The sequence below is a fragment of the Haliotis rubra genome, unplaced genomic scaffold, assembly GCF_003918875.1.
Source record: "Haliotis rubra isolate DU_JTF1 unplaced genomic scaffold, ASM391887v1 Scf187, whole genome shotgun sequence".
In the NCBI taxonomy this organism is placed as follows: Eukaryota; Metazoa; Mollusca; class Gastropoda; order Lepetellida; family Haliotidae; genus Haliotis; species Haliotis rubra.
In genome coordinates this window covers 266,146-321,072 of record NW_025765858.1, presented here as the reverse complement: position 1 = coordinate 321,072, position 54,927 = coordinate 266,146, and the positions used below count along the sequence as shown (strand labels likewise).

The following is a 54,927-nucleotide window of genomic DNA, read 5'->3' as shown; positions in this document are numbered from 1 at the left end:
TCTATAATTTGAAATTGTATCCATTTAAAACTAGATAAATAATGTTATAGTAACCCTTCTTTAGGCAAACAACCACTTTAATCTAACCTTATCCACTTGATACCTGAGTAACCATAAACATGTTTTTTATGGCACCAATCAACCATTTTGCAAATCATGGAACGAGTCATTGACAAGTACACAACACCTGTCAGTAACAGGTGTGGGATCTACAAGATGCAATGACACACTGAAACTTGGGATCCATGCTTACAATAAGCTGAGATATTTAAACCAAATTAGACCTCACATCAAAGTTTTCTGTTGAATCAATGGTCTGATCCTTAGCAAAGTGTGAATAGTATATATGATATGCAACAAAATACCAACAATACGTATAAAAAAAAACACATTTAATCATTTTTATCATTCACATACATTTGTCAAAGTTCTGAAATCACAGCTCACAGTCACAATATTAATTTTGAAAACGACCAATCAGGAAACGAGCACAATATTCCGTCTTGTGATCGAAGCGACCATCATACCATAGTAACTGGGGTGGTGGTTGACGAGGAGATCCGGTTGCCATGACGACAGGCCCCCTGCAGAGAATACCCCGTGCATCATGACGAGGCCTGTGTATCCACATGAGAGGGCTCTGTCAACAAGCTGCGAGGCAGTGACCAGTAAGGCGTGCTCGTCCAGTGACCCTGCCCACTCGCCTACAGCCTGAAACCACAAAACGAATTGAACATTCTTTTTAACTGGGTGAGGTGAAATTGGGTTTAACGTCGTGCTTGAGAATATTTCGCTCATATGACGACGTGCATGCGTGTGTATGTGTATGTGCGGCTGCCTGTACTAGCCCAGAGTTAAGCTGGTTTTATAGTGCTTTTTAACTGGTTGGTCCAGGGTGAGTGAGTGGGAAAGTTTAGTTTTACGCCACTTATAACAACATTCCAGCAATATCACGGCGGGGGACACCAGAAATGGGCTTCACACATTTCATCCACGTGCGGAATCGAGCCTGGGTCTTCGGCGTGACGAGAGAACGTTTTAACCACTAGGCTACCCCACCGCCCCAGTTGGTTCAGAAGCATGCTCATTATGCATATTTGGTTGAGTTGACGGGTGGGGGTGCGGGTGGGGGTGGGGGTTACACACTTCAATTCCACTCGTTTTCACGAGTGTGTTGTTGGCTATTTAATAAACTGTCAGGACAAAACAGGTGTTGCCCTACTTCCCCCCCACCCTTCTTGATCCGCCTATGCTATTACAAATCAGCAAGGTGAAATTGAGAACGTTTTCAGTTGCCATCGTCATATCAAACCGGTCGGGGTCCAAGCATCAGCGCTGGATAACGTTCAAAGGGAGATAATTGGAAAAGATTACACCTACTTCAGCCGTGGCCTTGCATGAACATTCCTAATTTACTGGATTGTCTGGTCCAGACAAATGTTGTTTACTGCAGACCGCCGCCATATAGCTGAAATGTTGCTGAATGCGGCGTTACAAAACCAACCAACCCGATCCATCCCGCACCACGCTGCCAAGGCTATTAAAGTGATCTGGCTCAAATACTGGACAGTGTACCAAACTCGGTCAAGGACGTACTTTTGTTTGTTGTTTACACCACCGGATAAGTCCGGCTATACGGCCTGTGAATATCTGAGGGGGTAGTCCGCGCAACTGGTCAATGTCATCGACCCTGACCACTGTTCCTGACCATGGAGCCTTACCACCGACCGGTTTGTCCACTTGTACGACCAACACAATCGGCAAGGTATCAATTCTCACACAAAATCCCAACGGGAGCCCACTGATGTATTTCCTACAGGCATCGTCTTAGAAAATCTGAATCTGAATAATGCTACTAGATTTTTCTCTTTCTTTGTTATCTCCTGTTCTCCCTGGGGGTGGGGGTGGGGGGGTAGCCTAATGTCTAAAACGTCCACTCGTCACGCCGAAGACCCGGGTTCTATTGCCCACGTGGGTACAATGTGTCAAGCCCATTTCTGGTGTCCCCCGCCGTGATGTTGCTGGAATATTGCCAAAAGCGGCGTAAAACCATACTCACTCACTAAAGTTTCGTTATCTGTCTGATTTCAGCGACCATGTCCTGAAGTTACAGCCTCGTTTCCATCCAGATTTGTGTATTGGTGGATCACAAAGTAATGAACAGGAGCAGTAGCTTAACGGTTCTACTGGTCCAGTTTTAGGGACGAGACATGGTATTTTGTTCACGATTTTCAAAGCAGGCAGCTGTAATTTGATATCCCGTAGTCCCTCACTCATTCACTCGTGCCCGCCCTGAATTTTCATTCCGACGTAAAAGGAAATGTAAAGAATTTCATATCTCATGTTTTTCCCCTGCCACAGTGAAAAAACTATTGGAAGAACAAATAGTCTTAACAATGCACACTCATAAAAACAGGCCAGCTTGATCTTTCATCATTTTCATTCATCAAAAAGAAATAAATTGAGAAGCAAAACAACTCGATCGACATCGTAAATTAATTTAAAGACTATTACCAAGTGACATAAATTAATATATATTTTATAAATTAAGTTACATAACTGCTGAAAAACGTTATTTTATATCTGTAAATGGTTTTGCCCGTCCCCTATTTTCCTGGGGTAGAAATACAAAACAATAGCGATGGTCTTACCAGATCAAAGGGCTCCGACGTGTTGGAGTAACCGTATGGTCCATCTGCCAGGTGCGTGTGCGCTAGATCAGCGCTGATGATCATCACTACTCGTTCTGATAACCCTTCCAGGTAGGTATAGAGGTCAGATCCTGCTCAGAGCATGGCACAAATATGTACAAAACATCAAACAACAATCGAAACATTTATATTTTCTTTTAAAGAAAACATACACCATGGGCTTCACACGTTGTACCCATATGGAGATTCAAACCGGGCATTCAGCGTGACGAGCGAACGCTGTAACCACTGGGCTTCCCCACACCGTGTCATGTTTTAGGGGATCATGATAACCTGCCGGATTCACCGCCACCTGGACTCTCAAATTTATACTGCAATATTACTTCGGTTTTAATATTTTGTGAGAAGTTGTGAAAAGCCTTCTCCTTGTGAATTTTAGAGTACGTTTAAGTCAAACCTAGTTTAAGGAGTTCGGGGATCATGGCAACCTGTTCGGTGTAGCGGCGACTTGGCTGTGACAGAATGACCACACGGGTTCTGGACAGTCCGGGGCCACCCACGAAGTGCAGGGGGGATCACCTCGCCCCATCTGAAACATATTCGACATAAACAATAATTTCCACCGTGTAAAACCTCTCTGCAAATATACGTAGAGAAATAAATAAAGGAACGCAGGACGTGGGGGCGCGGTGGGCGAGCTGGCTAAGGTGCCAGGCTAGTGATCCAGCGAGGTTGAGGTGTCGGGATCGAGGCCACTTGTGACCGGGTGTAAAAACCTTGGAGTCAACTTTGTGTGGACACTCTTTCAGTTTTGTCACAACCCCTGTGCACTTAAAAGAACCCACGAATCGGTTGGCATATGACCAGATGGTGGCCACATGAATACGTGCAATTACCTAGTTGCGGGTATGTGGTACAGCAACGTGCAGTGAACTTGGACAAAGTACCGTGACTATGTGTCCCAGTCCACCCAGCTGTGAATAGGTAGCTCGTTAGGATGAGAAAGCGACAATAACTCAATGCGCCTAGTGGCTGCAAGAGTTGTATATTCCCCCAGGGAGTTGAAATTGATAATACCATGTGCCGTTAAGACTGACATCCAATGATCGAGGGAATAAATACCAGCGCCTTGAGCAACCACTAGTTGCCTGGATATGTGCGCCATATAAATATCCTATAATAATACAATTCAAGTGTTCCTTTAATGTTTTCTAGTTTTCATCACTAGGTTTGAATATCGATGTGGTGATGAAAACTGGAACATAATAAAGTGACACTTGAATTTTCCTGCGTTCCTTTATTTGTTTTATACGTATATAACTGTAAACTAATAGCATTCACTCACAAATGATTACCTCACTCACTCATCAGTGTGCGGATGTGCATTTATTCTCCTGGTCCTTTCACCATGATTTCTAACAATAAACATCTACTTCAAGTTCAACGCCATCATTAATGGGTCGTTATCTTCGATAGTCATCTATCGATAAGTTCCAGATATGAGGAATCAATCATATACACAGTAAAAGGATATTGCGATATATACCCTATCAGTGACAATATAGACATTGACGCCAGGTTTTTGTTACAAGCCCCTGTGGAAATAATCGGACAGAAGACTCGTCTCGGGTGTTATATGCCAAGCTTCTCATGAAACACATTTCTGTAAATTGCAAAGTTCGCCATGAGCTCATTATTTACTATATTGTCAAAAGATAGTAAATCAAGATACGGTAACAATCGAGACTAACAAAGTACTCTCTAATTCCAAAGGTCAGTCAGTACGTACGCAGTGACATAAGGGAGTGATGGAAGCGCTAATAAAATGCTGACGAAAGATGATGTTGGCATATGCCTCAGTGGCTTCTTTTAATAATATAACATTTTTCTATTTCGTTCTATTTCGTTTAACATCAAATGCAATGATAAAACAGAAAACACACACACAAAAAAAAGAATTTTATAAAATATAAATACATAAAAACGAAACAAAAAGAGATTAATGGAGATGTGTGGAAGGCATTACTGACATGCTTTTTGAGAGAAGCGTTATACAAAAGACAGTCCATAAATACATATAGGGGGTGGTGGGGTTTACGTAGACAATTGCTTAAAAAAATACAGAGAAGTAAAATCGGACTAAAACAACACTCATGTAATGCTGCTTACAAAATCGATCACATGATTGTCTGGTCCAGACTCAATGTTTTTTCAGGGCACCGATATATACCTGGACTAATTTCACCACGGCGTTTAACAACAAACTAATTAAACAGTTTACCTGAGAGGAAAGGGTTCGCTGCTCTGTCCAGGTGGTCCGTAGCCCGATATCCCCGACACATTTCTGTCGTATCCAAACTTCCCGACAAGACGCTGAGACACATTGACGTCCAGCCCCACCGACACATTGTAACAACATGGGGGGCACTGACAGTTGTCGGTATCAGCCCCTCCTTGCGCCTCGGGGTTTAAATAAAATCCAAAATTTCTCAAATCTGAGATCCCGTGAGGCGTACTCAAGAATATGAGATCTGGCGCTATCTCGTCTATCTGCTGGCCGACAGCGACACATGCCTTGTGCAGCTCCCATGCCTCCGCTCTCGAAGTTGTGTTCGTTGTGTTGAAGTGGGTAGGGTCAAGAGCGATTCCTCCATGTGGCATAACATACCCTGCAAGGAGCTTGCATGTTACTTCGAAACCTCCACCCGTGACAGTAACAAGAATCGTCAACAAATTGAGATATTTGCTGTAATGAATTCTCGGTCTCGTGTCCCTCATTGTTGTCTAAGGATAGTTATTTAGAGTTACCTCCCTTCGATCGGTATGTTATAAAGTTGATCGCAGGAACGAATTACAGCATTCGTCACCACTCGTCCCTTTGCTCGGTATTCGGCTTCTCCCGGAATAACGTAACACGAGTGGGTCACCAATGGAATTACAGTTGCATTGTACACGATTAAGCGTTCGTTTCGTTATATTTTCTCATTTAACTGTCAGACTGTGTATATTACATATATTGTGATTTTTTTTTTCTGTTCGCTCTTTTTGCTTAGGCGGATCCTGAGGGTGGTATGACGCGGTCGGGGATCGAACCCGCGACCTTCCGCTCTCCGGGCTGACGCTCTAACCACTACACCACGGAGGTGGTTATAACAAGTTGATAGTTGTGTACTTGATAACTATCAACTTGATATCTTGATACCCTAATTAGACTGGTCTTCACCAACCCATGCTCAGGTGATTTGTCTGGCTGACTTTCTTATGCATCTCATCCCATTTGCATTCGCTGGATGCTCATGAGTTCAATCACTGGATTGACTGGATTATTTACAAACCGAAACTAGCTTGATAGTGTAATACTCTTACATAACGAGATGTTTGGGTCTCGGTAATTCATTTTTGTGGTTGTCAGTTTGACACGAGATTCGACTGTATGTATGAACTCTGTAGTTACACAAGAACTTTGAATGACTTGCAACAGTGATGCCAAACTTGGGTTGTTCATGATCATGAGTGAGTGAGTGAGTTTAGTTTTAGGATGTCAGTTTCACCACGAAGTGTCAGCTTTATGTGTGAGGGTGAGTGAGTGTGTATAGTTCTACAGATGTGTCACACATATTTTTAACTTATAAAGTTATAAACTAATACCTGGGATGCAAGTTATGTAGATGACCTTCAAGGAGGCGTGTATGCTATAACTCCACTTTGAAAAGTATTCCAGCAATATCACGGCAGGGACACCAGTGGGCTTAGCACACTGTAGCCATGTGTGGAATCATACCCGAGGCTTCGGCTACCTTAATGCCCCTCATGGCCACGACAGTACATAAACCAATCACATCCACTCCTGTAGCTAGTTGTCAACACATGCTCTCCATCATCACGTTCACAACCCTTTATCTTGTAGCGTATCAGTCAGACTTTCTATAGGCACTGTATTTCCCTTACCGAGGAGTTGGCCGGGTAGCCTAGTGGGTGAAGCGTTCGTTCTACACGCCGAATGCCCGGGTTCGATTCTCAACAATTTGTGCAGCCCTTTTCAGGTGTTCCTCTCGGTGATACACGTCACCAACTTTGTCCAAATGGAACTAAATGATTATCACCATTTGTTTTCCATACCATACCCTTATCGGGACACCTTCGTCGGAACGAGGCCACTAGAAAACCTCCTTTATCACTAAATACCCAGAGCCTTTAAAATTGAGTAGGTTTTAAAACTAATCTTTTGTGACGTTGCTACTGGACTGAATATCTTTGGCTAGAAATGCCCAAGTGGCGATCCTATGACTTATTACATTCATTCATAATAATAGTTCTTATCACTAAGTATTTCTTTTCAAATGTTGGGTAGCCTAGTTCGTTCGTCATACCGAAGGCCAGGGTTCGATTCCACACATAGGCACAATGTGTGAATCGAACCCGGGGCTTCGGCTACAATGTGAGAAGCATATTTTCTTAGAGGCGACTAACGGGATCGGGTGGTCAGGCTCGCTGACTTGGTTGACACGTGTCATGGTATACCCAATTGCGTAGATCGATGCTCATGCAGTTTTTGATCACTTGATTATTTAAAGACCGCCGCCAAATAGATGGAATATTGCTGAGTGCGGCGTAAAAATACACTCACTCACTCACTCCTGTATAACGTCGGGATTTTCTCCTGGGAATTCCTCAAGCTGACAAAATATAGCTGTACAATGTTGATTTCTTATACAGCAAACCACGGTTATATCGAACTCAATGGGACCACCAGTACTAGTTCAGCATACCCGTAGTTCGTTATATCATTTTGAGTAAAATATATAGCAAGAGCCCCAGACAAAAACACATGAAACAGTTCGTTATACACACCAGTTTGTTATAACCGTATTCGTTACAAAGGTAGTCTAGGGGGCGGTGGGGTGGCTAGAGGTTAAAACGTTCGCTCGTCACGCCGAAGACTCGGGTTCGATTCCCCACATGGGTCCAATGTGTGAAGCCCATTTCTGGTGTCCCCAGCCGTGATTGCTGGAAAATTGTTAAAAGCGTCGTAAAACCAAATACACTCACTCACTACAGACGTAATTCACTGTACCCTGTGCTTAACAAATTCATTCAAGATCAATCAAAGGTTATATTAGAATTGCACCAGGAAGTTAAAAATACAAGGTGCTGGCCTGATCTGTAATCTATAAAGAAATAAACCAGGATGGCCAACTATAACACTGTTGTCTGACCATAAGGAGCGATTCTGGTTTACATAAAGAATTCTCAAAGATAAGATTGCGGAACAGGTGTTATGGACAGAAAAGCGTAGTATGGTTTGCGACATTTAACAGATAAACTGAGTAGAATTACACCTGTTGTTTATCTGAAATATATTCATGATATCTTAAATCCAGTTGTGCAAAAATCTTTATCCAGATACAAAATATCACTTGTGTCTTAATTACTGTTACTTTCCACACATTAACTGCAATTTAGTTGTTTTTAGTACTTCACGGTTGTTCTGTTGTAAGAGTGAGTGAGTTTGGTTTTACGCCGCTTTTAGCAATATTCCAGCAATATCACGGCGGGGGACACCACAAATGGACCTCACATATTGTACCCATGTGGGGAATCGAACCCGTGTCTTCTGTAGTGAGAAGCCATCCCACCAATTTGAAAAGACTTGTTTTTAGTTTCGTGCCAACAAGAACTGTCGCATTATGTATGTTTTTTCTATTTGTCGAACAAATATAAATGTCAGAAATAGATTGGACAAGGGTTGCCACTCTGATAAGTCTGCGTGGAAGTCACAATGACAAATGTGTCGTTTGGGGCAACTATTGCGTGATTTACAACACATTGTCCTGCTCCCCTTTCACGGAAAAAAACTGTGCCTAAACGAGTTAAAGGAAAACTTGTCTTATCTCGATTGAGTGTCCGATTAACATCCGAGCACTACCTGAACCCACGATCTCAATTGGTGGCACCACACCCCTCCCCCAGAAAACTGTTCCGTGAAGGAATTATAACGATTACGGGTTTTCTTCAGTAACCCATGCTTGTCGTAAGAGGCGACTAACGGGATCATGTGGTCAAACTCGCTGACTTGGTTGACACATGTCATCGTATCCCAGTTTCGTAGATCGATGCTCATGCTGTTGATCGTTGCATTGCCTGGTCCAGACTCGATTATTTACAGACCGCCGCTATGTAGCTGGAATGCTGCGTTAAACAAAAACCATTAATGGAATTATGATGATTATCACTATTATTATCTTAAATGTATCTTGCGCATTTGAAAAAAATATGACAACGCATAAGTATAAATATGCGGAGTCCTTCCGCATTGACAATGACGTTGCTCATATATCACTGCGTATATTTACAACACAGTCATTGTAGCGGTCCCTCCTGCAGTAATGGCACCGTATTACACGTACAAAGGCAGCAAGGAGCCGTATTCAAGTCACACGGTGCACACGCGATAAGGAAACTAGAACGGGTTTTCCCTGTCGGGTGACGGCACATACATGCGCAGTAGATCGTCAAGTTGCCCGGATGTAATTCGAGAGGTCTCATAATTTGGAGTTTGCCTGGACTGACAGAAGGTGGGTGTAGCTTGTGTAAAGTGTAGTGTGAGCGAGTACTTCTTTATTATACTGATTTAGTGGATATGTTCCACAACTTTGAATTTTCGTTTGTTTACATAGGTGATTCTGTTACCCTGGTATGTATGTACCTGACGTTGATTTTATCAAACTTGATTAGTTCACAAACCAGAGAGAGAGAGAGAGTGAGAGAGAGAGAGAGAGAGAGAGAGAGAGAGAGAGAGAGAGAGAGAGAGAGAGAGAGAGAGAGAGAGAGAGAGAGAGAGAGAGAGAGAGAGAGAGAGAGAGAGAGAGAGAGACACCGGCGACCTCCTTGTTGCATTGTCATTCATGGGTTCTGTCGTTCCGTCGCATAACAAAATTTAATTGTCATGTGTCACGCAGAAATACGTGTATATCATGTTCGGAAGACGGAAACCCCAAACATTTATGTCATATGTAATCATCAACAGACGTGTCACATGACTAAGGTATATCTGACCAGGGAGAATAGAAGACGCTGTAGATGATCCCTGATCTGACGTCCAAGGGGCGGTGGGGTAGCCCAGAGGTTAAAGCGTCCGCTCGTCACGCCGACGGCCCGTCTTCGTTCCCCAAATGGCTACAATGTGTGAAGCCCATTTCTGTGATATTGCTGGAATATTGCTAAAATCGGCGTAGAACTGTCAGACAGAAATAATAAGCTAACGAACTTCACACATCAGGTTATATTTTTATGTCTTCACACATCGTATTTGTTTATTCCGTATAAAGGCCAGTCTTCTTTTAGTTTACACGAGTATCGGACAATGGTCATTTCAGACGCGTGTACGTTTCGAAATCTTTGGAGTATTCTCATTCTTTTTTAGTTCACTAGGTTCAGAGCACCTATGCCACTTGCTTATCAATAAACAGATAACAATACGTGTCCCATTTTGAGTACATATGCTTATTCACAAAAGATGGTGAGGTGAGGTGAAATTGGATTTAACGTCGTGCTTGAGAATATTTCGCTCATATGACGACGTGCATGCATGTGTATGTGTATGTGCGACTGCTTGTACTAGCCCAGACTGAAGCTGGTTTTATAGTGCTAGCCCACTGAGATACCACGCCGCAGTGAAGCATGAATACCCCACTCAGACACATTATACTGACTCCAAGCCGACCAGTCCTTGTTGTACCCATTAATGCCGAACGCCAGGCAGGGACCAACAAGTACCATATTTTAACGTCTTTTCGTATGACGCGGTCGGGGATAGAACCCGAGGCTTCTGCTCTCCGGGCGGACGCTACCTGACTGGGACCCGATGACATTCATCAAGTAAATCTGCGAGTCTGGCCACCCGATCCTGTTAATCGCCTTTGACAAGCATGGGTTTCTGAAGAACAAATTCCAACCCAGATCTGGAAAACATAGAAGATTGAATCCAAAAACAACACAGAACAAGGCTGTTCAAGTCCACGAGCTTAAGCAATCCAAACTTACCAAATCATTCTTAGCCTGAGCTGGATTGCGTTTTAATTTATTTTCTAATGGATATAGGACACCAACTGGAAATTTCCGAATGTAATAAATACTGTCTATTTATGAAACGTACGGGTGTAAGGTACAAGGGCGTGAAATAACAAGGAAGTGTGTCATAAATGGATCACCTATTTACTTTTCGTGACAAGGCAAAGTGTTGTGTTGACAGTGTGCTTGTGACGCAGTGTGGTGCAATCACAATAGCTTGTTTTCAAAGTGGTTGTGCTTCTCCGTTCCTGTAACACTTCCTCTTATAAGTGCAATGCGGATCCCCAGCGTGGATACTTGTCAACAACGATTGTGGTGGACATGGGGCGCTCGGTATCCTTGGTGGTAAAACGTTCGCTGTTACATCGAATACCAACATGGGTACTATGTGTGATACCCATTTCTAGAGGGTACTATGTGTGATACCCATTTCTAGAGGGTACTATGTGTGATACCCATTTCTAGAGGGTACTATGTGTGATACCCATTTCTAGAGCCCCCTGTTATGATACTGCGGGAATACCACCAAAAGTGGCGTTAAAGCATACTCACTCACTCACTCACTCAAAACATGAAATGGAAGTGCATCTAAAGTTTTGAATAATTAGGCAAGTCCAGACTGCTTCAACTATGAAATTTAAAAAAAATGTTTTTAGCTCCTTTTAAATTTTCAGATATATATTTTCAAATTATACTTTTTTTCTGGGAATACGTGTCAGTCTGATCTCCAACTTGAATCATATATTGGATTCTTTGAATGGGAGACCGTTTATAACACAACTAATATTTGTGTTTAAAGTACTCACGGAAATAGAAATACAATAGTTTTTTTGCGTTAATTTCGTAGTTTTGAACACAACTAAAGTTTGATTGTTAAATATTCTGTGACTATCGTTTTTCCCAACTTTTGTTTTAAACACATTTTGTAAAATCACGCGAAATAGATGAGTTTATAGGAAAGCAAATCGTGTCATTTTTACCCCTTGAAACTTCATCGGTCAAAATGTACGTTTCTGATGCAAGCTATAGCATGCAAATGAGATGTACTCTCCGTGGGTTCGCGTACTTTTTTCAGTAGGGCAATCATGCCTCTACTCTTGATGAAAGGTTACAAGTCTATTTTTACGAGTTGATTAATACCTTTGATTGACAACTGCACAGTCGCTATGGCAACGCAAGTGCAAATGCATCTCCCGTCTAAACAGTGTTGCAGGTAGTTGTCAACACCCATTGTTGATTGTGACCGAAGTTATGATATGTTATGATTTGTTGATAATGTGCACATTTGTGTTATTTTTACCTGTAAAATGGTATTTCGGATGAAAATTAGAGGACCACATTAAAAGGCCAAGTTGGGAAAAACAATGAATTTGTTATTTTAATATTTTGTTAAACTACCTATTCTAGTGATGTGATAAACAAATAACCGCAAAAAACAATTTTATTTCTATATCCCTGAGTTCTTTAGGAAAGCACAGCCCATCAAGTTGTTGACTAACACCAAAACTTTCACTGAGACACAAAGAGATTTTTTTATTACAGGTTATAGCGTTCGCTTGTCACGCCGAAGGCCCGGGTTCGATTCCCCACGTGGGTATGGGAGACCGGGTCAATTGTAACACTTTTTACTTAACTTCTTGTAGTTCGATCCCAGACGACCGCTCACAAAATTAATCGGTACTAACTAGTACATTGGCTTCTTGGCTCTAAACCTCAGTGTCGTTTCAAGTTTACTATCATGTCTTTACAAACTTATTACGTATCAAATGCAATGACTACAAGTGTTACAATTGACCCCTAGCACGGGGCAATTGTAACAGGTGGATGGGGCAATTGTAACAACGAAGGTTCAAATGTAACAATTTGTTTATTTTCGAAATAAGATCAAAATAAAATGTGGAAAGATGTTATCTTGATCAGTTGAGGTGGAAATGGATTAACAATAAACCTTTATCACCATCGATATTTAAAATGTTTTTCGTTTAAAATTCTTGTATTGGTAAGCCCAAACTATAATACAAAGACTAACACCAAAAACCTTCACCCGAGGCTAAAACTATCAACATAAAACTGAAAATGTTCTACTATGATAAACCTAGTAAAGAACTGACATAAAACCTTCACCATAATCTGTTTTATTATCATAACACAAGGGAAAATTGCATGGGGGCAATTGTAACACAGTGTTACAATAGCCCCTAATGGCAGTAGCCATATTTCATGCCACGTCACACGTTAACAACCTTGGGCTTCTCAAATATTTCTACTTCCAAATATGTCGTAATATCTAAATTTTACACTTGAAAAGTCAATTTCATACCAAACACAATTTACTGCATTAAGAACGCTTTAATACGTTTTGTGAAAAATTTACTTACCTGTGTGAAAAACGATTTTTCGTCAACTGTATCTCGCCATAAGCGAGCAGATGAAAAACGCCTGGATGAGTACCGCAGGAAAGTAAAGGGAAATAACTCTTCTCACCTACACTATACTTGAGCGAAAACTTTTAGAGTAATCGCCCTTGTTACAGTTGACCCGTGTTACAATTGACCCCGGTCTCCCCTACTACGAGTGAAGCCCGATTCTGGTGTCCCCCCGCCGTGATATTGCTAAAATACTGCATAAAACCAAACTGACTCACTCACTCACTCCTTACTCGGAATCCCACTTGAGATAATGTGACCAAGGTCAGGTTGAATAGTAGACACTTGCATCAGCGGTTTGTGTTTTCCAGATGTCCTTGGTTGTTCTCTCCCTCCTTGTGGCGCTAAGCAGCTCGGGATACGCAGCTCCAGCTGCCCAGTGCGCATGTGCGTCGGTGGACACCGTGATTGAGCGGACATACGGGTCCAAGGACAACACTTTTGGAACACTGAGGTCACCCAACTGTCTCCCTTATCAAGGAGACCAGGCGGCCATCAATGACGGTCGCATATACGCACATGTACTTTACCAGGGACAGGTAGGCCCAGTCTACGAAATAGTTTCCAAATTTTGCTTGCTATGCCTGAAAGTTACTATCCCACAAAATAATTCATTAGCCCGAAATTTGAATGTAGAAACTAAGCAACAGATTACAAAAATAGATGGGAATAAAGATTACCAGCATGACACGGTTTTCGTCATTAAGCTGCTCATATGATGAACGTTTTAATCTGGCCATAATCTTGCATGATTTAAAAGTGTATCATAACTCAACAGGTGGGAGAGAGTGATGTATTTACAAAATGACCCCATGAAAAGTTACTAGCCAGTCGGGCCAGTGACTGTGAAGATTTGGAGGTTTTTGTAAGTTGATGATATTATTGATGTGTTCGACGGTGAACACAGAAAGCAAGTTATATATTTTCCTACTTGATAATATTTCAATGACGTTGACCTTGACCTTTGTTGCAGGGGGCCTGGTTGCTGACATCTGATATCTACATTAAAAATTGTCAGGGTAAGTGAGTTAGTGAGAGAGTTTTATTGCCGATTTGAACAAAGTTCAAGTTACATCACAGCATTTTAGTTTAATGTAACAATTCCATTAAGGCCCGAAATGACACAGGAGTGGTCTTCTACTCAATAGCACGACAAGGCGCTGAAACTCATATAATCATCATCGCACCATCCGGGATTCGAACCAGAACAGCGCAACTCTGTATTATGGAGGCTTGGTCCCGTGACCCCTTCGTGTTATGCAATCTTATCGCTGGATTGTCTGGTCCAGACTCGATTATTTACTGGCCGCCGCCATATAGGTGGAATATTGCTTAGTCCAGCGTAAAACTAAACTCACTCACCTTTACAAAATAGCAATGGTATTGATGGCGACTTGAAGTCTCCTCAGTATATAGTATACTTAAAACTTCCATTCACAGAATCGTTTGACTGTGTCTGCGCCACGGCTACGGTAGATGTCTTGACTGGATATGGAACCGGAAGTACTACAATGGCGACCTTGACATCTGGTCAGTGTGTGACCTTGCAGGGGAAAACCTACAACTCCACAGGCGGGACGTGGGTACAAGTCAGCGTTAACAACAAGGTCAGCGGCTGCTTACAATATCTCTGTTAGACAAACAATTACGATGCCAAGGTCAAGGTCATCGTCTGAGTGTGTGCGCGTTTGTATGTGCGTGCGTGCGCGCTTGTATGTGTATGTGTAGATTTATACGCTTGTACTCGTCATGGTCACCGTTCTGTGAAAATGACGCCAAATTATTACAGGAAACCTACTCAAACGCGCTTTTGAAATAATATATATTGTTTATGTGTGTCAGTGTAGAAGTTACTCGATGATGAAGCAACACATTGCAAACTCTGTACTAGTCTGTAGCAGTCTGGTACAGTCGTTGGTGGTTTGTGCACTTATTCGTATTACTTTCCTCTGCACAGCGACGCTCATCGTAAACGTATTGTACGGTGTTGACACACAATTTATACATGCTTGTGATCGTATATTTATGGATGGGGTCTCCGATATTTTACGGATTTATGACAACAGATTTCTCTGTAGACGAGGCTGAGTATTTGGGGCTCACTTCACTCTTAAATAGGCAAGCAGCGTAAATTCTTCAACAGCGCCTAAGGCATGCCTTGATGGGAAGGCTTTCAGGTTTCAAAAGAGTCTTCACCTTGTTCTTATACAGAGAAATTGTAGTTGTAGTTGTAGTTGTCTTTTGTTATTTCAGATCGGATGGATCATGAAAGGAAACGTGGTGTTCCATAAAAACTGTGGAGGTGAGTCTTGCATTTCAGGTCGTGAGTAAGTGAGTTTAAAACACCGCCCCTCACGTAAAGGTAGGTGTCTTGTGCAGACAGAGCAAGTGAGTGAGTTGGGTTTTACGCCGCTCTCAGCAATATTCCAGCTATATGGCGGCGGTCGGTAAATAATCGAGTCTGGACCAGACAACCCAGTGATCAATAGCATGAGCATCGATCTGCGCAATTGGGAACCGATGACATGTGTCAACCAAGTCAGCGAGTCTGGCCACTCGATCCCGTTAGTCGCCTCTTACGACAAGCATGGGTTACTGAAGATCAATATTCTAGCCCGGACCTTCACGGATTAAATTAATACTATCATTATTGTCTAAACTATCCTTTACCTCCTGTGACCTATTCAATACCATAATGGTATTCTGCGCTATTTGGAATATGTACATATTTCGTGGGCGGTGGGGTAGCCTAGTGGTTAAAACGTTGGCTCGTAACGCCGCAGACCCGGGTTCGAATCCCCACATGGGTACAATGTGTGAAGCCTATTTCTGGTGTTCCCCGCCGTGATGTTGCTGGAATATTGCTAAAAGCGGGGTAAAACCAAACTCACTCACTCACTTATTTCGGAGCTAATGTGTTTTTCAGGACATGCCAATCCGGGTTCTCCTGCAGTCCAGCTGCCCGGATGTCCTCAAATCATAACACGCGCAGAATGGGGGGCACGTGCACCCAGCACCCCACACGTGAAACTCTCCCATACTCCGTACTACGCCTTCATCCACCACGGGGCGACTGCAGGTTGTCACACACGAGAAGAATGTGTCAGGATGATACAGAGCTATCAGAACTACCACATGGACGGACACGGTAAGGAGCTTCCCCCGAAAACACGAACTGGTTCCCTTGTTTACTCGCGTAGCAGACTTAGCGCTTATAGTTAATAGGGTCTCGCCTCCTACTCCCGGTACTAAGATTGTTCCCGGTACCCAGCTTACCAGAGGCATGTTCAGAACCGCGAGCGCCCACGCTATTGCCTCCTGTGAGCGCTCGCATCGGCACTGAACGGACGCGAGCGCTTGGTTACATTATTTTTTTAAACCGTTCGTGACCAACTCGTGTTATTCCGGGACAAGCAGAATAGCTTCTTGTCTTCTTGTTGGAGGTTACGGAAAGGGGCGAGTGGTGACGAATGACTTTAAACATGGTCGCCATCTTGGTTCGCTTGTATACTGAACCACAAAAGAAACGTCGCTTTTCAAAACCAAATGCAAGATTTTGTTCATACAAAATGGTGTTTTTATTATGATTGTATCGTTTTATTAACATGTTTTTCAATCCAAATTGACAGTTATTACCAACATCAGTGTGTTTTCTGATGAAAAAGCATATCGACCAAACGCACCTAAAATGGCAGACGTGGTAAAAGGTTCCGTATGACATTCGTGAAAATGAAAATGCACGTGCATATCGTGACAACCCTACCAATGAAAGCGAGTCCCAAACTCGCCTGAAATCATTTTTGTTTTGACACAATCGCCATGGCACGACTTACGAGAGATCAGAGGAACCAAGTCTTGGGACGATTGCAAGTTGGCCAGACTGCACGGAGGGTAGCCAATCATTTTAATGTTCATGTTAGGACAATCTACCGACTGCAGGAGTGGTATCAGGTCACTAACAACATCCAAGACCGTCCACGCAGTGGGCGACCTTCAGTAACATCAAAACGTCAAGGCCGACACCATCTGCAGGATCGCTTCCCCAGAGAGACGGAAACAGCACGCCAGACCATTGGGACTCACAACAGACCCATCAGTGCCGATACAGTGCGTCGACGTTTGCGCGGGAGAAACCTCTGCTGTCACAGACCATATCGTAGTCCTGTCCTCACCGCTCATCATCGCCAAAACCGACTGCAATGGGCAACTCAGCATCGAAAGCGTTATCGACAATGGAGAACTGTGCTTTTATCTCATGAAAGCCGATATTGTGTTTCGACAGTCGATGGCAGAGTGAGAGTATGGTGAAGGCGTGGGGAACTGTTTTCCAATGAGTGTATTGTTGAAAGAGACTCGTGGGGTGGTCCAAGCATCATGGTGTGAGGTGCAATCGGTCTGAACCAGATAGTTAGCACCGTGGTGTTCCAGAATCTCGGTCCAGGATGAGGAAATGACGTGACAGCTGCTCGCTATATTGACCAAGTCATAAGACCCCACGTTGTACCACATTTTGGACATTACAGAAATCACATCTTCCAGCAAGACAATGCTCGTGCCCACACTGCCAGAGTAACATTGGACTTCCTAAGACAACATGGCATCCAAACCCTACAATAGCCTGCACTCAGTCTTGATTTGAGTCCAATAGAACACCTTTGGGACGAGATTCAAAGAAGACTGAATGACCTCCACCCAAGGCCGACAACTGCTGCTGGACTCGATCAGGCATTTCACAGAGTATGGACCCAAGTGCCTATGGCCTTCATCAACCGGCTAATTCATTCCATGTACAGACGATGCAACGCTTTCATCGATGCCCATAGAGGCCACACACAATACTAACTTTGGGGTATCTTAATGGTACCATTTTTGGTGATTTTGTTTGTGTGAACTCTAAATGTGATTCCCGAAAATGTGTTAACCATAATTGTCAAGTTTGAACTCAATCCTCCGTTTTGATTGTTAATTAGAGTGAATTAAAGTGTGTGCTTTAAGAAACCGCTATCGGTGCGACATTTCTCTTTGTGGTTCAGTATAATATAACTATAACAGTATTGGACTAGGTCAGTGCATATGGATTGTGCTGTATCTTATGATGAAGATGTAGAACAATAGTCCATAGCTATGGATGATGTTGTATCAAGTAGTGGTGAAGAAATGTAGAACAATAGTAAATATTTATGCATACTGTTCTACGCTGTACTGGTGGGAACGTGTAGAACAATAGTCAACAGATATGGGGGATGTTCTATCCTGTAAGGTGGAAAGATGTAGAACTATAGTCGATAGTTATGGGGGATGTTCTATCCTGTAAGGTGGAAAGATGTAGCACAATAGTCAATAGCTATGAGTGATGTTCTATCACATATACCGAAGTAAAGATGTAGATCACTAGCCAATAGCTATGGGTGATATTCTATCCTTTAAGGTGGAAAAATGTAGCACAATAGTCACTAGCTATAAGTGATGCATCAAGTACTGATGGGATATGTAGAACGATAGTCAATAGCTATAAGTGATGTATGAAGTACTGATGGTAGTAGATACAAGTGATGCATCAAGTACTGATGGGAAGATGTAGAACGATAGTCGATAGCTATAGGTGATGCATCAAGTACTGATGGGAAGATGTAGGAAGATAGTCGATAGCTATAAGTGATGCATCAAGTACTGATGGGAAGATGTAGAACAATAGTCGATAGCTATAAGTGATGCATCAAGTACTGATGGGAAGATGTAGAACAATAGTCGATAGCTATAAGTGATGCATCAAGTACTGATGGGAAGATGTAGAACAATAGTCGATAGCTATACGTGATGCATCAAGTACTGATGGGAAGATGTAGAACAATAGTCAATAGCTATAAGTGATGCATCAAGTACTGATGGGATATGTAGAACGATAGTCAATAGCTATTAGTGATGTATGAATTACTGATGGTCACATGTAGAACAATAGTCAGTAGATATAAGTGATGCATCAAGTACTGATGGGAAGATGTAGAACAATAGTCGATAGCTATACGTGATGCATCAAGTACTGATGGGAAGATGTAGAACTATAGGCAATAGCTATGGGTGATGTTCTATCCTGTAAGGTGGAAAGATGTAGCACAATAGTCAATAGCTATGAGTGATGTTCTATCACATATACCGAAGTAAAGATGTAGATCACTAGCCAATAGCTATGGGTGATATTCTATCCTTTAAGGTGGAAAAATGTAGCACAATAGTCACTAGCTATAAGTGATGCATCAAGTACTGATGGGATATGTAGAACGATAGTCAATAGCTATAAGTGATGTATGAAGTACTGATGGTAGTAGATACAAGTGATGCATCAAGTACTGATGGGAAGATGTAGAACGATAGTCGATAGCTATAGGTGATGCATCAAGTACTGATGGGAAGATGTAGGAAGATAGTCGATAGCTATAAGTGATGCATCAAGTACTGATGGGAAGATGTAGAACAATAGTCGATAGCTATAAGTGATGCATCAAGTACTGATGGGAAGATGTAGAACAATAGTCGATAGCTATAAGTGATGCATCAAGTACTGATGGGAAGATGTAGAACAATAGTCGATAGCTATACGTGATGCATCAAGTACTGATGGGAAGATGTAGAACAATAGTCAATAGCTATAAGTGATGCATCAAGTACTGATGGGATATGTAGAACGATAGTCAATAGCTATTAGTGATGTATGAATTACTGATGGTCACATGTAGAACAATAGTCAGTAGATATAAGTGATGCATCAAGTACTGATGGGAAGATGTAGAACAATAGTCGATAGCTATACGTGATGCATCAAGTACTGATGGGAAGATGTAGAACTATAGGCAATAGCTATGGGTGATGTTCTATCCTGTAAGGTGGAAAGATGTAGAACACTAGCCAATACATGTAGCTATGGGTGATGTTCTATCACATATACATGTGGTAAGCTGTAGAACACTAGCCAATACATGTAGCTATGGGTGATGTTCTATCACATATACAGGTGGAAAGATGTAGAACACTAGCCAATAGCTATAGGTGATGTTCTATCACATATACAGGTGGAAAGATGTAGAACACTAGCCAATAGCTATAGGTGATGTTCTATCACATATACAGGTGGTAAGATGTAGAACACTAGCCAATAGCTATAGGTGATGTTCTATCACATATACAGGTGGAAAGATGTAGAACACTAGCCAATACATGTAGCTATGGGTGATGTTCTATCACATATACAGGTGGAAAGATGTAGAACACTAGCCAATAGCTATAGGTGATGTTCTATCACATATACAGGTGGTAAGATGTAGAACACTAGCCAATAGCTATAGGTGATGTTCTATCATATATACAGGTGGAAAGATGTAGAACACTAGCCAATACATGTAGCTAGAGGTGATGTTGTTTCAACTACTGGCGGAGAGATGTGGCACTCACCTAAAACTACAGTAGTGAACAACATAGTCAGTGTAAATTGGTGGTGCTTTATCATGTAATTGTGGGTAGATTATTGGGTGCCAATTACATACAGGTGATTGTCCCCCGCACACCCGTTATGTGTCTGTAACTACATGACGACACTGAGGGCATTCAGTGCATATCTTCATGACAACTGAACCTACCGAAAAGAATATGCCAGGGGTTATTCCGTTGCAAATTATTTTATGGTGATAGGTGGTCCTGTGCATCGAGCATCATGTATGGCAATAGCGCCATAGAAATGCACTATAATCCTTATTATAAATATAATATCATGCCTATTTTCAATTGTGAAATGTCAGGCAACAAATAGGAAATTTCAAATCTTTGAAGCACCCTCAGAATTTAAAGACACACTGCCGTTTTTGACAACATGAATGTGGGTTGTTGGCTAAGGGTGTGACTTTGGCGTTGCAGAACCGAATACCGATATCTCAGGGTTGAATCCCAGATCAAGCCTATTCATATTCAAGGTTTGTCGACCGCCTCCGTGGTGTAGTGGTTAGAGCGTCCGCCCGGAGTGCGGAAGGTCGCGGGTTCGATCCCCGACCGCGTCATACCAAAATACGTTAAACTTTGGTACTTGTTGGTCCCTGTCTGGTGCTCGGCGTTAATGGGTACAACAAGGACTGGTCGGCTCGGAGTCAGAATGATGTGTCTGAGTGGGGTATTCATGCTTCACTGCGGCATGGTATCTCAGTGGGCTAGCACTATAAAACCAGCTTCAGTCTGGGCTAGTACAAGCAGCCGCACATACACATACCCACGCATGCACGTCGTCATATGAGCGAAATATTCTCAAGCACGACGTTAAACCCAATTTTACCTCACCTCACCTCAAGGCTTGTCAGTGCCAGGCCTATGTTCGTGAGTTTTGCCCAAATGATAAAGGTCTAAGACCTACACCTTTCCGTGTTTCCCCAATACACAAAGGGGCGGTGGGGTAGCTTAGTGGATAAAGCGTTCGCTCGTCACGCCGAAGACCCGGGTTCAATTCCCCACATGGGTACAATAGGTGAAGCCCATTTTTGGTATCCCTCGCCGTGATATTACTGAAATATTGCTAAAATTGGCGTAAAACCACACTCACTTACTCAATCACCCTCACACATAAAGCTGACAATTCGTGGTTAAACTGACACCCTGTCCGTATCTATGTCAACCTCACTCACTCACCTCCAAAACATGGCCGTGTGAGGAGTTTCATATAGTCCCCTTGTTTCACAGGGTTCTGCGTCATCGGGAACTTCATGCAGCGTCTTCCAGACCAGGCGGCACTCGATGTCCTCCAGAAGCTCATACACTGCGGAGACCACAACGGCAAACTGACGTCGACGTATACGATGTTGGGCCACCGCGACGTTGGTGCTAAGTCCGGTGGGACGTCGTGTCCCGGAGACACCTTCTATGCCCTTATACAGAACTGGCCCAACTATAACGCGACTGTCGTCCCAAGCACAAAATAGAAACGGTTTATGATACTACTTATGAAACACTTCTGATTTATATGTACGCATTTCAAAGAATGTCTTGCTTTTTAACGACTTAGTCTTGTTCATCCCGTTCGTTTTGTGCATCACAATTATTTTAAACGATTAAAGACAACGATCTTCTAAAAGTAGCAAGTATGAAGGTTACTTGTTAGGCTCTTTTAATTGGCGAGAAAGAGGGAGAGACACCCTCCGCTCCATGTCTACATATCACATCGACTAATGGTACTTTTATAGCTTGAGCCCCAAAATACGATTTGTTTTACTGGCAAGGCTTATGTGGGTAGTTTTAAAACATTAATATTAATTGTCACATCAATATCCGATTATATCTTGTTGTTTCTTTTTTTTCAATATAATCATAAACAGATTGATCAACAGATATTACTAATATAAATTTAATTGGAACATTTTCATATCCAGTTCTCACCCAAATGAAATTTCAATTTTGGGAACAATTTACCTTTTAAATAGAACGTGAATCAATTCCGGAAAATATGGTTACCATGACAATACAACTAAACGGAATGTAACACAGTTGTCCAATAATGATTGTTGTGATGGTATGAGGCACCACCAGCGACCACATCAGTACTTGGTGTAGCCACTCCTTAATGTTAAGGAAAGCACCGCTTTTGCCATCGTGTATATTCGGAATGTCTGAGTCTTGCCATGTTAAGAAAAGTTATTTTTTATTATTGTCGTCGTTTTCACCAATTAGCTTCACATACTGAAATAATGAAAATTATACCCCAATGTTCTTTGGTGCCTACGCGGCAAGTGAACATTCGACCCATAGCTTTGCAATAATGTGTGAATCATTAAATGTGCTAGGGTGTGATCGCCTGATGGAATAAACCTTTCCCTTGTGTTCAAGTGGTGTTAAGCGGATTGTGTATCAGATCAGTGGCAACATTTAGGCCCTGGTTATTCATGAAAATATGATAGATAAATAATGACCTGGATCCTCGAGGATGATCCTTGATCCAACTTCCTGGAAACCAAGGCAGAAAGTGAGTGTGACCACACAATCCAGTGATCATCATGAGCATCGATCTACACAATTGGGATACGATGACATGGGTCAACCAAGTCGGCGAGCCTGACCACCCGATCCCGTTAGTCGCCTCTTACTACAACCATGGGTTACTGAAATGCAATTCCAAGGCCACACAAGGGACAGCACCGAGTCATGACACCGAGTGTACATCAGTGTACCAACTTAGTATTTATTGATAATGACTTACACAGGGTTGTCAAGGCATACAGCTCTTCACCCAGGACTCGGAGCACCAGCTCTCAGAGGTTGTTGAAAAGTGGGAGGCGCCGAAATATTTGGTAGCTTGGTAGTAGCTGAGTGATATGGCTTTGCAGAAGCTTGTCTGTGCTGCAGTCAGAGTGTTTACGATGAAGCGTTTTTTCATTGATGAGCATACTCTCTTTGCATCATTGAAGAGCATCTTGTCACAGTCCTCCTTAGTTTTGTGGAAAAGGACAGCCTGTGGAATGATGTAGGACATTAGGATCTCATGTACACACCTTGCATGTCTATAATATTTGAATGAAAACATGGATTGGTTTACTGTAGATTTATACATTGACAGTCGTACATGTGTGCGAATGTAAGCATATATGTGTTGGTTGTCGATGGATGGATGGATGGATGGATGGATGGATAGATAGATAATTAAAAGTTAATAGGTGTTCGGGCAGCTAGGCCTATTTACACCTTCATAAGTTTTGCTAAGTTTTTTAACTTTTATAAAGTAGTAAAGCTGCCACACGCTTTAATATAATCAAGAATGCGAGTGATATTCCTTGAGCACAACAGTCCAGTCAATGAGATGTCAATATGGAAAGCTGTCAGAGATTCTACCATCGCCTTAAGTTGATTTACATATTATTGGCAATGCAGTACATAATGAGCCACATCATCTAGCTGATTACGCACTGTGCAATTTGCAGAAATATATTTATTAGTAATATTTACATATGCAACAAGACCACAATGCCCAGGACGAAGCTTGGTGTTATGCGTGCTGGTTGTCGGCGAATGTATGCGAAATACATGTGTTGGTTGCCGGCGAATACATGTTTGTATTTGTTGGTCGCCATGCGATAATAGGTTTATATGTGCGAGTTGTACGGGTAGTAGTATATGTGTCGTGATATGTGTATATCATGATAAGTGTCGATTGTTGTGCGAATGTACGCATACATGAAAGGGTTGGTTGCGCATACGTGTTGACAGTCGTCGGTTGTTTACCTGCTTACGCGTAACCTACCTGTATATAGAAACGTGCCAGGTATATATATATATATGCCTGGTCAGACGTGTATATTGGTTCCAGATGTCGCGCGTGTACAAGACAAATGGCGTCGATTGTAGTGCAAACGCGCGTATACATCTGTTTCCGTGTGAATGATATATATGTATTGGTTACAGAGGTAGATATGACGGTTCAGTTGTCATGCAGAAGGTGTTGTATGAAGGTGTTGTGCAGAGTTAGATATAGATGTGTCAGGTATCGTGGAAGGTGTGAAGGTGTTGTTTGTTGTGCAGAGTTAGATATAAATGTGTCAGGTATCGTGGAAGGTGTGAAGGTGTTGTTTGTTGTGCAGAGTTAGATATAAATATGTCAGGTATCGTGGAAGGTGTGAAGGTGTTGTTTGTTGCAGAGTTAGATATGAAATATGTCAGGTATCGTATAAGTATGTCAGGGTGAAGGAAGGTGTTGTTTGTTGTGCAGAGTTAGATATAAATGTGTCAGGTATCGTGGAAGGTGTGAAGGTGTTGTTTGTTGTGCAGAGCAGAGATAGATATAAATCATGTCAGGTATCGTGGAAGTGAAGGTGTTGTTTGTTGTGCAGAGAGTTAGATATAAATGTGTCAGGGTATGTGCAGGTGTGAAGGTTGTTGTTTATGTGATATAAGTAGATATAAATGTTGTCAGATAGACATAAATGTGTCGTATCGTGTGGGTATGAAGGTGTTGTTTGTTGTGTGAGATAGACTCAAGTTGTCAGGTATTGTGGTGGGTATGAAGGTGTTGTTCTGCAGGGTTAGATATAAATCATGTCAGGTATCGTGAAGGTGTGTGAAGGTGTTGTTTGTTGTGCAGAGTTAGATATAAATGTGTCAGGCATCGTGAAAGGTGAAGGTGTAGAAGGTGTGAAGGTATCGTGAAAGGTGTGAAGGTTTGTTGTGCAGAGTTAGATATAAATGTGTCAGGTATCGTGGAAGGTGTGAAGGTGTTGTTTGTTGTGCAGAGTTAGATATAAATGTGTCAGGTATCGTGGAAGGTATGAAGGTGTTGTTTGTTGTGCAGAGTTAGATATAAATATGTCAGGTATCGTGGAAGGTGTGAAGGTGTTGTTTGTTGTGCAGAGTTAGATATAAATGTGTCAGGTATCGTGGAAGGTGTGAAGGTGTTGTTTGTTGTGCAGAGTTAGATATAAATATATCAGGTATCGTGGAAGGTGTGAAGGTGTTGTTTGTTGTGCAGAGTTAGATATAAATGTGTCAGGTATCGTGGTGGGTATGAAGGTGTTGTTTGTTGTGCAGAGTTAGATATAAATGTGTCAGGTATCGTGGAAGGTGTGAAGGTGTTGTTTGTTGTGCAGAGTTAGATATAAATGTATCAGGTATCGTGGAAGGTGTGAAGGTGTTGTTTGTTGTGCAGATATAGATATAAATGTGTCAGGTATCGTGGAAGGTGTGAAGGTGTTGTTTGTTGTGCAGAGTTAGATATAAATGTGTCAGGTATCGTGGAAGGTGTGAAGGTGTTGTTTGTTGTGCAGAGTTAGATATAAATATATCAGGTATCGTGGAAGGTGTGAAGGTGTTGTTTGTTGTGCAGATATAGATATAAATGTGTCAGGTATCGTGGAAGGTGTGAAGGTGTTGTTTGTTGTGCAGAGTTAGATATAAATACGTCAGGTATCGTGGAAGGTGTTGTTTGTTGTGCAGAGTTAGATATAAATATGTGAGGTATCGTGGAATGTGTGAAGGTTTTGTTTGTTGTGCAGATATAGATATAAATGTGTCATGTATCGTGGAAGGTGTGAAGGTGTTGTTTGTTGTGCAGAGTTAGATATAAATGTGTCAGGTATCGTGGAAGGTGTGAAGGTGTTGTTTGTTGTGCAGAGTTAGATATAAATATGTCAGGTTTCGTGGTGGATATGAAGGTGTTGTTTGTTGTGCAGAGCTAGATATAAATGTCAGGTATCGTGGTGGGTATGAAGGTGTTGTTTGTTGTGCAGAGATAGACATAAATGTCTCAGGTATCGTGGAAGGTGTGAAGGTGTTGTTTGTTGTGCAGAGATAGACATAAAGGGGTCAGGTATCGTGGTGGGTATGAAGGTGTTGTTTGTTGTGCAGACGTAGATATAAATGTGTCACGTATTACGGTGGGTATGAAGGTGTTGTTTGTTGTGCAGAGTTAGGTGTAGGTGTACCCATGTGGGGAATCGAACCCTGTTTTCGGCGTGACGAGCGAACCCTTTAACCACTAGGCTACACCAACGCCCAAGGTATTGGTGAAGTTGTTGGATGTCGTACAGAAGTAGCTATGGGGTCGATACAGAGGTACAGAGGTAGGCATGAAAGTGTCGTTTTTACGTACAGAAATAGATGGAAGGCGTTGGTTGTCTTACAGAGGTAGGTATGAAGATAGCGGCTTGTAGTTAGGTCTTAATGTGTTGGTTTTCGTGTGTGATAGGGGCGGTGGGTTAGCCTAGTGGTTAAAGCGTTCGCTCGTCACGCCGAAGACTCGGGTTCGATTCCGCACATGGATACAATGTGTGAAGCCCATTTCTGGTATCCCCCGCCGTGATATTGCTGGAACAGTGCTAAAAGCGGCGTATATCACACCCATTCACTCACTCACTCACTTCGTGTGTGATAGAGACAGTTTCTGTTTTAGATGTTTGATTGGCATTTTAGAAGAGGCTATTTGATGAAAAATGATAATTTTCTGGGTTTCATCTTCTGTTTCAGGGTTTGTGCTTTAGTTCTACCTGATGACGGGGCCAGAACAAGTCCTTAACGTTGTACCAAACAATAAAAAAGAAGATGAAACCCAGAAATTCTCTATGTTCAGTTTCTGTTTTGCAGTATGACAATGGAACCATACATACAGTAACAGGTGTCCAGTTCTCATTACTTTTAAACCAAACATTCTGATCTTTGGAAGACCTTAGTTTGCAAATATCACAACAACAACCATTGATTTAAAATGGATAAATATCTGACATTAAATTGCGGACTCACACATGAATAACAGACATCATGCTTGTCGCAGCTGGGCGTGAAGCGGCTCTTGAAGAAGTATGGGAGGTCCAACGGAACGCTGCATCCATTTGAATGAGAAGCACAGCTCTGTGACGTCACTTCCGTGAGTACCGCAGCAAATACTGCCACAAGAGGGAGAAGGGCCTTCATCGTACAAGTCTGAAAATTAAAATCACTGACGTTGGTGGAAGTCATTCACTGTAGACGCGCAGAAGTAGAGTCTTGGTTTTCACTAACCTTTCTCTGAGTGCTATCACGTGACATGAATTCATAACACTTGATATCTGGCAGAATTTGTAACTGAAGAGCTTGGAAATTGATTTTCATCATAACCGGTACATTGGCCATATTACAAATATATTGTATTTAATCGACTTTCAATATATAATCTGAAATCATTGTTTTTCCAACTGACAGTAACATGAGTTAATGAGTGAGATTCTCTATTTACGCCACTTTTATCAATATTCCAGCAATATCATTGCGGTGGACAGAATATGAGCTTCACACATTGTACCCATGTGAGGAATCGAGCAAAGGGTCTTAGGCTTGACGAGCGAATGCTTTAACCACTAGGCTACCCCACCACCTCGTGTTCCTCAGTGATGATCAGTTATATAGAATGTGCTTCTGAAGGACTGGACCCCATCGTTCTGTTTCGGCTGCAGTAGTTGTATCACATTAGCCGTCGACACATCATTGCAAACAATCACTGTGTTAACTACTGCAGAGCTGATGATGAAAATATCCCGACATTCACACACATATTGTACATAAATAACACTACATATATGATTCTATATATGCTTACCTGTGATTAAATAAGTGCAGGTGTGAGGCTGGTTTCAGCTAGTTGTCTTATAATGCTTGAGATAAAAGCAGTGGGAAATGCAGCGTGGGCGAACACACCTTAACATTATCGTGTGAAGACATTGTGCACTTGTGCACTATTATGGACTGACGTTCTATTTGTTGTCATTCATCAGCAAATGAAGACAGTGCCTCACGTGACCAAATTCCATGAAGAGCGAAACGCTTCTTGTTCTTGTTCTTCTTCTTCTTCTTCAGAATCTTCTTCTCCTTCTTCTTGTTCTTCTTCTTCTTCTTCAGAATCTCCTTCTTACAATGCGTGAAGCCAATTTCTGGTGTTCCCCCGCCGTGAAATTACTGGAATGTTGCTAAAAGCGGCGTAAACCACACTCACTCACTCAGTCACTCACTCTTCTTTCATGGTAAGAACCGGTATTCTTCATAGACCGTAATTGGCTCTGCGATGAGAGTGCGCTTGCAATAACGCAACTGTCCATCGTATGTTTAGAAACTAGTTTAAATAGTCAGTCAAGAGGCAGTTGGGCTAAAATTATGTACAGGTTTATTAGAGATCATGGCTGGACCAGCTCCTTGCTGGCACTTGTGAGGCCAGACTGGAACTTGATGATGGTCTCTGCTTCTGTCAGCTGTAGTGGTAACTGGTTTCATTATCTGTTTTTGGTAAGAATGAGTTGTGATATACTGTGTGAGTTGATCTTTCTTGGTATAACCTGCTTCTTTTCTCGCAGAAACTTACTGATGAGCGACAAATGCAACCTCAATCCCTGTACTGACAGTTACATGAATCACTAAAGAACATTATTTACAGCAAATTTTATTTACGCGGGGAGTTGCTTTTATTGCGACGTCTTCCGTCCCTAAAACGTCATTCGGGCTACCTTCCAAAATGTACAAATCGAAATTTACAAAATGGCGGTTTCATTCACTTGAAATGGAAGTTACACCCAGTAAAACTAGAACTGGAATTAAATTAATCAGGTTGCTGCTGAAAATGTAGTAATATGAATGTTATGTGAACATCTGGTGCATGTTTGAATCATACGAGGGGTGGATGAGCTGTTGAAGACGGGGTTACCGCTTGAGGCGATGCGATGAGGCCTATAAGTCTCGCGAGGCGCTACTTCCGGTACTAAGCTGGTTCCCGGCTCCCTTTGCGCGCGGCAACTTGCGATATGCGAGACGGGGCCCAGATTTCCGGTGACAACCGTATGTTCAAGAACCAGTCACGGTTCCAGACAGCGCGACCGCCATATATGACTTTACTAGACCGGCCCGGGGCGGTAGCCCAGGGTTTAAAGCTACGCTCGTCACGCCGAAAACCCGGGTTCGATACCATACTCACTGGCTAGACCGAACCAAGTGTACAACCATGCTTGGCTGCCACAGCTGTTGACAGTCGTAATAGTTGGCTAATTTGGGGATGGTTAGATCGGAAATGTGTTATTCCTCAAGGATTATCGGCTCCTTATTACAACCATAAGTCCATTGGAATAGATATGAAACGTTGTTTGTCACCGGAAGTGCCGGAATGTCTCGCGAAATACCGTGACCAACTTATGGGCCCCATTGCATTTCACTATGTCACACATGACAATGTGATGATGTGTGGTTTCTCATTAGTAGTATAACAAACTCTGTAAACATACGCTTCAGTTTGGTAATGATGCATAAACACGTAATCTATGTTACAGCTCCTATGACGATACCGTCCCGATGGGATATTACTTTTAGAAAATGTGGAATTCCCCTAATGTACGAGTCGTATTTCATCACATTCATTGGGAAATGCACGACAACCGTCTGTTGATCAAGGCGAAGTCACCCGTTACTGTCAGGGGACGGTGGGGTAGCCTAATGGTTAAAGGGTTCGCTCGTCACGTTACCCAGAATTTGTCACATATGGTTGACTGACTGACTGACTGAGTTTGGTTTTACGCCGCTTTTAGCAATATTCAAGCAACATCACGTCGGGGGACACCAGAAATGGGCTTCACTCATTGTACCCATGTGGGGATTCGAACCCGGGTCTTCGGTGTGACGAGCCAACGCTTTAACCACTAGACTACCCCACCGCCCCTTGTCACATATGAATGTCTTGAGGGAGACTCGTGCTCCGTTCTTGAAATCACTGCTGGAAGTAGGACATCTGTCGATGTTTGCTTAAAGCTTAAAACTATCATATCTAAGCAAGTAGATAAGACACACATTGGAGAAAGAGGCCTTGATGTGTGTGTGTGTTTGCGTGTGCGCGCGTGCGTGCGTGCGTGCGTGCGTGCGTGCGTGCGTGAAACTTCAAGAAACTGTTGCCTTGACGCGTCTCGATTCATATAGCTATTAACATGGGGAAAATGAAAAGTTCGCGTAATATGCGATTGGAAACTGTAAATATTGCAGACTGAGCTACGGTGTTCTACTGTCTTCAACCTGCAAAGATCACAAATGGTAATATGCATCGGATATAATCTGAGACCAGTCTATCTTATTGTGCTGACCAGACAGCGTTAAGCTAACAGGTGCAAGGTACAATATTTATACATTTATCTGTATTTACGGCTATGTTTATGGTCCACGTTGGGAAAATCATGCGCGTACCAAATCATGCGTCGCAACTGGTGAGCTATTACATTGTTCATCAATACTTCAGTCAAACTAAATAATATATTTCTGTTGAGATAGCGACATTGAAGTTCACAATATCCGTTTAATCAATTTTTGCGATTATATGTGATAGGTAAAATAGGTACAACGTACGGACGACAGCCATTCAAAACTTACCCTGTCGCTGACTAATAAACTCATCGTATATTTGCGAAGGTAATATTTCTACTTTGATCAATCTTTACCACATGCTATTATGCCTTTACTTTAATGTAATGTGTCGTAACTATTTACTACACTCCTTCGCACTATCTTCAAGTTTACGTGGAACATGTTATCCTTGGGGTCTGTTTCTCAGATATTTCCATGTACTGTTGTTCAGAATGACTTACTTCAATTCTGGGGGCGCTTTGGTAGCCTAGTGGTTAAAGTGTTCGCTCATCACGCCAAAGACCCGGGTTCAGTTCCCAACATGGGTACAATGAGTAAAGCTCATTTCTGGTGTCCCCCACTGCGATTTTGCTGGAATATTGCAACAAGCGCGTAAAATTATACTCACTCACACTCACTGCTTCAAATCTGTTTAGGGGCGGTGGGGTAGTCTAGTGGTTAAAGCGTTCGCTCGTCACGCCGAAGACCCGGGTTCGATTCCCCACATGGGTACCATTTGTGAAGCCCATTTCTGGTGTCCCCCGCCTTGATATTGCTGGAATATTGCTAAAAAGTGGCGTAAAACCATACCCACGCACTCACTCAAATCTGTTTAATCTTATTACTCTGTCTATCTTTGAATATTTTATTACTGTGAATACTGTATTTGCGTGAATTTGACGATGCATCAGAGTGTGTCAGACATATATAATTCAGTCATGTCTAAACTGTTTTATAATCCATATGGTGGAACATAAGTCATGTCATATTTTCAGTACGTGCACATGTTCACATATCACCTTGCCTAGCAACCATTGCTTCTGTTTTTTTGTCGTCTGTGACGTCATTAAACAATTGCACGTAACGTCAATGAAGAGGGCCGTCTCACTTGCTTTCCGTGTTTTACTGCACAAATGTACATTAATAAAATTGATAATAAAGAAATTATTACGCTCGCTAGTGTGCCATACGACGAAACTCGTGCAAAATTATGTATGCAAATATAATACGAAATTTTACACTCGTTTCGTATAAGTCGTATGACACACTTACTCGTGTAATAATCTCTATTTCTTACGTGGGAATACGTATCGTAACACACTGTTATATTTGTGTAATTCACCTATATTATTGCCGTTCCTGTTATATATGTACTTTTCTAGACGACCGCCTCCGTGGTGTAGTGGTTAGAGCGTCCGCCCGGAGTGCGGAACGTCGCGGGTTCGATCCCCGACCGCGTCATACCAAAAGACGTTAAAATATGGTACTTGTTGGTCCCTGCCTGGCGCTCAGCATTCATGGGTACAACAAGGACTGGTCGGCTTGGAGTCAGTATAATGTGTCTGAGTGGAGTATGCATGCTTCACTGCGGCATGGTATCTCAGTGGGCTAGCACTATAAAACCAGCTTAAGTCTGGGCTAGTACAAGCAGCCGCACATACACATACACACGCATGCACGTCGTCATATGAGCGAAATATTCTCAAGCACGACGTGAAAACCCAATTCCACCACCACCACTTTTCTAGACGCATGTTGGAAACATGTAACCTGACTGCATTTATTCTATTGTAGGCTAATTATTCATGATGGCTATGTGGTTGACTAGTAAATCCACGTGTATTTCACAGATCCTGTGTAGTTTGTGGGGGTGAGGGTTTGTATTAGCGGTGGTGGTGCACATCGGTACCTATTACAACGTTTAGAGCAGAGAACACCATCTGCAAGCATTGCCGTGTCGTTTCGTTTTATCCAATGTCAACGACTGCTTTTAATTGTTTCGATTCGGCTTCATAGTCAAAGGTCTGAATGGAAATTAAGTGCGATTCCTGATACCTCAGATGTACATTATAACAGCGTAAATTTAAGTCTGGATTTAGGCGTCTTGGACTTGTTGCCATTGATCCCATTCATATTGCCTTATTTGTTTTTGTATATATATTTTCAGTCTGGTCAGTTTGCCAAAGGTGTATAATGTATTCATTGCTTCGTCAAAGACAAAGGTATTTCTTCTCAACAATAAAAAGGTGAATACTTATAACGCGCCTTTTCCAGGCTAGATATCCTGCTCAAAGCGCACAATCTGGTCATTGTTACCCCGGGTAACACAAGCTGTTAGGCGCTGGGAGGTTAATAGTCTCACGGCTTACTTCACCGGGTACCCATTTTCTGCTGGGTGAACAGAGGCAATTTTGAACAAACTCACTTGCCTAAGGTGCATTTAATTTCAACTGATTGTGATCTGAGCGCCATGCACTAGGCGTAATAGCTCAGCTATAAATAAACAGGGTGAAAGAGGATCTCCTTGTCTGCAGCCCTGTTTGTATGACACAGCTTACTGACCCAGTTTTGAATATTTTAATCGAATATTTTGAATTCCAATTGTATATGACATGTGTGGAAATTGTATCGTAATAGACTACGACTAACATAAGCTAACTTTTCGCAATGTTGAAAATTGTGACATGGTAATGTTAAAAGCTAGTTTTGCGTACCGTGTTACCGTTATGACGACATGATGGAATCCATTTAACACCGAAATCGAAACGGATGTTACCAAAGGTCATTCTGAGCATGCCAACGCTCACATTATAGATCGCCTTGTTAAACTACTTTCCCGAGAGACTGTCAGTAGATATCTGTCACAGTACCAAAGTACACTAGAGCTGACACACATACCGAATGAAATCTTTTTTGAAAATGAGAGATTAGAGGTGCCCTTAAGTGAGTGAGGTCACTTTGTTGTGAGAGAATTATATGACTGCAAACATTTCTCCAGCTTCGTATTGTAAATAACAAATCCTTGGTAACGTATGGATCCTATTTTCTTTGTCACAATGTAATATACTGAAGTAGACAGATAAGAAGCTCGGTAGAATGACACGTCAGGAAATCCATGAAGATCCGGGTAAGGATTGGACCTCAGCAACTCATACTTGCCGTGAGAGGCGACTAACGGGATCGGCTGCTCAGGTTCGCTGACTTGGCTGACACACTCATTGTATCCCAAGTGCGTTACTCTTGCTCATTGGAGCGGTGGGGTAGCCTGATGGTTAAAGCGTTCGCTCGTCACGCCGATGACCCGGGTTGGATTCCCCACAATGGGCTTCACATGTACCCATGTCATGGGTACAATGTGTGAAGCCCATTTCTGGTGTCCCCCACCGTGATATTACTGGAATATTGCTAAAAGCGACGTAAAACTAAATTCACTCACTCACTCACAACTCTTGCTCATGATGTCAATCACAGCATAATTTCACCAGACCCGATTATTCATATCGCTGGATAATGGCTCAGTGCGGAATTGAACAAACAAATAAACAAAAAAAACAAACAAACAAAAATACCCAATGACAACACCAAATCATCATAGTATTCGCATTTGAGTACACAACCAGAAGATGTATTGAAAAAAACACATTAACGTTAGGGCATGCAACTCCTAACCCAGGACTGGGAACACCAACTGGCCGAGCTTGCTGAAAAGTGGGAGGAACCAAACTGATGAACAGCCGCGTAGTAGCTCAGTGATATGGCCTTACAGAATTCCTTCTCTGCTGCAGTCAGAGTGCTGAGGATGAAACGTTTCCTCATTGATGAGCACACCCTGTTTGCCTCGTTGTACAGCATCCTGTCACAGTCGTTCTGGGTTCTTCCGTAATGGCCAGCCTGGAGATGGATTACATTCGATTAACTCATATACAACTTGTATGTATTTCAGATTGCGTTCCTACGCGAAGCTCTATGTATCTTGGTCGGTTTACTGCTTAAGAATAATTTTTTTTATTACCCTGAGTGGGAATTTGCTGTTCAGCATGACAGAGCACATACGTGAGTACAGGATAAATAAGATAAATGAAAGAGCGTTTCTTACAGGTAAAAGTACTGTAAATTAATAATTGAACACAGATTACAAATATGCAGGTAAAACTGTTATGATTAATATAACAACAACATAGCAGCTATTTCTATCTGTACATAACAATGCAAAAACACAGACACACACGGCATTATACACACACATATACACATGTACATGTGTGTGTCTGAGTGTGTGTGTCTCTCTCTCTCTCTTTCTCCCTCTCTCTCTGTACGTGTGTGTGTACATGTGTGTGTGTGGTACGTAGATAGACGTGCACATCTCGATTGCAGGAAGACAGGTTTGTTTTTGTTGTGCGGAGACAGGTGTCTGGGTATCGATTATCTAGAAAATGCACGCGTGGACTGCCTTGATAAGTCGGATATGGACATTGTGGGTCTCCGGCTTCCTGCTGTTTTCCAGATGTATTAATGTGTTGGTTAATGTGCGTAATAAGGTGTAGATGTGTTGGTTTAGTTATTAGTGAGGTATTGGTGTCTTGCAAATGGTTGCCGGATTTAATGAGGTATTGTCATCTTGGTTGCGTCGTTAGGTATTTATGTGGTAGTTGCAGTGCGTAGTTATGTTGATTGTCGTCACAAAGAGCCATTTACCCGATATTTTACGAATATCGTTATTAGTGAGGTATTGGTGTCTTGGTTGCCGGAGTTAATGAGGTATTGCCACCTTGGTTGCGTCGTTAGGTATTTATGTGGTAGTTGCAGTGCGTAGTTATGTTGATTTTCGTCACGAAGAGCCAATTACCCGATACTTTACGAATATCGCCACTATGGTCATAAAAATGGATAATAAACCACGTGGTATTAGTACTTACACACGCATAACAAACATCGTGCTTGTCACAGCTGGGCGTGAAGCGGTTCTTGAAGAAATATGGCAAGTTAAATGGAATGCTGCATCCGTTTGAATGAGAAGCACAGCTCTGTGACGTCACTTCCGTGAGTACCGCAGCAAATACTGCCACAAGAGGGAGAAGGGCCTTCATCGTACAAGTCTGAAGATTAAAATTACTGACGTTGGTGAAAATCATTCAAGGTAGTAGCATGGAAGTAGAGTCTTGGGTTTCACTAACCTTTCTTTGAGTGCTGTCCAGTAATATGGGGTCATATCCCATGATGTTTCTAGCACAATCTTTAACTAAAGAGCTCTGAATATGAATTTCAACATGGCCGCCATGTCAGCAATATTGAAAGATAATATTGTCTGATTTTACCTATATTTTACATCAATGTAATATACTTTTAGTGTATATGTAATGATTTAATACCGATAATATATTGCTTTTGATATTTTCAATATGGACCTTGATTTGACCTTTACATTTTTGCAATGTAATTCACTTCTCCCTGATGTTTGAATTCTTTTTGAACCTTGAATCTAGAATCTTAAAAACAGCTACAAATTACATTCAGCTACAAATGCAATCTTAATGTTTTATCAACTCAGTCGCTGTACCAACATTGGATTTTCACGGAGATATAGTTTTTTAACTATTGCTTTGAGGGTGAAATACCTCGATACATACTCAAGATTTTGACGTAACAGTCTCTGTTTACTATATAATTCACAGCGATGTCAGTGTAAACATATCGACGGATGAATATATGCTGTTTTATGCCGCATCCTGCTATGTTCAAACACAGCGGTACCTTAAGTATTATTGTTAACTTTGTTCAGCATTCGAGAAAGGTTTCGGATACTGGAGCCTAGCGTTCCATCGAATCTCCACAGGTACGTGACGATGATAATAATGATAATTAATAATTAGTCAATTTATGTTGCGCTAAATCCACACCGACACTGTGCTCATAACGCAGACAATTATTACCCAGATAACCCAAGCTGCCTGAGAGGCGCTAGAAGGTTATATATAGTCACATGAGTTATCCCACCGGGTACCCATTTTCTGCTGGGTGGACAGAGATAAAGAAATGTCAAGTATACTATCGTGCATAAATAAACAGTAAACACGTACCGTTACCTACCTGTAAATCCAATGAGCGCAGGTGTGACTCTGGCCGCTTCTTTATAACGCTAGAGATAAAGGCAGTGGGAAAAGCAGGGTGGTCAACCACACCTTGACATGGTCACTCAGATACCTGTCACATCACGAAGGCCTCATTTCTGGACACATTGCGATCAGATCGTTTCATATGGATAAGATGGATAAAACATATTTGACCTGACATTTTTGCTGCGTCATGCGGCTTGATGCTCCGAGATAAGTCCAAAAAACCACATGTTTGTCACTGGATGCGACTGAGGGATACTTCCTGGCGTGTGCGCTCACAGGTTTTTTAAGTGTATCACTTATGCTTTGGTTATGATAAATGTCCCAGTTCTGACAATCTACCACCAAAAGCAAGTCTTCGCACATGTTTTACTTGTGACCAGGTAAAGCCATATGTATTAGTTGAGTCGTGATCGAGTTGAAGAGATTGGCTGGTCCAAACATGTCTACCGACGCCATATTGCTGGATTATCGTTGATTACGGCGTTAAACAACAAACATACGAAACGAAAAATGAAACGGTCCTTTATGTGTATACCCACATATGTCTGTAATTCACGATACATTGTCACTAGTTTGAATAAAACACATTACCATATGTAACTTGAAGTTATTGTATTCAAACATATATGTAATACATAAAATGATCCCCAAACTACCTCAAAATTTAGGTAAGAGCTGAACCAATTCACATAAGCCCTATCCTTCAACACTGGAGATGGGTAAAAATTCAAAATTTAATATTAAATCAAATTTCTTCTCAAGGGTCTGCGCAGATCAACGCTCATGTTGTTGATCATTGGATTGTCTGGTCCAGACTCGATTATTTACAGCTGGAATATTGCTGAATACAACGTAAAACTAAACTCACTCACTCACTCACTCACTCACTCATTCACAAGGGTATGGGAGACAGGCGACTGTAACTACGTGTACCCCTACCTGGTAAAATGTAGCAGTAAAATGTACGGTTTCGACGACAGGAGTGAGTGGGTGAGTGAGTGCGTGCGTGCGTGAGTGAGTGAGTGAGTGAGTGAGTGAGTGAGTGAGTGAGTGAGTGAGTGAGTGAGTGAGTGAGTGAGTGAGTGAGTGAGTGAGTGAGTGAGTGAGTGAGTGCATGCGTGAGTGAGTGAGTGAGTGAGTGAGTGCGTGCGTGCGTGCAGGAGTGAGTGAGTGAGTGAGTGAGTGAGTGCGTGCGTGCAGGAGGAAAAAATGTACCCAAAGACCGTTATCACAGGCCACAATCAAGAGATGCCTCCCGACTCTACAACGCTGTTCAGTGGCATCAGATTTATAGGCGAACGACACTGTCACAACCATCCGATGTTCCCTATCCATAATTACGCACAACAGGATGAGATGAGAAGACAACTTCATCGTATTCCCAGTAGGAGGATTCCAGGTTAGAAGCATTCCTGAACAACCTCTAGAGGGCCCCGTTGCTCAAAGTGATCTGAGCGCAACGACAGTCGTGGGATTTACGATTTGATTGAGAGGCATTCTAGAAGTTGGTATAGAGATGACACAACTTTATGGATGATCAACTTGTTTATTTTCACAATAGCGACGTTTCGGTATAGATTCTTATATACACTAAACGCCAAAAGAAACGTTACCCTCCTTCTTTAATGACGGAGGTACCTATCTAAAGCTGGCGTTGTGATGCGTGGACGTCCTTTTCTTGGTCTGTTTCGGTGACCCCAGTCTGTCTGAAGCCCTGAATAAGTCTTATAACTGTGATACGGTGGCATCCGAGGGCGTTGGCAACAGCATTGTTTGTCGACCCCATCTGCACCATCCCAATGGCTCTTCCTCTCTCTTCAGTTGTTAATCGTGGAATATTTCTCGTACTCGTGGATCATATCATGCATTCTAGTCTCTCTTTATACCCTATAGAATCATTCTACATGTGAAATGGATGCAACAGTTGTTTCTTGTTTTAATAGTTGAAGAATGGTGACTTTAAATGGTTTATCTTTGTCTTAAAGCAGAATTTTATTTCAACCTTTCCGCATCTAAATCACTGTTATTGGTTTATTTCGGCATCGACGAAAATAGGACAATTTAACTCTTCTGAAAAAGACGCATTTCACCTAAATATGAATGCATTTGATAATTTGTTTTCGTGACTTGCAAAAAGCTGTGTTGTTAAGCTTTCTTCTAAACTAATACCTTCTAGCACATCTTTGATAGTTTTGAAGTAATTCATAAAAGTTGGAGGGTAACGTTTCTTATGGCGCTATAGTAGTTTTCAAGCGTATTGGGGAATGATGGGGTACGCCAGTTTATATATACAAGATACACTTACTGTTTTTCCATAACTCTACGGCAGTCGTAAGTCTATGTCAAGGTATCGGGGTTACGATGACCTTAGCGCTACGATCGCTGCGTGGACCCGGGCCTGGTTGTACATGGCGACCAAGTGGGAAGAGTTACGATGACCTTAGCGCTACGATCGCTGCGTCGACTAGGACCTTGTTGTACATGGCGACCCAGTGGGGGTAGTTACGATAACCTTAGCGCTACGATCGCTACGTGGACCCGGGCCTGGTTGTACATGGCGACTAAGTGGGAGGAGATACGATGACCTTGGCGCTACGATCGCTGCGTGGACATGGACCTGGTTGTACATGGCTACCCAGTGGGAGGAGATACGATGACCTTAGCGCTACGATCGCTGCGTGGACCCGGGTCTGGTTGAACATGGCGACCCAGTGGGAGGAGATACGATGACCTTAGCACTACGATCGCTGCGTGGACATGGACCTGGTTGTACATGGCGACCGAGTGGGGGGAGTAACGATGACCTTAGCGATACGATCGCTGCGTGGACCCGGGTTTGGTTGAACATGGCGACCCAGTGGGAGGAGTTGCGATGACCTTAGTCGCTACGATTGCTGCGTGGACCCGGGCCTGGTTGTACATGGCGACAAAGTGGGAGGAGATACGATGACCTTAGTGCTACGATCGCTGCGTGGACATGGGCCTGGTTGTACATGGCGACCCAGTGGGAGGATTTACGACGACCTTAGCGCTACGATTGCTGCATGGAACCGGGTCTGGTTGTACATGGCGACCCAGTGGGAGGAGTTACGACGACCTTAGCGCTACGATCGCTGCGTGGACCCGGGTCTGGTTGAACATGGCGACCGAGCTGGGGGAATTACGATGACCTTAGCGCTACGATTGCTGCGTGGACATGGTCCTGGTTGAACCTGTCGACCGAGTGGGGGGAGTTACGATGACCTTAGCGCTACGTTCGCTGCGTGGACATGATCCTGGTTGAACATGGCGACCCAGTCGGAGGAGATACGATGACCTTAGCGCTACGATCGCTGCGTGGACAGGGTTTGCTTGAACATGGCGACCCAGTGGGAGGAGTTACGATGACCTTAGCGCTGCGGTCGCTACGTGGACCCGGGCCTGGTTGTACATGGCGACCAAGTGGGAGGAGATACGATGACCTTAGCGCTACGATCGCTACGTGGACTAGGATCTGTTTGTACATGGCGACCAAGTGGGAGGAGTTACGATGACCTTAGCGCTACGATCGCTGCGTGGACATGGGCCTGGTTGTACATGGCGACCCAGTGGGAGGAGTTACGATGACCTTAGCTCTACGATCGCTGCGTGGACATGGACTTGGTTGTACATGGCGACCAAGTGGGAGGAGATACGATGACCTTAGCGCTACGATCGCTGCGTGGACATGGGTCTGGTTGTACATGGCGACCCAGTGGATCTGTGACCACGCTCGTTGACTTGTTTGATAAGAGTCATCGCCGCACGATGCGTAATGTTGCTCATTGCATCAGTCAGTGGCTTTCAGCAACCCATGCTTGTCGTAAGAGGCCACTAACGGGATTGGGTGGTCAGGCTCGCTGACTTGGTTGACACATGTCATCAGTTCCCAATTGCGCAGACCGATGTTCATGCTGTTGATCAATGGATTGTGTGGTCCATAGCGGGTAGCCTAGTGGTTAAAGCGTTCGCTCGTCACGCGGAAGACAAGGGGTTCGATTCCCCACATGGGTACTATGTGTGAAGCCCATTTCTGGTGCCCCCCGCCGTGATAATTGATATTGCTGGAATGTTGCTAAAAGCGGTGTTAAACTCACTAGGTATAAACCGCTGGTGTACAGTTAGAAATTTGCTTTATACGGCATTAAACAGCTTTCGCTGACTCACAACAGTTTAAAGCATGTCAAGTAGCTGTGTTGTATTACTAAACAGGAAGAACGGACATTAAGGTCGGATGTGTCCCATTGTCATGGCGTTGGAAGTGGTTCTCTGTACTTCCTCTTTCACAGCACTGCTGTCAGTTTAACGCGACGCCGGTAGCTTCCGCCAGTAACGTGATCCACTAACATCAGCTTCCTTGTTTTCGACTTGTCGCATCATGATTCGACCAAATGCCAAGACAGGATAATAAAATATGATATTTTGATTGCATTCTTTTTGTGTGATGGTTTTAAAAATGAAAACAATTGTAATTACAGAGTAACAGCGAATATTTCAGTAATGACTCTGATCCCCCCATGTATATACAACGCAACTTTGGACAACGAATAAAGCTTTCAATCTAGCTTATTTCCCCATGTATATGAGTGTAAAAATATCTTTTATTTATATGTTATTGTCAAAATAGTAGATGTCCTCTTCTGACACAAATGTAGCTCTGTTATCTTCCCAACGCAACCGACAAAGCAAAGCACATATTGTCCGTTCTATAAAATGCGACGAATCCCAACTAATTAAAAACCTGAAAAAGAGGTACATTGATGTGTTTTTGTTGAAAAACCTACAGCAAGTTTATTCCGGATGAAAATATACCCTCAGCGATCGTGAATGGTTGCTTGTATGTCATCGGACTCCGAGGGTATGGGTGGAAGCTCATAGTATCAACCACGGGAATTTCGGGTCTATAGCAGATAGTTTAAGGGGTCGACGTCGCGAGACTGCTTGGTAATGCCGTCTTTGCACAAAATCGCAGGCAAATGTTGATCACCCGCCACCATTCTCGCTGGCGTATTTACAAGTATGGGGGTTACTATCACCACCGCCACCATTCTCGCAGGCGTATTTACAAGTATGGGGGTTACGATCACCTCCGCCACCATTCTCGCAGGCGTATTTATAAGTGTGGGAGCTACGACTACTTCAGCGCCACGTGTCTCGTATGTCAGCTTACGAACCCCCTTACCGCCCAGAAATACACCTGTATAGAGCTGTCACTTAATATTTTGGGGGCTGTTTTAGATTGTTGTTACTCGAATAACGTGCCAATATTTAGTAAACGGTTGTCAATGATTTTTCATGCTGTGTTTACCATTTTGCAGAGTAGGTTTTTATCGGAACAGGTAGGATTGCATACCATGACAATGTCACACAGACACATGATGGCCCTGTCAACATTAAAATGCCTCAGACGCCGTAGGAAAGATATTAATTTCGCTGCTGCCTTTCTTAAAGACAAAATCAGAGTTTTGAGTTAATGCCTGTGCCAAGATACTTGTACTGGTGAAACAGTGTCGATTTTTATGTTATCAATCCGAACTGAAAACAACGATTGTTTCTGTTTCCTGAAATCAATAATCATTACTTCTGTTTTGTTGACAGTTGAGAATAGAAAATTATCTCTACAACTGTCGAGAATTAGTCTCGTTTCTGTATTCAAGTTCCGATTCCTCATTAAAACCTGTTAGATCTACATCAGCGAATGTCATAGTAAGGTAAATACTGTATATATACCGATAGTCATTTGTAAAGGAAATAAACAAGAAGGGAGAAAGTACACAACCCCGCAGAGCACCATTGGCTGTCAGGATAAGAAACGTCAAGCTTTTATAGAGGTAATATGCTAGTGGTTGATTAGACTAACGCTTAGTCCCTGAATATATAATTATAATTTTGAAAGTAAGAAATAAACCCATTTAAATTGAAAAGGAGCCCAAGTGAGTTGGGAGATACAGGCCTGAATTTGGAGAAATCTAAGACTTGCTTCATTTAGGGCTTTAGCATTGCAGGGAGGGCTAGGCATTAGGGATAATAAATAATGTGGTTCAGGGACTGTGAAACAGACTAGTGTTTAATGTGCATTAAGTTGATCAGTCTGGATTTCGCAAGATTTATGTGAACAATATTTTTTGAACTTCTGAAAAAAGTTTATAAAATAGAGTAGTACTCCAAATATAAGTCCATGGGCCAGGTATACGATGTACGTTTATTCCATCAATCTTTATTTCAGTTCTGAGGAGGCCACAGGCCTATAGTACATTTCATATATACACATTTCTTATCGACATGGCTTGATAAATGAAAAAGGCAACATTTTTAATTACACTTTCATTTGAAGAATTCAATAGAGACGAAAATTTATCAATTGATGGATGGACAAAATAGAGTTCTTTAATATCTTTTTTCCGCATAGTATTATACGCTGGGCATAGTAGAAGAAAATGATATTCGTCTTCTATAAGATTATTATTACAATATCTACATATTCTATCCCCTCTTTTGATATTCATAAACCTACCTCTTTCAATTAATAAATCATGAGATGAACAACGGAAACAAGCTAAAGCTATTCTATATTTCTGAACACTGACACATGATAAATAACGTTCAGTATAAAAAATGTGTGTTTATTCATAACCGGTATGTATAATGAGTAGACTAACACAGCCCACACAATGCCCGCATTTTGATGTTGCCTGCGGGGTGATGAGTTGCAAAACAAACATCGTCAAACGTAGTTGTTGTCCGGTAAGTGGGACAAATGTATTCCCGTTACTGGTAATTCTAATTTTCAGTCCGGATCCGGTAGCCGGAGTTCCGGCTAAATGAAACATTTTAAGTGTATATTTCGTTTCACGTAAATATCATGTCACATGCGGGTTTTTTTCTGATATATAGGGGTCCGGATAAACGGGTTTCACTTTATGATCAGTGTCGTGGAGAGTTTAGATGAAGAACAACAAACAGGAAGTAGCCCTCTCTTTTCAAATGACGTAAGGAGTCAGTGATGAACGGTGTAGGAAGAGATCATGTTTTCGTGGGCAGTTGCATGCGTTCCGTGGGGAAGGTTGATCCGAAGGGCTGTTTTTTGGCTGGAGTGGTAGTGTTCCCGCTTGTCAGGATGAGGATGTTTAGGTCTTATAAAGACCCGTAAGCACCATGGTCTCGACATTCTGTGTTCAGTCCACAACGACAGCGACAGTCCACAACGACAGCGACAGCGACAACGCTATCTGCAGGGACGGGACGATTTGTGTTGGTGTGTAGGACATCAAGGTATGTTTATATTTTATTGGGTGAATCCCATTTCTGGTGTCCGCCGCCGTGATATTGCTGGAAGATTGCTAAAAGCGGTGTAAAACCATACTCAGTCTTATTGGGCTATGGCCTAGCCTAGTGGTTAAAGCGTTCACTCTTCACGCCGAAAACCCGGGTTCGATTCCTCACATGGGTACAATGTGTGAAGCCCATTTGTGGTGTCCCCGCCCTGATATTGCTGGAATATTGCTAAAAGCGGCGCAAAACCAAACTCACTCACTCTTAAAACTATCTGACGGCGGTCTGTAAATGATCGGGTCTGGACCAGACAATCCAGTGACTGACATAATGATCATCGATCTACGCAATTGGGTCATGATGACATGCATCTTCTCCACGATGTTTGATATTCTTTGATATGCAATATCCGAACACATGGGACATGGGACATACTTTGATCGTACATGTGGTTTGGAATCCCGAGATGGTTTCAGCTTTAAAATCATTTTTTGTGTACAGGAGTACAGCTAATGGCTAATATTATTGATATCAGCAAACTTGGAAGGATGCAAAGGATTGTTTTCTTGACGATTAAGATCAAATTGTATTTTGCAATTATTTATGAATTATTTTTTTTTCACCTCAGTAGATTTTTAAATTAAAAATGTGCGCAGATTGCATATGTCCAATCCGCATAATACACTAGAAAAACTTGAGATCATATCGGTGAGAATACTCACTCCAACTCACAATGTTTTGGTATTTTTTAGAGAACTGTTACTTACCTGTTTTAGATGTTTCGCGTGCTTGTTTCACTCGTTGTGACAACGCTCGCTCTTGGCACGAAAACTTCTGGCAAAAGGTGCGCATGCGCATCAGTCGACACTGAAATAGAGGTGAAATACGGATCAAAGGAAGACAACTTTGGTTTACTGCAATCGCCGAATTGTCTCCCTTATCATGGCAAGCAGGAAGCCCTCATTGACGGCAGGATTTACGCCAACGTGTCCTACTACGGCGAGGTGAGTAAAATGTAACTACACTAAACCTGGGTGACGATCCACAAAGCATTCGTAACGTCACGACCTATCGTAACCCTATCCCGTGTCATTGGTTTACGAAAGACGTAGTACTATGAACGCTTTCTGGATAGGGTCCCTGGTTTAAACGAATCCGTGTCTTTGATGGTGGTGGTGGAATTGGGTTTAACGTTGTGCTTGAGAATATTTCGCTCATATGACAAAGTGCATGCGTGTGTATGTGTATGTGCGGCTGCTTGTACTAGCCCCGACTGAAGCTGGTTTTATAGTGCTAGCCCATTGAGATACCATGCCGCAGTGAAGCATGAATACCCCACTCAGACACATTATACTGACTCCGAGCCGACCAGTCCTTGTTGTACCCATTAATGCCGAGCGCCAGACAGGGACCAACAAGTACAATATTTTAACTTCTTTTGGTATGACGCGGTCGGGGATCGAACCCGCGACCTTCCGCACTCCGGCCGTGTCTTTGATTCGGAAGGACAAATATAATTCCAGTGCCTGCGAACCTGTGTTTGAATCCTGTGTAACTCTGATTATGCCTCGCTGCTTGCCAGCACCGTATATACCCGCGTATGTCGGTTCTCCCAAAATGGTAACGGCATCAAATCTGCATCACATCGGATCTTCCACTTCAAGTTTAAATAACTGAGATAATGGTCAAAGCGTTGTTGATGGCTTGATTTATCCAAGTATGCCAGTGACAGCTAAACGACTCGTCACCTTCATTTTTATTATGGAAATAGAAAACGCAAATTTCATAAAGTCAGATCTTTTAGGCCATTCATACGATTTAATTGTTTCTCATCTCCAATTTCAACTGGGGCGGTGGGGTAGCCTACTGATTAAAGCGTTCGCTCGTCAAACCGATGGCCCGGGTTCGACTCCCCACATGGGTACAATGTGTGAAACCCATTTCTGGCGTCCCCCGCCGTGATTCTGCTTGAATTTTGCTAAAAAGCGGCGTGAGTAAAACTCACTCAGAATTTCAACTAGACAGAAATATTGGAATTTATATACTGTTTAGATGATAGTAAAGCTAGCTTAATGCGGGAGATTGGGAAGTCCATTTGTAATAACTTGGTTTTTCTTGCCAAGATAGACAGTGGATTTAACTGACTTCAGTCAAACTTGTTACCACTGCAATACCTCCAACCAAGTGCCACTTGCATCAACTAACACGACGACTACTTAAACGTTTGGTACATGTTTCAGCGGGCTTGGGTTTTAACTTCGGACGTCTACATCAAAGACTGTTACGGTATGTTCATAGTTGTGTTTCACCCGTGAAGATCCGGGTTAGAATTGATCTTCAGCAACCTATGCTTGTCGTAAGAGGCGACTAACGGGATCGGGTGTCAGGCCCGCAGACTTGGTTGACAAATGTCATCGGTTCCCAATTGCGCAGATAGATGCTCATGCTGTTGATCACTGGTCCAGACTCGATTATTTACTTACCGCCGCCATATAGCTGGAATATTGCTGAGTGCGGTGTAAAACTAAACTCACTCACTCGTAGTTACATTTGGATCACACTGATCCATTTATTCTGGGATCGAACCCTGTGTAATACTGTGTAATACTTTCAAGTGTAATACTCTGTTCTCTTTTGTAATATTGTGTGGTACTATCTATCACTGTGTGGTACTATGCAACACTGAAGGTATTAAGCAGTTGGTCGCAAGTCTGTTCAGCGTGTCTGAGTTACGACCACTTTAACGCTGCGGTTATAAATAAAACAAATCTCGGTTTATGTGAGGTACGATTATTTTAAAGGTAACATTTAAAGTCTAGGCGTTGCGTTGTGATAATCGTAAGCGTGTAGCAACGAGTTATTTATTAACGAGTATTTATTAGTAAATATGTGTTAATGTGTTACATTTACGGATATCTTAGCACCGCTATTATTGTAAGTTTGTGAAAATATAGGGCCGTTACGATTATCTTAAATACATGTATGTGATTACTGCAAGCATGTATGAGTGTCTGGTCGTTGCCATTATCGTAGCTCTGCGATTGTCAAAAATATGTGTCAATGTATGGAAGTTATGATTATCTTAAAGGTTCGATTATCGCAAGTATGTGTCATTGTTTGAGAGCTAGAGTTTCTTTATGTGGTATTCTTCATGTCATATTCAGATACATTCGATTGTGTCTGTGTGAAAGAGGACGTAGATGTGCATGAAACACATGACACGAATGGTGTCCCCTTGACGACCTTGACCTCTGGCCAGTGCAGAAGAATTCGGGGAGATGTTTTCAAGTGCAGTAACGGAACTTTCGTTCCTGTTCAACACGGTGATAAGGTACGTGGCCCAGATCCATTAAACGATAAGGAGAGTGTCAGTTAATATCATTACCTTTTGATGAAACTGAATTCCTCCATATTACTAATGCTACCGACCAGCAGTAGGTGAGTGAGTTTAGTTTTACGCCGCACTCAGAAATATTCTAGCTATACGACGGCGTCTGTAAATAATCGAGCCTGGACCAGACAATCCAGTGATCAACAGCACGAGCATCGATCTGTGCAATTGGGAACCGATGACATGTGTCAACCAAGTCAGCGAGCCTGACCACCCGATCCCGTTAGTCTCCTCTTACGACAAGCGTGGGTTACTGAAGATTAATTTTAACCCGCATCTCCACGGGTGTAACGACCAGCAGGTTTAAAGTGTAGTTTATTCAGGATGACAATAGACCCTCAGCGACCTTGAAAGGTTATATGTCATCGTACTGTGAAGGTATGGGTCGTAACACATGGTATCAACCACGGGAATGTCTGGTCCATAGAAGATAGTTTACGGGTCTGCGGCGTGAAGCTAAGAGACTGCTGTCTGCTTTGTAATACAATACACTAAAAACAAGCTTCTTTCTGTATGGTCATGCCGTCCTATGTTTAAGTACGGGAGCTGGTGGATGTCTTTAGTTATCCATTACCTTCCTAACGTATATTGTATAAGTAGGATAAGCTAGTGGATAACACAATCCACTCTTAATCGCAAACACCTGTTCCATGTGTGGCATTGGAGTAGATTCCCTACATAATTGGCAGATAAAAGGGATAAAACAAGAAACCTTTCTGATTGACAAGCGATGTTATGAATGGTATCACAGCGTTCTGGCAGTTCTTCAGCAACCATGTCGGAATTGGATCCAGCCTACATAACTCTTAGCTATCTTAGCTTGGGCGCTGGGGTAGCCTAGTGATTAAAACATTCACTTGTCACGCCGAGGACCCGGGTTCGATTCCCTACATGGTTGCAATATGTGAAGCCTATTTCTGTTGTCCCTCGCCGTGATATTGCTGGAATATTGTTAAAAGCGGCGTCAAACCATACTCACTCACGCTATCTTAGTAAATAATATGTCTCTTCACTGTTGCATTTATATCCAACGGGATTTTCGTCAATAATTACAATATATCCCTTTGTTAAACCTATCTTCCCAGATTGGTTGGATCAGGAAGGGGGAGATAACTTTCCATAAGGAATGTCTTCCCGACACCCAGCTGCCCGGATGTCCAGTCATCATCACCCGTTCGGAGTGGGGGGCACGCCCTGCTCGCCTGGGGGGTGGGGACTCTGGTTGAAGTTCCTCAGTACGCCATCATCCACCATGGAGGTTCTGCCGGCTGCAGCACGAAGGAAGACTGTGTCAGAATTATGCAGAGCTATCAGAATTTCCATCTGGATGGGCGCGGTAAGAGTTCGTTTATGGCTGCGGTTTGGGGTGAATGCTGATGATGAATTGTATGGAGAAGCATGTACAATGTGAATTACTCCCCATCCCCCAACCCCTGACAAACTTCTGCATGTCGTGTACAAAATCAAGAACTGATCTGGCTTTTTTTGGCTTATATCAATATTTTTGTAGTTGTATTGAGTGTAATTTCCGTAGTAAAAGAAATTAATTTCTCCAGTTGGTCCCGTCAAGAAACCAGTTGTGTTTTCCGTGTCATTTTTGTGGTTAAAGCGTTCGCTCGTCACGTCGAAGATCCGGGTTCGATTCCCCGCATGGGTACAATGTTCATTTTTGATGTCCCCCGCTGTGATATTGCTGGAATATTGCTAAAAGCGGCGTAAAACCATACTCCCTCACTCACTCATTTTCCCTTCACGTTGCTCGAGCGACCATGTAAATACGTGTTGTTTAAACATTGTATTTTTAGGTGTCAGGTGGAATTTGGTGTATAGTATTGACAGCCCAATATATCGAGTCAAATTTCAGTGAAAAACAACTTTGTTTGTAGTTGCATGCGAACGAACCCTTTCAAAAAACTTCATGTGTTATGTCATATTTCTATTTTGCCGTCCTAGATACCCACTGAAAACGCACGTTTAAAAAACACGATGTCGACCAATTTCCGAACGTTAAATACGTGCAAATATAAAAAGGTTATTGTTTCTATACTTCTCTCACTGGTTTCAGTGCTTTCACAGTCACTTCCTGCTCTATATTTCACAAGGCAGTAATTTTGATTGATAATTTGTTTTTGTTCATTTGCAGGTTGGTCTGACATCGGCTACAACTTCGCCATCGGCGATGACGGCAACGTGTACGAGGGTCGTGGCTGGGACGCCGTTGGTGCACACACAGGGGGCTGCAATAGTAAATCTATCGGTAAGCGGAGGACAGTGTAAACAATCTTGTTATTTGCAGCTGTGAAAATGTATAGTTAAAGCGTTCGCACGTCGAGCTGAAGACGCGGGTTTAATTGCCCTCATGCGTACACTGTGTGTATCCCATTTCTGGTGATATTGCTGGAATATTGCTAAAACCGACGTAAAACCATACTCACTGACTCATTCACTCGTGCAAAAGTAAGACATTTGATAAGAGTGGCACTGCATATTTTAGCACAATGTTAATCACAGTTACCTAATGGTGGCCGTAGGGTTGTGCCCTTCCCAGTCATATACTTGGCCTGCGTAGTTTCATGTTTGACAAAACAAGTTCATTCTCTTCCTGTGAGTAGACCATTAGACGTAGGACACATGATCATTTACCTGGCACAACTTCAGTGTTTAAAGGTGATATGTTTTCTTCCACCAGGAATCGCCTTCATCGGTAATTTTAACAACCGGGAGCCCAGCGAGGCAGCACTTAACGCCTTGAAGAAGATGCTAGAGTGCGGCGTGCGTAACGGTAAACTGAGGACGTCGTTCAGGCTGCTAGGTCGCCGAGATGTGACTCTACGTTACTGGTCGGAATCTCCCGGAGACAGCCTGTACGCCATCATACAGAAATGGAAGCACTACAACAACACTGACGCTTGTTTATAATCTTATCTTAAAACTTCAGCTTTGATATGGCTCGCTTTTTATGTTATTTTATAAATCAATGGCACTGTTAATCCCCTCTTGTTGGTAGAAACTGTATTGGCAGAAGTTTTTCAGGCATCTGGGCGTGCCAGCAGAATGTGAGATTTTTTGTTTGTTGGTTGTTTAACGCTGCATTCGGCAATGTTCCAGCTACATGGCGGATGTCTGTGAATGATCGAATCTGGACCAGAAATTATGGCGACTTAACAACATCGATCTTCGTAGTTTGATAGGGAGACACGTGTCAACTAAGTCAGCGAGTCTGACGACAACCTGTGAAGATCCGGGTTAGAACTGATCTTCAGTCACCCGTGCTTGCCGTTGTAGGCGACGAACGGGTGGTCAGGCCAGCTGACTTGGTAGACACATGTCATCGTATCTCAATTGCGTAGATCGATGCTCATGCTGCTGATCACTGGATTGTCTGGTTCAGACTCGATTATTTACATATAGCTGAAATATTGCTAAGTACGACGTAAAACTAAACTGATGTTTCTGGAATATTTCTAAAAGCGGCGTAAAACCAACTCACTCACTGATTTCGAAGTGATTTTGTGAAACCAACGAACATCAGGGTGGCGTTGCCAAACATGGTAACAGAATCAGGGTTTCGAACAGGTTCCTGGTTCTTCTAAGGGACGTTATTCTGTAGAGGTGTGTACTGCTAGGCTTCCCGACTCCAATTAACGACGAATGCCATGATGACAAGACGGCTACCATCGTCAGTGATGACGTCAGTGATGACGACAAGGACGACGGTGTAAAAGGCGGAGAGACGAGCATATCATTAATGATGATGATTATGAATATAATGACGATGCATTCATGATAACCATACTATTGTAACAAAGTCACTGGTGATGCTTGTAGCCTGAAACAGATATTTTCACTCATCGCTGATAAGTTAAATAAATCACCTTCCCAAGGTAGGTCATGGTGACCACATTCAGACAAAAGTAATCCCTAGTTTAGCCCATCGAAAGAAACTATTAAATCTCTGCTAAAGACCCATCTATTCACTGCTGCCTTTCTGTAAAGTTATATGAACTATTTCCTTCCCCAATATTGTCACAGCGCCACTGAGCATCTCTATGCTGGATATTAGGCGCTTTAAAAATACATTATTATTATCATTATTAGAAACAAACATGATCCTATTATAACTAGTTTTGATGTCACACTTTTGATATCACAACAGGCTAAAACCCCAAAACAACACACACACACACACACACACACACACACACACACACACACACACACACACAAAAGCAAAAAAAAACCCCAAAAAACCTCCCCCAAAAAACAAACAAAACAAAACAAACAAACAAACAAACAAACAACAAAACAAAACAAACAAACAAACAAACAAACAAACAAACAAACAAACACACAAACAACAAAACAAACAAACAAACAAACAAACACACCACAAAACAAACAAACAACAAAACAAAAACAACACAAAGGAACTAAACACAAGAAAAACAACACAGGCACGCACACAGACACAAACATTCACATGATGAAAAAAAACAACAACAACTAAACACGCACATGCTTTTTAGCAGTACACAATTCATCATGGCGTATCGAAAAAAATTAACTCAATCATTTTTTGCTGTTAAGTTTTCAAAAAATAGTTGAATAAAATGACTCTGCCTTATGAGGGTCACAGAACAACGTGTGCCCTTCTCCTTGATATTGGCCATCGTATATTACAACTAGACTGATATCAAATGACCAATCAATATGTTGTAGATTTAATGCAACTCAAGCAAAACTCAAGTACGTCTTTGAAACACAACAATATACAGTAACCTATTCTTGCCGTTTTGAGTACCCTAAACTCAGCTTAGAACTTTCATTCCGTGTTTAGAATGCTTGTGTCTGGCAAAACACATTTTTCTTTTTTCCATTTTAAACTGTGTTTATATTTGAGTGCTAACATGCAATTACTGTATATGAATTCAATAAAGTGTATTCAGCCACCTCCTGTTTGGTTGCAATGGTATCTAGGGCTGCTGCTCTGTGAGGTGAGGTGAAATTGGGTTTAACGTCGTGCTTGAGAATATTTAGCTCATATGACGACGTGCATGCGTGTGTATGTGTATGTGCGGCTGCTTGTACTAGCCCAGACTGAAGCTGGTTTTATAGTGCTAGCCCACTGAGATACCATGCCGCAGTGGAGCATGAATACCCCACTCAGACACATTATACTGACTCCAAGCCGACCAGTCCTTGTTGTACCCATTAATGCCGAGCGCCAGGCAGAACCAACAAGTACCATATTTTAACGTCTTTTGGTATGACGCGGTCGGGGATCGAACTGCTGCTCTGTGAATAATGGAGCATGGAGTAATTGCAATTTGTTTGTTGTTTAACGCCACACTCAGCAATATTCGAGCTATGTGGCGGCGGCCTGTTAATAATCGAGTCTGGATTATTCAATCCAGTGATCAACAGCATGAGCATCGATCTACGCAGTTAGGATACGATGGCATGTGTCAACCAAGTCAGCAAGCCTGACCACCCGATCCCGTTAGTCGCCTCTTACCACAAGCATGGGTTGTTGAATCCCGGATGTTCACGGGTAAGCATGGGCCAATAGAACCAGGGGTGGATAACATGAGCAAACTTTCCGTCCGTCGGGTCATGATGACGTCATCCACGTCACCAAACCAGCAACTTGCTACAATGACATATGTAATTCAGTTTCCTGTTGTTACGAGAGTGTGTGTTTTGTAGTTTGTTATAACATTGGTTAAGTGATAATAATTAAACCTTTTGTCATGGCAATTTATTAACCGTAACACCTGTATACCGTTTTATTTGGGTAAAAAATAACAATTTCGTCATTACCTCTATGGCTTAATTATGAGTTGTTGGGCGTAATACAAAGAGATGGATAACAGGTGACAGTCGAAATTAAATCAAGTAAATTTAACATCATCTCAAAATTTGGTTTCATAGGTTTAATTGAAATTCTTTCTCCCTATTTTTTAGTATTTAAAAGTGTGTAAAACAGAACGATTGTAAAACGATACCGATGTTAAGTCCTGTGCCACCCTAACATCAAGCAGTGTATCATTTCATAGCATGTCCTGGGGTGGTGAGGTATCCTAGTGTTTAAAGCGTTCGCTCGTCACGCAAAAGAGTCGTGTACAAAGTGTGAAGCCCATTTCTGGTGTCCCCCGTCATGATATTGCTAAAGGCGGCGTAAAACCATACTCACTCATGCCAAGTCCCGTATCTTTAGGGTAGATTAATAACCACCCCCCACCCCCCAAAAAAACCCCCAACAACAACAACACAAACTCATTTCAAGAGTGACAGGCAAATGTTTCCATTTGTATTGTGTCTTACATCCTGAAGTGACAGAACAGCTCTTTTGTATTTTATAATCATCTACATTGCCCACTGTTTACGTTTAAGTTTGGGATGCTGTTATGAGAACTACAACATCCATTTTGTAGAAAATAGGTTCTGCATGTACAATGAGTGTCGTTCACTATACACAGGTTAGCTTCGTATATATCGCAAAGCGTATCGGAATATGGATACCTGTACCTCATTATATTGCAAATACGGCTGGCTAAAATGATCAGTTATCGGAAATATCGTCGATAGGAAATACATCAATGATTATCGATATGAAATTTGTGCTATCGATAATATCATTCGCTAACGTTTGTGATAGAAAAAAGTTTTAATTTTCTCACATAATATACAAATTTTGTTTATGGTCTGCTTTTAAATTATGTTCAGGGCGCTGTTTTGTTAATTATCCATGCAAAAACATGTAACCACTCACCAGTGATGTGAAATATATATCTTTCTTTCAGACATTTAGGCATTTGTGCTCAAAGTTACGTGTCCGATATATTTATCGATAATCGTTCGATATTTAGTTAACTATCTCCAGTATCTATATATATATCTACGACAACCCTAACTATAATATCGTACACAGCCTACGGAATGGGAGAGCATAGTACGTATGGGCGCAATGGTTAATAGTGCCGTTTCACATATAAGAGACCCGTGAAGATCCGGGGTAGAATAGGTCTTCAGCAACCCATGCTTGCCACAAAAGGCGACTATGCTTGTCGTAAGAGGCGACTAACGGGATCGGGTGGACAGGCTCGCTGACTTGGTTGACATGTCATCGGTTCCCATTTGCGCAGATCGATGCTCGTGCTGTTGATCACTGGATTGTCTGGTCTAGACTCGATTATTTACAGACCGCCGCCATATAGCTGGAGTATTGCTGAGTGCGGCGTAAAACTTAACTCACTCACTCACATATTAGATATTGGTTACATTTACGCTCCCTGCTGACAAGATTGCAACAATATTACTACGTGAAACAAAAAATACTACCTAAAAACCCG

The 54,927-nt window shown here is 42.3% G+C and overlaps 5 protein-coding genes across 5 annotated transcripts; 2 read left to right on the top strand and 3 right to left on the bottom strand.

Moving 5' to 3' along the window:
- Positions 1–377: 377 nt before the first annotated feature.
- Positions 378–5,479, bottom strand: LOC124274030. Its single transcript, XM_046709360.1, is given in 5 exon segments — positions 378–711; positions 2,652–2,782; positions 3,109–3,223; positions 3,225–3,240; positions 4,933–5,479. Coding segments are annotated over 5 exon segments (993 nt in total). The 5' UTR covers positions 5,430–5,479; the 3' UTR covers positions 378–477.
- A 3,618-nt stretch (positions 5,480–9,097) lies between these two features.
- LOC124274026 lies at positions 9,098–50,561 on the top strand. The gene is made up of 8 exons (XM_046709356.1): positions 9,098–9,226; positions 13,459–13,686; positions 14,121–14,166; positions 14,588–14,754; positions 15,401–15,449; positions 16,074–16,295; positions 49,719–49,832; positions 50,265–50,561. Exons 2-8 carry the CDS (start codon positions 13,459–13,461, stop codon positions 50,492–50,494), a joined length of 1,056 nt encoding a protein of 351 aa, XP_046565312.1. The 5' UTR covers positions 9,098–9,226; the 3' UTR covers positions 50,495–50,561.
- On the bottom strand, positions 23,331–28,356 carry LOC124274028 (conodipine-P3-like). Its single transcript, XM_046709358.1, has 3 exons — positions 28,230–28,356; positions 27,398–27,577; positions 23,331–23,624 (listed from the first exon to the last, which is right to left on the bottom strand). The coding sequence occupies exons 2-3, from the start codon at positions 27,566–27,568 to the stop codon at positions 23,382–23,384; spliced, it is 414 nt and encodes a 137-aa protein (XP_046565314.1). The 5' UTR covers positions 27,569–27,577; positions 28,230–28,356; the 3' UTR covers positions 23,331–23,381.
- Positions 34,352–35,880, bottom strand: LOC124274029 (conodipine-P3-like). The gene is made up of 2 exons (XM_046709359.1): positions 35,695–35,880; positions 34,352–34,669 (listed from the first exon to the last, which is right to left on the bottom strand). Exons 1-2 carry the CDS (start codon positions 35,863–35,865, stop codon positions 34,427–34,429), a joined length of 414 nt encoding a protein of 137 aa, XP_046565315.1. The 5' UTR covers positions 35,866–35,880; the 3' UTR covers positions 34,352–34,426.
- Positions 43,955–48,907, top strand: LOC124274027. Its single transcript, XM_046709357.1, has 5 exons — positions 43,955–44,184; positions 44,961–45,188; positions 46,425–46,470; positions 47,349–47,515; positions 48,661–48,907. The coding sequence occupies exons 2-5, from the start codon at positions 44,961–44,963 to the stop codon at positions 48,799–48,801; spliced, it is 582 nt and encodes a 193-aa protein (XP_046565313.1). The 5' UTR covers positions 43,955–44,184; the 3' UTR covers positions 48,802–48,907.
- Positions 50,562–54,927: the final 4,366 nt, after the last annotated feature.

What these genes read in the sequence shown, in the direction of transcription:
- LOC124274029 (XM_046709359.1), bottom strand. Translation starts at nt 35,865, where the DNA reads ATGAAGGCCCTTCTCCCTCTTGTGGCAGTATTTGCTGCGGTACTCACG. An exon ending in ACGATGTTTGTTATGCGTGT is followed by an intron (nt 34,670 to 35,694) that starts GTAAGTACTAAT and finishes ATCCATCTCCAG; the next exon opens with GCTGGCCATTACGGAAGAAC.
- LOC124274026 (XM_046709356.1), top strand. Translation starts at nt 13,459, where the DNA reads ATGTCCTTGGTTGTTCTCTCCCTCCTTGTGGCGCTAAGCAGCTCGGGA. An exon ending in GTTCCATAAAAACTGTGGAG is followed by an intron (nt 15,450 to 16,073) that starts GTGAGTCTTGCA and finishes TGTGTTTTTCAG; the next exon opens with GACATGCCAATCCGGGTTCT. An exon ending in CTACCACATGGACGGACACG is followed by an intron (nt 16,296 to 49,718) that starts GTAAGGAGCTTC and finishes GTTCATTTGCAG; the next exon opens with GTTGGTCTGACATCGGCTAC.
- LOC124274028 (XM_046709358.1), bottom strand. Translation starts at nt 27,568, where the DNA reads ATGAAGGCCCTTCTCCCTCTTGTGGCAGTATTTGCTGCGGTACTCACG. An exon ending in ATGATGTCTGTTATTCATGT is followed by an intron (nt 23,625 to 27,397) that starts GTGAGTCCGCAA and finishes ATCATTCCACAG; the next exon opens with GCTGTCCTTTTCCACAAAAC.
- LOC124274027 (XM_046709357.1), top strand. Translation starts at nt 44,961, where the DNA reads ATGTTTCGCGTGCTTGTTTCACTCGTTGTGACAACGCTCGCTCTTGGC. An exon ending in CTACATCAAAGACTGTTACG is followed by an intron (nt 46,471 to 47,348) that starts GTATGTTCATAG and finishes TGTCATATTCAG; the next exon opens with ATACATTCGATTGTGTCTGT. An exon ending in CTGTTCAACACGGTGATAAG is followed by an intron (nt 47,516 to 48,660) that starts GTACGTGGCCCA and finishes CTATCTTCCCAG; the next exon opens with ATTGGTTGGATCAGGAAGGG.